The sequence below is a fragment of the Microcebus murinus genome, chromosome 3, assembly GCF_040939455.1.
Source record: "Microcebus murinus isolate Inina chromosome 3, M.murinus_Inina_mat1.0, whole genome shotgun sequence".
NCBI lineage: Eukaryota > Metazoa > Chordata > Mammalia > Primates > Cheirogaleidae > Microcebus > Microcebus murinus.
This window is the reverse complement of record NC_134106.1, coordinates 25,241,252-25,312,585: the sequence shown is the minus strand read 5'-3', so window position 1 is coordinate 25,312,585 and position 71,334 is coordinate 25,241,252. Positions and strand designations below refer to the sequence as shown.

The 71,334-nt window shown below is 47.9% G+C and overlaps 1 protein-coding gene across 2 annotated transcripts; it reads right to left on the bottom strand.

Moving 5' to 3' along the window:
• Positions 1 to 18,311: 18,311 nt before the first annotated feature.
• EHD3 (EH domain containing 3) lies at positions 18,312 to 48,049 on the bottom strand. Of its 2 annotated transcripts, XM_012788367.2 has the most exons (6): positions 47,004 to 48,043; positions 39,273 to 39,449; positions 35,043 to 35,140; positions 25,861 to 26,273; positions 25,081 to 25,245; positions 18,312 to 20,463 (listed from the first exon to the last, which is right to left on the bottom strand). In XM_012788367.2, exons 1-6 carry the CDS (start codon positions 47,228 to 47,230, stop codon positions 19,936 to 19,938), a joined length of 1,608 nt encoding a protein of 535 aa, XP_012643821.2. In that variant the 5' UTR covers positions 47,231 to 48,043; the 3' UTR covers positions 18,312 to 19,935. The 2 variants fall into 2 exon arrangements, with proteins under 2 accessions (XP_012643821.2, XP_075856765.1); XM_076000650.1 differs by lacking the exon at positions 39,273 to 39,449 and having other exon boundaries at positions 47,004 to 48,049.
• Positions 48,050 to 71,334: the final 23,285 nt, after the last annotated feature.

Genomic DNA, 71,334 nt, shown 5'->3' with positions numbered 1-71,334 from the left:
CCAGGAGCTCTCCTTCCAAGCTGTCACTCCCAGGTTTCCTCCCTCCGAGACTGGCCCCAGATGGCAGATGAGACAAAGAGCTTTGACACTCCAACTGGGTTTTCTTTCTAACCCAGGTAGCAGTGTTGCCACCCAGGTCAGTTGGGGCACTGTAGGAGGGCGCTGCTCCATGCAAGTCATGGTTGGGCCCAGAAGGTTCTTCAGAGCATTCACTGAGAAGCTGAGACAGCTCGAGTTCGCAGCACTTTAGCAGTCACTGAAGGCCCTGGCCAAAAGTGATCCTCAAACTAGATGAGCCTTCTCCGAAAGCAAGCGGGAGCAGTGAAGCCAGAGTTCATGGAGGCCTGCCTGTGTGCCAGGGACTTCCTAGCACGGGCCAGGCCACTGGATCTTTCCAGCAGCTGTGGACAAAACTTCATCAGCATCTCCCCCGGTTTACAGAGGAGCGAGCGGAGGCCATGAGAGGTCGGGAGGATTAGAACCTGAGTCAGTTTGATTACAGGGCTCATGCTCATTTCTCTTTACCGCCAGTGTTTGTTCAACATCTCACTGTAGGTCAGAGCAAAGCTAATGGCACTAGTGGCCGCTAGTGTAGGCGCTTCAGCTGGATGACTGGCAGCCTGCAGGAACCCTTTCTCCTGGAAGGAGCAAGCTGTCTGTTTAGGAGGGCAACTGCCTGTGCTGGGTTGTAACCACACGCGAATAACTGCCTCACTCAGCGCTAAGAAACTTCCTCAACGCCCAGCTTGCTTGAACCTGCAAGTTGCATGACTCCTTCTTGGAATCCTGCCTTTTCTCTGAGAGTTGTGTAAATGTATACCTTATTTACTTACTGAATGTTTTGTTTTGCTTTTCTTTTTTCTTTTTTCTTTTTACTTTTTTGTTTTTGTTTTTGTTTTTTTTTTTTTGAGACAGAGTCTCGCTTTGTTGTCCAGGCTAGAGTGAGTGCCGTGGCGTCAGCCTAGCTCACAGCAACCTCAAACTCCTGGGCTTGAGCGATCCTTCTGCCTCAGCCTCCCGAGTAGCTGGGACTACAGGCATGTGCCACCATGCCCGGCTAATTTTTTTATATATATATCAGTTGGCCAATTAATTTCTTTCTATTTATAGTAGAGATGGGGTCTCACTCTTGCTCAGGCTGGTTTTGAACTCCTGACCTTGAGCAATCCGCCCGCCTCGGCCTCCCAGAGAGCTAGGATTACAGGCGTGAGCCACCGCGCCCGGCCTTCTTTTTACTTTTTTAGTGGTGCAAATAAAAGAGTGTTGCAGGACAACTGTGGTTTTAACCCTGGCTCTGAAGCTGGGATCTTATGAAATTCACTTCTCATCTCAGGGCCTCGGTTTCCTCATCTGCACTAATAAGAGAGTGTGTCATGACATGGCAAAAAGAAGGGCTAGAGAGCTCACTGGAGCCTCTTTCATAAGGGCACTAATCCCATTCATAAGAGCTCCACCCTCATCACCTAATTACCTCCCAAAGGCTCCACCTTCTAATGCCATCACACTGGGGGTTATGATTTCAATATATGAATTTTGTAGGGACACATTCAGTCCATAACTGCTCCCATCTCTGAGTGTCATAGACCTCTGTCCTCTTTGCCACCAGTAAAAGGAAGAGGGGACCTACCCTCTGAGATCCTTCCTGCCATGGTGTTGACCACCCCCTTAAAAAGCCAGGCATTTGGCTAATGGCTGAGGAGCAGCCTAGACTTTTGGTATTATGTCCAGGAGTGAGGGATGGCTTGGTACATTTTAAAACTTTGGTAAGTTTCTTAATTTCCAAAGGATTGGTTCTATTCATGCAGAAGCAGTCTAAGGAAAAGAGATCAAAAGACAAAGAAAATAGGAATTAGAGCATGTCGTGAACAGAAACTCAGCAACTCGGGTGAAAAGCCTGGCTTGTGGTGTCAGGCAAGGCCTTTGAATATTAATTGAATGAGTAACAGGTAAAGCCAGGGCCTGGATAGATGGGAGTCAAGTGTAAACACAGACACTCCTGGGCAGCAGAAGGAGGAACTTGGGGGTGTGAAAGTTTGTTCAAGAGTGGGCCAGTCCACCTACTCTGGCTTTTCTAGAAGACGTGACGAGTGAGTCTCTTTGGTCCTGGGAGAACCGGTTCCTGGAGTGGGCAGTTGGGCTTAAGCTGTTCTGGACGTGAAATTTCAAGCTGGTGTCCCCAAAACTGCTAGGGAGCCTAGGAGAGGATCCTTGAGTTGTCCAGCCTGTGTTCTCTGAGCACACTCAGACACATGCAATGGCCTGGGGACCCCAAATGGGCAAGGGCGATTTGTTTGGGAGTCACCTGGAGCTGTCCCAACAGGTGCATATTTCCAAGGGCCTTGGTGGGAAGGGAAGGGGTTGTCACGTCTCTGTTATGCCTGAGGGCCTGTGGAGCTCTACGCTGAACTCGAAAGTGAGAATGAGGCCAAGACAACAGGAGGAGACTCTGGCCTGGGGTCATGCTCAAAGGCATGGGCTAAGTACAGAGCCAAGCAGAGGAAGACCTGAGGCACCCGCTGTTCTTCTCTTTAAGGGGTTGTTTGTGGGCCTCCTGCTCTCCAGCCGGAGAGGCTGATGGCTCTGCAGAGACAGGGAGAAGAGGCGAGAGGAGTCAGTGACCTTATCAACTCCAAGTCCCTATCTGCGGTGAGGGAAGGAGGCCCTGCCTCCACTGGGCAGAGATGGAAATGCCCCGACCTCAGGCTCAGGGTTTGTAGAACAGCACGCTGGCATCTGACTGTCCCTTCTGGAAAGGACTCGGTTCCCACTGGTCATTTTGTACATTTTGACCAGATCTCGATATGCCATTTCTAAAGCTGCTATTGTCACCCTGAATTAATCTAGAAGAGATGTTGACAAGCCCTCTCAGCCCCTGCTGCTGACATCCTCCTTCGGGACTCTCAGTATGATTATTTAAAGTAATAATGAAAAGCAAAACAGGAAATTCTTATCCGTTTGGGCAGGAAATTCTTGAGCTGTGTGGAAGGTGCTGCCCTGGGGTCTGTGCCCTCCAGGGCCTGCTGGGAAACGATTTATGGTCAGAGGTGGCCCAGTCCTTCCTCCAGCCTTGGGGTGGGAGAGGGAGGGAAGAGCTGGACCCTGGGAAGCAGGGGCTGCATTATCTTGAATTCTTGAAATGTATGTTTCTATTGATAACACAGGCTTTGTGTCCACTAATAAGTTATGGTCCTATTTTTGTCTTGCCCTGGAATGGGAATACCAAATTGAGGTGAAAAAAAGATATCCCATTGCAAGTTTGAAAAGTTTCATTCTTTAGTGTGTATAATTTATGTGACATCCTAGGTAATAAGACTTAGAGGAGAAGATTTCTATTTATCGAGGACCCATGAGACCCATGTATCGTGATAGGTCTTTTACGTACGTACGTCATGGTGCGTTCTCTCATGATGGGTATTATTTTCTCCATCTCACAGATGTGGAAACTGAGGCTCACTGAGGTTAAGGAACCTGTGGACATGCTAAAGGGTGGAACCAGGAGAAACTCGTCTTCAGCAGACTCTGAGTGACCCGAGGCCCAGGCCAGGCTGGCAGTGCCATCCACTGTGTCCACCGTGCCTGGAATAGGGTAGGCACTTGGTAAATGTGTTTTGCGTCAGAGGCTTCAGGTGTGTTGGTGGGTGTGGGGAGGCTGCTGACCGGAGGTTTGCTGCAGGGTCCCATGACGAGGCCTCCTTGTCCTTGTTCCCACAAGGCCTTTCGACCGTCTGCAGTGCGCACTGTGCCAAATCGCGCAGAAAGGCTGCGGGAGCGTCGGGCGCAGCCAAGAGCCAGTCTCTCTCTTTCTCTCCCTCCCTCGCTCTCCCTTTCTCTTATTACCTCCTGGGGGTTATGTCCTCACCTTGGTTCCTCGTCTTTCATCTTGCGTCCCTTATTTCAGATTCCTGGTCTCGGGATCTGCGTGCGCACAGAGGCGGCGCTGATGGTGGTGAGAGGCCTGTCTCAGGCTGAGGATCCCGGTCTGTGTCACGGCGGCCTTGCCCACAGACGCCCTCTCTGCCCCATGGACTTGACCATGAAGTGCTCAGGAGGCAGAATATCCAGATTCCACTAACAGGGCTGTCACTAGCCGCAGACACTCCACTCTCTGGGCCGGTGTCTTCATCTGCATTTGTCTGGCTGGCAAAAGAGTTTGTTCCGAACTGACGCTTCAATGTCTTTCTCTACAGGGGCATACGGTCTCCTGCTCACCCTGTAGGGATCGGGGAAACGTCTCCTTCGCCCTCTGAAGTTTCGCGGAAAAATCAACTCACCAAAGGCAGATTAATAAGAGAAAAGGCATACAAATTTATTAGCAAGCACAAGGGACAATCACAGAGTGATTACTCAACCGCGCAGTGGGTACAGATGGTCCTAGACCCTTCTCAGGGGAAAGAGAGATGGGGAGGTGTGGACGATGTTAGGGGTTTAGTAAATGATTTCTAGAGGAACTCAAAGGACTTGAAGAACATTCGCCTGGGACGAAGTCTGTTGGGCTCACAGGGCAGAAAGTGGCTTGTGATAAGTCTGTCCAGGTGTGTCTGATGAACTTGTCTTTCCTCCTGTGATATGAGTCCATTAATGAAAACTCAGCGAGTGACCAGAAGTAATGGATTTCTTCTCTGGCAGGTCTGGACTGTAGGCAGATAAAGGAATTTTACTTCATTCTGTGCTTCAGGAGAGACAAGATTGAGAGACAGGAGTGGGGAAGTCAGAGAGACCTCGAGGCCTCTTCTTCAGTGCAGCGTGTCAAAGCACCGCATTTGGGGTATTGGTTTCTGAGCCCCAACAAGCCCAGCACAGCACAGCTTATTGGTTTGTACCTCTGCTTTTCTGGTTTACATTTGAGTTTGAATCTTCACACTAGATGGCTCACGTGGCCCCTTCCAGGGCCAACAGCCCCCGTGTATGTGATTCTAGAACAACTTTCCACACTCCCTCACCTGGGACTGGGCTCCTATTCAAGAGGTTTCTCACCAGCTTTAGCTAATTTCATTACTAAGTTTCTTCCAGATGGCTCCTGAACCTTCTCCTATCAAACTTCACCAGCCCTCACTCTTGATAACTATTTCATCACATTAGCACCACCAGGGTCTGGGATCATATTTTCTCCTCCCAGCTCTGAAGTTGCCACTTCTCTGTGTCAGATCTGGAGAGTGAACACCCCCTCTGTCCATTTGGGACACCCCTCAAGGGTCAGGTCTTGTTTCTGTGGCCTCAGTGATTTGCACAGAAGCCCACGAGAGTCACACGGGCAACGTAACATGTTAGGGTCTCCCCGCAGAGACGGAGTAAACCAGAGAGTCTGTGCTCCATCTAAAGAGATTTTCACTGCAGCAGGTTTTCAAAAGAGTTAGCCACCCTTAGTTTGAGTGAACAACTTTTAGGGTTCAGCTGCCACATGGAGCAAAATTTGCGGGGGCCACATGATTCAACCTGGCAGTGGAGTATTTCCACCAAAAGCAATGGTGGTGCATCTGGCTATATATATACCATAAGCAAGAATTCACTTCTCATATCTTTTGGAAATCCTATCCTATTTTTGACATGGGAGAAATGTTCTTGGCCTTATATTGGGTGGAGAATATTCTTCTCCTCATATAACTTTGTAACCCCCCACTCCTTCCCCAGTAGGTGATCAACAAGTTTCTGATCACACAGGTTGTCACAGGGGAGTCTGACCTTAATGGGAACAGGTGAGGGCCAGCTAGTGAAGTCCTGGGCTCACTGTTAATATGGAAAAAATTCCTAGCTGATAAAAGTCTTTTCACTCATCACAGATTCATTCATCTTTCCATTGCAATTAAGGAGCAGAGTGTGGCAAGATAGTGAGCCCATGGTCATAAACAACTAATGAACAGGTCGATCATGAGTCATTTCAGACATGAACAAAGTCAGCAGCTTGGATATTTAAGCTATTTTTAGTGTTCAATGGCACAAGTCTAGAACTTTGAAGAATAATTTGTTTATTCTTCTGGTCTTCTGTGGGGCTGTATGTATTAATAAACAATCTCATATTTTCTGTATTCTAGTTTTTATTATTTCCCTATACAGTTTGTGCCCTTGACTCCCTTGTTTTAAAAAAAAAATTCTTTCATTCCTTTGTTTAGCATTTTTTGGTGTATGTTTTAAAGGCTATATAGTTGGATATAAAGTCAGTAAATGATATATCTTTATCCTTAAAAAAGTCTTCATTGGAGATGAGAAGGCAAGTCACACACACGTGAATAGCAGGTCTTGAAAAGTCTCCTGTTGCTACTCCTGGTCTGCCCCTTCATGGGCGGCGACCTTGGACCAGTCACCTTCTCTCTCACATCCCATCCCAGCCTTACCCTTTAAGTTCCTCGTCTGTAAACTAGGGGTCATGTAACGGTGCTCACCTTCCAGGGTTGTTCTGGGGTCCAAATGAAATGCACGTAAGGAACTGAGCCTGGTATACATTAAGCACTTAACAAATGTTAGCGATCATTAATAACTTTAATATTCACAAAAGTTCTGGTGATATTATGTTTATTTTACAGGTGAAGAAAACTGAGATTGTGTCAGCCCAAGCTTCTGCCCCTTCTGTCCTCTGAAGTCGAGTCAGGCAAATGGTGATGCGGATAAACCGTGGTGGCGAGAGTGCTTCATGTCTTTGGGCCTCCAGCTGAGCAAGTAGAAGATTCGGGACAAAGTTTGCATATTATTATGCTTAGCTGACAGCCTGGCTGAGGGGCAAAAGGGCAACAGTCAAAACCCTTCATAAGCAGCTCAGTCACATGTTAATAGCTGCTGAATTGGTGGATACTATCAAGTTCAGGAAAGGGAGAGGTCACTGTGGACGTGTGACCAGGGCTGGAAAGAGGAGGCCATGGTAACAACCAGATGGGCTCGTCCCCTACCTGCCTTCTGCAGGAGGTTGTTGGCAGGTGACGTTGGGAGGAAAGAGGAAAGAGGATAGGGCCATACCTTTGCCCAAGCTCCACAAAGGGGTGAGAAGGGAATGGCAACTGTAATGCCCTGAGCACTTCCTGGGTGCTAGGTTCATTATAGACATTGTCTATTTCATCTTCATGAAAACCCTGTGACAGTGAGTTTAATCAGCTGTGTTTTACTGATGTGGTTCAAAGAAGGGTTCAATAACCTGCCCAGGTGATATGCTGCAGAGGTACTGGTAATGGGCTTGGTGGCCTTGAGAGCGAACTGTTTGATAATATGCAAACTTTGTCCTGAATCTTCAAATTGCTCAACTGGAGGCACTTTACAATGTCCTCTTTCCAAAGCTGGAGTTGCTTAGTAGAAACAGCTGAGGAAGATTCCGGTAAAGTGCTTTTCAAAGTTGTTTTCAGGTGCTCTTCAAACCTGTTGCACCACTAAAGAAACAGGTTAAAAACAGTTTTCAACACATACACTGGGACATACACACATGAAGCACACACATAAATACACACAGTCTCTCTCTCTCTCTCTCTCTCTCACACACACACACACACACACACACACACACACACACACACACACACACTTATGGATTCTGAAGCCCTGTAGACACTGTGGTGCTCCAGGTACTTTGGCCAAAAACAATTGGGGTAGGGCCAGAAACTATAATAGCTGAAATAACTTTGCATGAAACCACTGCAGGCATCGGAAAGAGTCAGAGGAAGGGCATTGGAAGGATTATTTCACTTTTTATCCTTGTTTAATTAATGCTTACAGAGATGGGGGCATGAACTGAAACTGATCATTTTTCCCCCATCACAAACTTGCCTATTTTTATCTAAAAAAATAAATTAATTTAAAAAGACTGTGGCTTGGGACACATGAATGATACATTTAGTTTTCAAGGGAAATATTATTTTTACATTAGAAGAACACTGAAGAGTTCTTTTTCTTTCTTTCTTTTTTTTTTTTTTAACTTATCTAGAGTTACATTTCCTGAGCTGCAAAGAAAAAAAAATCTTTCCTTGTTGTGACTTATCTCCTTTTCTTTCAACAATAAGTCATCCTGGGTTATTTTTTTCCATGCACGGATCAAATGAGACCAACAACAAAAGGAAATGCTAGGACATGATAATCTCAAAGTTGGCCATGCTGGAGGGCAGGCGCCCACCCAGAGAACTGAAATGGGTGCAATGGGTGCAGGGAAGGAGATTACAGGGACAGGAAAGCCAGGTGCACCCAGATAAGCTATGATTGTGAAGATGAGCAAATTGCAGATAATTAATGAAATGATCAGGCTCCAAACCCCAAGTCAAGATACAAACAACTCCTCATATTATCCAGCAAGCATTGATTTTATTATTTTTTTATTTTATTTTGATAGGGAAGAAGGAGCCGGAGGACCCAACTCCATCGACCCCAGAGCACATCCTTTACTGCTACATACAGATGTGGAGGTCCACCTGTACAGGGAGGCCCCAATTTCTTTCTTTTCTTTTTTGGGGGGTACAGAGTCTTACTTTGTTGCACTGGCTAGAGTACTGTGGCATCAGTCTAGCTCACAGCAACCTCAAACTCCTGGGCTCAAGCAATCTTTCTGCCTCAGTCTCCTGAGTAGCTGGGACTACGGGCATGCACCGCCATGCCCGACTAATTTTTTCTATATATGTTTAGTTGTCCAGCTAATTCCTTTCTATTTTTTTTTTAGTAGAGATGGGTTCTCACTCTTGTTCAAGCTGGTCTCAAACTCCTGAACTCAAATGAGCCTCCCACCTCAGCCTCCCAGAGTGCTACGCCTAATTTCTTTCTTTTTTAAAAAAATTAATACACATTATTTTTTACAACAGTTTGAGGTTCACAGCAGAGTTGAACAGTGAGTACAGAGAGTTCTCACATAGCCCTGTTCCTATATACATACCACTTCCCCCATTGTCAACATCCTGTCCAGTGGGTAATTTGTTATAATTGATGAACCTATGTTGACACATAATTTTCACCCATAGTCTAGAGTTTACACTAGGGATGACTCTTCTTGCTGTACATTCTATGTGTCTGGACAAATGTATAATGACACTAATTCCTTTTCAGATGCGGTTCTATGTCTTGTTCCAAAGGAAAAGTATTGAAATGACCAGATAGCCATTGCTAAAAGATATCACATCCAAAAGTGCTGGGTCTTGTGAGTGGCCAGGGATGAGCCATGTGGAGACAGAACTCCATGGGTGGGTGTCTGAGACTCTGTGGACACGAGTGTTTCCAAGGTTCAGTCCAGCCCTGAGATTCTGAGGTTCTGCAGCCTAGGCCATATGCAATCAGAAACAAACCTTCCAGAGGCATATTCTAAAAGGACTGTTGCTTCCTACTCTGATCACTCAGATCCTCACCACAAAGAGCACTTGGAATCCATGATGGCCATGTTGCTATTTGCTTAAAAAGTGAGAATATGGAATAAGAGCTGCATGGGTTATAAACTATTAACTATGTATAGCATATAATTATTTGTGTTATATAATAAACTATATGAAGAGACTTCAAAAGGTTTATGGAAAATGAAATTGAAAGATAAAAATATATATATATAAATTAACTTTCTCAACATACGCTCCATCAAGGGCAAGACACTTCTGTAAGCGATGTTGTCAGCCGCACAGTCAGTCCATCCCTAAGGAGCTGAGGGGCCTGGGAATTTAACCATGTCAATGCAGCCTTTTGTGAATTATTAACTGTGGAGAAATGGGTGCCCTTTATAGATTTTTTAAAATTAGGAAACAAAAAGAAGTCAGAAGAAGCCAAATCAGGACTGTGAGGTGGATGCCTAATGATTTCCCAGCAAAACTCTCACAAAATTATCCTTGTCTGATGAGAGGGATGAGGAGGAACTTTGTCGCGGTGGGGAAGGGCTCTCTGGTGAAGATGTCCTAGGTGTTTTCCTGCTGAAGCTTTGACTAATTTTCTTAAAACAGTCTCATAGTAAGCAGATGTTATTATTATTTGGCCCTCCAGAAAGTGAACAAACAAAATGCCGTAAGCATCCAAAAAACCCTATTGTCTCGACCTTCTCTCTCGACTGGTCCGCTTTTGCTCTGACTGGGCCACTTCCACCCCTTAGTGGCCATTGCTTCGATTGTTCTCTGTCTTCGGGGTCATGCTGGTAAAGCCCTGTTTCGTCTCCTGCTACGATTCTTCAAGGAAATGCTTCAGGATCATGATCCCACTTGTTTTAAATTTTCCATTGAAAGCTCTGCCTCGTCTGCAGCTGATCTGGGCACCATGGTTTTGGCACCCATCAAGTGAAAAGTTTGCTGAACTTCAATTTTTCAGTCAGAATTATGTAAGCTGACCAGACGTGGTGGCTCACTCCTGTAATCCTAGCACTTTGGGAGGCCGAGGAAAGAGGATTGCTTGAGGTCAGGCTTTCGAGACCACCCTGAGCAACATAGAGAGATCCCATGTCTAAAAGAAAAAAAAAAATGCTGAGTGAAAAAAGAAATGCTGTGAAAAAACACTGGCTGGCAGGAAAGGAGACTTTTACCTTATGAAATAGTGTGATCCTGACACTTAGTGAATGAAGATAAACATTTGCCATTTGGGTCATGCATTCAACACACTGGAGGATCCGCTCTCACCTCTGAAGTTGTGAGGTGGCCTGTGTAAAGTGAACCAGTCGAGATGTCTGTGGTGTTGGCTACGGTTTCTGATGTTAGTTGTTGGACCTCTCCAATTAGGACACACACAAGATGAAGTTTTTTCTCAGAAATTGACGTGGATGGTCTGCTGCTGCAGGCTTCATATTTGTTTCAGGCATTGCCCCCTATGAACTTCCTGTAAAGCACCAGTGATTTCACCATTCTTCCACTCAAGCTTCATCGCAACTTTGATGTTCTTGCTTCAATTTTAGCAGAATTTGTGCTGTTCGGATAGGGGCCCTTTTCAAACTGATGTCTTTTCCCTCTTAGTGCCTCAAAGTAGATCCTGTTCAGACATATTGCAACAAGTTAATATGAGTTTCTTTTGGTGCAAAAAAAATTGAAATCCATGCATAGTTTTTTCATAATACACATTTTCACGAATTTTTTGAAGTCCCTTCATAATATACAATATGCCTCCGATATTAAATTTGAATCCTCTTCACTGAGGACTTGGTGCGACTTTAATCTAGGATCAATGAATCACAGTTCCCAGGTCTGCGCCAGAAAAAAAAGTCACTGACTAATCATGGAAGCCATTGAAGGAGTTCAGGAAATTTCACCCCAAAATATGACTCCTTGGTATAAAGAATATTTTGAATTAAAGGCCCTTAGAGAATTACTTATATTCCTCATCCCCGTTTCCCCTCTAAAATAAGGGTATATAAACTTCTGGACCCCATTGGGATATTGGGTAATTGCCCTGTGATTCTCCCCCTGCTCATGATAAATGAATCCCTTTCTCTTATTAATCTGCCTTATTGTGAGTTGATCACTCAGGGAGCCTCCCAGGGGAAAGGGGAAGTTTCCCCTCACCCCCACACCACACTGGGTCTCAAACTCCTGCCACCAGCAGTGTTCCAGGCCGTTGCTACCAACCCCTGGTAACTTGGATTGTGAAACCAGCTGTGGATATTTTGAAGCCCCTCAGAGCTTTTGTTGCCCTAGTTCTTTGTCATCCATTGATCTTTTACATCCTACAGATCTGCAATTTAAAGTATCTCATTCTTATCATGGGGGCTTTTATGTCAAATGTCAGAAAGTCTCAAAGTCTCGGTTTCTGTATGCGATTGTCCTAGGCGGCTGCTTAAGGGCAGTATCTTCATCAGTTCAATTCCTAAGGTAGCGTCCTTCCCTCTCTGCTTGCTTTCTGAAACGCTGGCGCTGGAGCTGCACCCCAGAAATGATGCCCTCTCCCTCATCTGCCAGCCTCTGTCTCCCTCTGAACTATGGCATGTCCCAGAACAGAAGGGATTTGCCCCAAAGAAATAAGCAGTGTACAAATGGCTAACTAATTTTAAGAAGGCATAAGATGATGTTGAAGATGAAGCCTGCAGCGCAGACCATCCATGTCAATTTGAGAGAAAAAAAATTCATCTTGTTCATGCCCTGATGGAAGAGGACCAACAATTAACAGCAGAAACCATAGCCGACGCTCTAGACATCTCATTTTGTTCAGCTTACAAAAGAAGAAACTCCAGATGGAGAGATCTGGAAAAAGGTCTCAGTCGGCAAAGAATGTGAGTCCCGTGGATCTTCTCATCATTTCCTAATAACAACCCTCTGGCTGGAGCTGCCCGAGGTGTAACTCTGGGGCCATGCTCGCCTTATCCTACAAAGTCTATGGCTCCATCTTCTCCCAATGATTCAAAGTGGCCTGCTCAGTAAGGAGAGTCTGGTGGCATGTGGCACTTATTTTAGCAATGTCACTGTACCTGCTTGCACGGTCAGCTGACTAGTCCCCATGAGGTCATCCTCTGATTGGATCTATCACTGAGCAATTGGCTGTTGGATTATGATGACAAGCATTTATCGTGCAGGTCTGATCAGCTAGACGCTGCTGCTAGTCGTGTTCCCTGGAAAGCAGACTCTGAGGCGGAATTTCACATGCGGTTAAGTTTATTAGAGAGTGTGCTTAGATTTTACAAATTAGACAGGGGAAGGGAGGGAAGCAGGATTGGTGGAGGAAGCCATGGGGCTGCAGCGCAGTCACAAGGACCTGCTTGACCCCATAGGGAGCTCTGGATCTGGGGTGGCTGTTCGGAACTACTCTGGGTTGTGGCAGGGGAGCAGGTCTTCCTACGCCCTCATTGACTAGCCATTGCACGAAGCTGCCCCAGGGAAGAGGGTGTGACATTGGGGGAGGCAGATTTTGCATCTGAGGGCGATGTCTGGAGACAGCTTGCAGTGGAGGGCTGGCAGCGGGCAGCATTGTCAGCAGCTGGGGAAATAAGCCCTTCAACTCTGAAGGGGGACCTGGTGGCACAGCGAGGTATCCACTGTTCTGTGCAAAGCATATTCTGTGCCCTTGCGAAGCTTATTCTCGGGATGGGCAATGCTACAGCAAATGACAATGCTGTAAGGTGGCATCTGGCAGGTGGCACTCTCAAAGCTCTCAGGGTTTGCAGATGGTGGGTATAGGGGAGCATGGGGGTGTCACATTTGCTTGAGGGGAATATTTGCACTAGGTCTTGGAAAATCCTAGCTTGAGGGTTTCTGTTATTGCCCAGTCAAGGTAGCTTGACTTCATGTACCCTTGCATTGGAGCATGAAGTGGGGCTTCTTTTTTTACACAGACCACTAGACTGGAATTGCAGATGGGACATTAAGTAAATCCCCGAGGCAGAGGAGTCATGTCTGGCCAAGTGCTACAGCTCAGAGTCAGTTTGCTTATTTTCTCTTCATCTCAAGAAGTTCCAGGAAACGTTGCTGGAGAGTTCAAGGCTACCATTATCTCAGGCCTCAGTTCCTGCGGCTCTCGGACGCACCAGGGTATCAAGAGGACAAGCTGCAGCTGCTCGGGGGCTGGAACAGTTACTTCTCTCAGGGCAAGAAGCACCAGCTGACTTCCCTGGCGTGAGTTCTGTCTTCTCTCCCCAGTGCCTGCCTCTGAAGACTAGGGTTTTCTGGAATGAGGGGAATTGCCTCATACAGCCAAGAAAGCTGTGGAGGCACTTAGGAAACAGATAGGATTGGGGAATTCTGCACATAAGCAGGTGCCCACAGGGTAGCACGGCCAACACCTGCCCGATCCTTCATCTCTCGCTGCCTTTCCTGCCAGGATGGCAGGGGCCTCTCTCACTGGGATCCAAAGGCTCCTGTTAGATCCATATCCAGGTCAGGGCAGCATCTGCCATGGCCACACAGGCAGCCTCCTGGTTCCTCAGATCAGCCCGTGGTGCCATAGCAAGACCCAGCTCTAAGGGATGGCGCAGATATGGATGACCGGAATGAAATTTGTGTGTGTCTCTGTGAGTGTGTATCTGTGTGTGTGTGTGGGCACATGCATGCACTGGTGGCCTAGGGAGGACAGAATGCCCAGTCAGGGGAGGGTGATCCTCTGGCACCCTGGGCTAGGGACAGGCAGGACAGCAGGAAGGGGGACAGGGAGTGGCCTGTGAGAAGGGAAACCTGGACTGAAGTCACTAGGGTCATCATGATGCCACTAGTTTGAGATTCTCTCAAAGGGGAGCCAAATTCCCCGTCCCAGCCTGTCACGGACTGGGGTGCAGCGAGGGTCCCTCCCTGCTACACTGAGCTGGCATTGCCGCTGCCTTAGCTCCTTGTCTTAAAGGAGGCTTAAGAAATGCTGTGAAAAAACACTGGCTGGCAGAAAAGAAGACTTTTACCTTATGAAATAGTGTTATCCTGACACTTAGTGAATGAAGATAAACATTTGCCATTTGGGTCATGCATTCAACACACTGGAGGATCCGCTCTCACCTCTGAAGTTGTGAGGTGGCCTGCTTTGCAACCAGGCTGTCACATGCCCTGTCCCCAGCACAAACCCACCCACTGAGTGCCCCTCGAGAGTTCACAGCCCCCGTCAGCACCAGATCATGGTGGCTGGCAGGCCAGCAGGGACTCTGGGATGTGCATTTATCTTGGTGGCAGTGGCCACGGTGGGCCACGGCCTGTAGGTAGTCCCTAGGTAGTCTCCAGGCTCCTGAGCACCTTTCAGGTATTCAACACTGCAAGCATTGCTTTGCCTGGGACCTCCACACCTCCTCTTCCATCCTCTTGTCCCCTAAGCCTTTGCAAGGCTTGACTGCTTTCCTATTCCCAGAGATGGGATTCTTACCTGTTCCCTGAACCGTGCCTCTTTTGGCACATGCCAACAAAACTCACTTGTGTATTTATGTTGGTAGTGAACGTTCCCATCTGTTTGCTGTCTGCTTGTATCCTCATAATATCTCCAAACGACTGAAATAACCCCCACTCGGAGGAAGAATAAACAGACGCCGAGAGAAGCCCCCTGACTTGTTCCGATGGTGGCACTCGGGTCACCTGCTCCCCTAGCCCTGCTCCTTCCAGCCTTTTGTCTCCATGCTTATGTGCTGACCTGTCCTCAGGCCGTGCTGCCACCACTGTGTGTCAGTGATGCTCCCTCAGGTGGGAGTTGGGGACCTGCCCTTCATGAAATTCTGGGGGGGGGGGAGTTAGAACTGCCACTTCCAACATGTCCTTACTTCACAGTCTCAAATGTCCCACATGAACTCATTCATTGCCATAAATTCTTAGGACGGGACTCTTGCTTTGAAAATGTCCCCACAGCATCCTCTCTGGGAAGCACTGCCACACCCTCTCCTCTTCACTTAGCGGGCAAGAACCAGCGCAGTGTAGCCTCCCAACCCGACCCAAACACACACGATGCGCACACGCACGCACACTCTCCTGCTGCAGCCCGGGTCCCTCTGTGCATGGCAGCACAGCACAGTACTCTGGCACCGTGGGTAGGTGGGCAAACACAAGGTGGCAGATGGTCATTTACGGTGCCATCTGTTAGTGTCGGCCACCTCCAGCTTCTTGAGCACACACAGGAAGCCACGAAGCCAGGAAGCTGTTATAGCTGTATGGCTGCTGTGTCCACCTCCAGCAAGATCTGCTTTAGCAAAATCTCCCAGGAGTATATCTGGTTGGCAAGACCTCAAATCACATCCTGAACCTGGATGCAAGGGAGTCTGGGAATTGTAGTTTTTCTCCTTCCAAACCGGCCACGCCCCTGGGTATCCCTAGGCAAATGCCCAGTCAGTCCCCAGTACCTACATTCCTGCAGAGAGAAGGCAAGTCCTAAAGAAGCACTTGAAGGGTGGGGCTTAGACATGGCAGACTATGGCTCAGACACTGAAGGACTTTATGCAAATCCCACCTATCTCTTCAGCTTCAGGTGACCTCAGCCCTTTTTTTTTTTTTTTTTTTTTTTTTCTAAAGAGACAGGGTCTAGCTCTGTTGGCCAGCTAGAGTGCAGTGGCACACTCACAGCTCACTGCAGCATTGAAATTTTGGGCTCAGCAATGCTCCTGCCTTGGCCTCCTGAGTAGCTAGGGCCACAGGAGTGTGCCACCACATCTGGCCAATTAAAAAGAATTTTTTTAGAGACAGGTCAGGGGGCGGTGCTCTTTATATTGCCCAGGCTGGTCTCAAACTCCTGGAGTTCAAGTGATCCTCCCACTTTAGCCTCCCAAATTGCTGAGATTACCAGCATGAGCCACCACACCTGGTCTAGTGACCTCGGTTATTAAGAAGTCAGAAACTTAGTCTCCTTTTCACTTGCTGAAAGGGCCGAACTACTGGAAGAGCTCACCAGTCTCCTGGGCACGATGGTACAGGCCATGCTGGGTGATAGCCCACAGCTCTCAAGGGCTTATCATCCAAATGACACAGCGTATGTCTCATTGATGCCAGCTGTCCAGTGTGGGTCTGGAAGGGTTTTAGCTGACCCAGGACTTAGGCTGACCAAGGCTCTTTCTTTATACTTGCTCCCACATGCATTCCTGGCCATGCAGGAAAAGTAGAATGCGGCAAACTGCGCATTTGTTTCTGCAAGGAAGGGACATGTTGCTTACGCTCTTATTTCACGTCCTAAAGCAAGTCACACGGCTCCCCGAACTTCAGAGGAGTGGAAAAGTCGACCTCCCTCCCATGAGCCAGAGGGAAGGAGAACCAAAATGTGGCGATCAGCACCAGGAGGAGTCCATATGTGCTAGTACTCCTTCCACTGGCATAACTGACATTCCTCCATTACCATTTTTCTATTCCTCCAGGCACTTAAAATTTCACCTTTAAAGACGCTGATAAAATTTTCACTTGAAAATGGCCTGTGAGAAACCAGCACAGCCCCCAAAGGAAAGATTCTAATCACGTTTTTTCTCAGATCCATCACTGGTTCTCAGCCTGTCGCATGTGGTGGGCGGGGAGTGCCGTCTGCTTAGTTTTGTATAAAAATCCAGCCGATCTGTCCTAGGTTAGGGAGGGAAGAAGACAGGCACAGGAGGCTGGTCCCTGCAGGTTTCTGGGGGTCAGCCCAAGTGCCCACCCTCAGCCAGGCTTTCTCTGGCCACCGTCTCCCCAGTTTGAAACTGTTTCTGGTCTCCGGAACCCCTGCTTTGCCTGTACCCCAGCTTCCACGTTCCCTCTTTGTATCATCAGCGTTACGTAAATGCCTCACTTCCCCTACAGGCTGTGAGCGCTTTGATCTTCTAGGACCTGGATTGATCCACACAGAACTGTTTCTGCACACAGGTGGATTTCATTGAGCATTTTTGAATGGCTCAAGGAATGAAGCTCCAGATTCTCCCTCAGAGTGATTTCTGTGAGAGCTGCTCAGTGTCTTTTGAGTGAAAAGGATGGACGGATGGATGGATGGGTGGATGGATGGACGGACAAATTAAAGAACAAAGGACTGAATATGCATAGAGGCCGGTCAGCATCTCACAGGGAGAATGAACAAACCTATTCTCCTCCCCAGATAGTTTTGCTAACTGATGAGCTAACTCGTAAATATAGATTTTTGGAACAGAGAGGACCCAATAAAAGTGGGGACAACTGAAGGCAACCTCTCACACTCTGAACTGAGGCCACGCGCGGCTATGGCCAGCAGAGTCACTGGACATGTGCACTATACTGTGGTCCTGATGTAGCTCTTTGGTACCAGGGGCAAGCTTAACTGGGTCATAGTGTAAGGTGTCACTGCTTTTATTGGGTGATTTCCATGGCTCAGGCTGAGTAATGGGGGAGAAAGGAGCAATAAGTATGACAGGTGCTTTAGAAATTCTTGTCTGTGGGACTGCCACGTGTCTCTGTTTTCCACAGTAGATGTTCCCCAGGTGGAGGTGTGAGCTCTCACACTTCAGAGCCTGGGAGGGGTCAGCGGGCCAAGGCAGCAAGGCTAGAGGGCACTGAGCCAGAGAGTGACCTGCACCTTTCCTCTCCTGAGAGGACCCTCAAATATCACTTCTTCTTTCCAGGAGATGGAAACAGTGGGCCCTCATGCTTCACAGATCCCTCCTGGGTGTAGCCCAGCAGAAGGGAAGGAAGAGAGGCAGGAAATGTAGAAGGGCAGGAGAAGAATCTGAGAAGTGGCCCCTTGCCTGGGCTTGGCACTCTGGGGTTGTCTCTAGAGAAAGTGAGAGCTCTTTGCCATGGGTTTCATTTCATGTGAAAGAGAAATGTGTTTGCAGAAGGAAGCCTAGAGGCTCATGGACCATCTCCACTCCAGACAGGCAGGGAGCAGGGGCTCCACCAGCTCTGCCTGGCGTGGGCACTGGGCCCAGAGAAGCACTAGGCCGCTGGCATGCGGTTTGTGGATGCTGGCCCGTGGGGTAGCCCCAGTGTGCCACTCTCTGCCAAAAATGCCACCAGGACTTCTCAGCAAGAACCCAGCCCCTCTTCCTCAGCCTCCCATTGAATGACACACTGTGGCCAAGCGTGTACCAAAGAATAAATGTACTGTATTAACAGGAACACTAATGACAAATGCACTGTAGTAGTAAGCACATCATAGATACATAGAATATCCTCTATATAATCTGAACATAGATATAAAATAAGTTATACTTGTTTGCCATCACCGCGTAGCATACAAAGTGACTGATTCAGTGGCCATGAAGCAAGCCGGGTGTGGGGGGGACCATGATGGAGGAAGTAGGGCATTGAGTATAGTGGGGGGTTGCCAAGGACACTGCAGAGAACAAGACCCCAGACCTCGCAGGCTAGCTGAGAGCTAGCATGAGGTCCCACTTGATAAAAGAGCTGGTGGCTGCATTTGAGCTGGGATGATTCAGGACGCCACGTGGGAGCTGAGCAGGGATGGCATGAACACACTCCAGCAGGCCGGCCCACTCTCCCCCTGGCGCTGCTGGGCCTCTGTGCTGTAGGGAATATGGGGCGCTTAGCCAGAAGGCACGGTTTGCTTCTGTGCTGTGACAGATGGCCAGACTGATGGCCCACCAAATGCTGGCCAGCCGTCCCCCTTTGCCAGCCAGCTCTGGGAGGCTGTGAGGGGGCCTGCGTGCTCGGCGTGTTCTCCACGGTTTGCCAGCAGGTAGCAATGCTGGCATCTGCACACGTCATAGCACAGGGAAGGGCGTGAGGGTCAGAGGCCCTGGCTTGGAATCCTCTCTCCAGCACGTGTGACCTCTGTGAGTTTGGAAAGGTCACCTAAACTCTTCTGAGGATTCTCAGGCTCCTCATCTGCACAATGGGGAGAATAACGCATACTTCCCAGGGCAACAGTGAGGGCCACGTGGAATAATGTGTACAAAGTGCCAAATGCAGCTCCTGGCACACAGGAGGGGCTGGGAAAAGGTGAGTCAAGTATGAACATCCAAACATCATAGGCCGGTGAAAAGAACATGAATCTCACAAAATCTATAAACTAAAACCACCTTGACTGGTTTTAAGCTGACTACAGGGCAGTTTTCTTGCTCTTTCCCACAGTGTTTTCTCTTCTCTGTCCCCTGCTGGGATTCTTTGAAACAAAGTGCAGGTGGAGTTCAAAGTCAGGTTTGCCGAGGAAGACAGAACCTTAGATTAGGAAGGAACAGGGCTCGTGGCCACTGTCTGGAGGATGCTTCCTTCCCACGCTACCTGCAGCACCCTCCTCCCCCACCTCATCTCTCCTAGACCCTGAGTACATTACTTGTTAGGAAGCCAAGGGGGGGGGGGAGGAGTGCAGAAAAAAAGTGAAATGCCTCATAAATGCAAAGCCTCTTCCATCTGCTCGGAGCCAGTGTGCGGGGAAGAGGGGAGTGTGGGGGTGGGCTGCCGTCTGTGCTGGAGTGAATTGCCTCAGGTCTCTGGGGAGTGGAAGACGGGAAGGAACAAGGGATGGAAACGTAGGCTCGAACCCTCAGACTTGGGAGTGCTCCTTCCTTCTACTAACCCCGATAACTGGGAGATGTGTCCAAACAAGGATCAGCCTGGAAACGTGGGGATCACTGACCCCTCTCATCTACAGTGCAGTTCTCAAGATCTGTGTGTGCATGTGTGTGTGTGCGGTCACCGCTCCCATCTCCTCCCCTAACACCCGCCTGCCTGACCCTCCCTCGCCCTGTCACTCTGCCAGTTTCCTCTTGGACGGGGGCAGGAGGTGGGCGGGCAGCTCGTTGGGCAGCTCGTGCCCTTCCAGCTTGACCTTGATGAGGTGGTTGGCCAGCGCGAACTCCTCGTCATCCAGCATGCCGTCCTTGTCGATGTCGGCCAGCTTCCAGATCTTGCCCAGCACGCTGTTGGGCAGCTTGGAGCGCACCATCTCCTTCTTGGCATTGGCGCCTGTGATCTTGCCATCCACGGGGGACAGGGTGTAGAAGATCTCGTCGTACATGGGCTTGTCCTTGGCCACCACCCACTCAGCGTCATCAATGCCCTCCCCGGCCCCCTCCCCGTAGCCGTGCCCGAAGGGGCCTTGCAGGGTGCCCTCGAACGCCCCTCCCTTCACCATCTGGACGGGCCGCTGCGACTCCTCCTGGCGCACCAGCACCATGAGCTGGGCAATGTCGTTGGCCAGCATGTCGTCCACCGCCTCCAGCAGCTTGCTCTTCAGCGGCTGGAATTTGCTGAAGTCCTGGGCCTGCAGCTGGTCCTGGCAAGAGGGGGAGAAAAGAAGGTAGAACACAATGGAAGGAGAAGCATCCAATCTGTCCATTGGCCGCGAGGGGAGACGCCTCTATTCATACTGGAATGTTCACAGTCGGCGCCTTTCCCCAACAAAAGGAGTTTGGTTTAGAGGCTAAGCTGATCTGCGTGTCACAAAATCACCGGAGATGTGAGAGAGAGGAGGAGAAAAAAAGGCCCACTGGGCTGATGACAGAGTTTTTCAGGAGGGAGCAGAACAGTTGCAGGGGCTGGGGAAGAAAGGGAATTTTAACATGTATCAGTGGGATCTACTTATTTCAATCCCCTTTAGTGTTATTCCAGAGAGTAAGTCCTTAAATGTCTCTTCATGTTAGTTTTGGCTGTGGACTAGTGTTTCTCGAAGGCCGAGCCCTCTGAGACTGAGTCGCGTGGGTCTCTCCTTTCACGATGGTTTCGCTGCACCCGAAACACACTACAGGTGCCTCCACTACCCCAGGGCCCTTCTGAGGTGGGAAAATCACATCCTATCCCCATTTAGTGAAGGAAAACAGGCACAGGTTACCAAAACCAAATCATACTAGAGTGCAAAGGTCATCGCCAAACCTATAGTTCTCAGTTAGAATGCTCTTTGGGATTCACTTAAGAGAGTTTCAAAACACAGTCATGTGCCAATGATGGACCACATACACAACGGTGGTCTCATAAGATTATAATGGAGCTGAAAAATTCCTATTGCCTGGTGACATCAGAGCCTTTGCAAGGTCGTAGTGCAATGCACTTCTCATGCGTTTGTGGTGATGTGGTGTAAACAAACCCGCTGTGTCGCCAGCCGTGTAAAAGTATGGCACATACAATTATGTATAATGCATAATACTTAATTATAAGTATTAATAAACAAATATGCTACTGGTTTATGTATTTGCTTATACTATGCTTTTTATCATTACATTATTTTAGAATAATTAAAAAGAGTTAGCTGTAAAACAACCTCAGGCAGGGCCTTCAGGAGGTTTCCAGAAGGTTATCATAGGAGGTGACAGCTCCATGCCTGTCACTGCCCCTGAAGACCTCCCAGTGGGACAAGATGTGGAGGTGGAAGACAGTGATGTTGATGATCCTGACCCTGGTAGGCCTAGGCTAATGTGTGTGTGTTTGTGTCTTAGTTTTTAGTAAAAAGTTTTAAAAGTAAAAAAATAAGACATTTAAAAATGAAAGAAGCTTATAGAAGAAGTAAAAGGGGCAGCCTTGCAAAAATAACCAGAAAATACCTAATCCTACGGTTTCCCCAGTTAACCGCTAAAGGTCAATCTTTTTTTTTTTTTTTTTTTTTTTTTATTTTGGCATACTATGGGGGTACAGATGTCAAGGTTTCAATAAATGCCCATTTCCCCCCCTCCCCCCAAAAGTCTGAGTCTCCATCATGACCATCCCCCAGATGGTGCACATCTCATTATGCATGTATATCTTATCGGCTCTTGCACTAACAGGCACCCTGCAGTTCTGTTTTGCACGACTTCTGAAAAGATCTGAATGGATGGAAAAGAGATGTAAATCTCTCTTTCAAAATTGTTTTTTGAGAATCTGCTTTTACAGAGTTCCCGAGTAAACAGCAGGAGAAGGAACTACAGCCTCAACCATATCTCGAGGACAGAGTCACGTCTCCTGTGCTAATTGCTTCTCCGAGGAAAGGCAGGAAACTAATTCCTGGACTTTGACATCCTTGCAGTTTTTGTTACCTGCCTGCTGCTGCTTGTGTCACCAACTGAGAGCACCACTATTTCTTCTCTCTTCCTGCCCCTTAAAATCAGCAAGGCACTTGGCCTTGCTGCTGGCACCCCCTTCTCTTTCTTTGGGATGCCATGCTGTCTCCCTGCTCTCCCTCTCTTTCTTCTGTCTCTGTCTCTGTCTTTTTCTCTCTCATGCTCTCTGTCCTAAGGGATGAAATAAACTTTTTACTTACATATCTTAACCTCTGAGTGAGAAATCTTTCCCCACCCACGCCGTGAGCACCTACTAGGCTTTCCACCCTAACAACAAGGATATAAAGAAAGAAAATATTTTTGTACAGCTTTACAAGGTTTGTATTTTTAAGCTAAGTGTTATTATAAGAGTTAAAAAGTTTAAAAATTAAAAAGTTCATAAAGTAAAAAGATTAATTTATTATGGAAGGAAAAACTTTTTATAAATTTAGTGTCCAAGTGACAGTGTTTACGAAGCCGACAGCAGTGTACAGTAGTGTCCTGGGCCTGCGCCTTCACTCACCATCACTCGCTGACTCACCCAGAGCAACTTCCAGTCCTGCAAGCTCTGTTCACGGTAAGTGCTCTATACAGGTCTATAATTTTTTATCTTTTATATCATATTTTTACTGTGTCTTTCTATGTTTAGATATGTTTGGATACACGAATCCCTACCCTTGTGTCACAGCTGCCTACAGTATTCAGTAGAGTGACATGCTGGTAGTACAGGTTTGTAGTCTAGGAGCAGTGGGCTACTCCATTAGCCCACTGGGTAGTAGGCTATGCCATCGGGTTTCTGTAAGTGTACTCTCTGGTGTTCGATAACCACAAAATAGCCTAATGACGCATTCCTCAGAACATGTCCCTGTTGTTAAGTGACACACGACTGTCCTGGCTTCTCCTCCGAGGGTTTGACACAGGAGCCACACAGGCAGGCATACGGGTTTCTTAAAACCTCCCTTCCTTGCCTTCGCATGACTACGCACACCATATCATTAAAAAAAAATACGCTCTATTTTGCAGGTCTTTGCAATTTTGTAAGGTCCAGCGTCTAGAACACCCAACCTCTCCTTGGCCTCTAGAGGGTGACAAGGTGAGAGCTTTCCGCTCCTGCTCTGGCTCTGGCTGGGAAGAGGCCAGTGCACAGGGACAGAAAAATTCAGAAAACACCCACAGCTACATTTCAAGAGCAAGTGTTAGCCCGGATGCTTCTCATCTCACTCCCGGGGTGGGGTTAGCCAGGGAGGCGGCGGGACGGAAGGTGGTGTGGGGGCAGAGCAGACAATGCCCATCTCCTGCCCTCAGGGTATAACCAAGGTGCCTCCCGCCTCCGTTCTGCCTGTCTCTGCCAGCAGTTCACCTCTGGTGTGTCTGGCAGGATGGATCCGAGCATCTCCCGGGGGCACAGTGGGTGCTTCCATCGTCCCCTACACACAGGCTCCCACGGGACAGCCGTTCACATTATTGATTCAGCGTATCCAGCTACACAGCTGAATACTGAACTGGCAAACAAATGAGAAGGTGAAAAGATTTATGTTGTGAAAGGATTCCTCACACTATAAAAGGGGGTCGTAGAGTCCCTTTCGAATGTCATCTTCCCAAATGTTTGTTTACAGATCATTAAATTCTTAACAAGGAGAAACGGAGAGGTGATGTGTTCCAAGCCAAGACTGATGGAAAAACTCAAGTTATGCTTAAGCAATCCTGAAATTAGGGACTAGCTCATGGTAGGGGGTTATATGAATGAACTGATAAATAGACAAATGCATACTTGGAAGGTGATTTGTTTTTTCTTTTATTTTGCCTCATAGGAAACTAAAAATGCCTATACATGACTATAGTGATCTTCTGCAAACCCTAGTCTTAGTTTGAGAAACTCATTCCCAAGCTAGCTAAAGATCAAAACAACAACAAAAGCAACAACATCTATTAACTACTTCTGTGGCTGCTATTTTTTTTCTTATTCCCTAATTAAAATATCCTTTTTTTATCTTGAAATAATTATAGAATCACAAGCAGTTGCAAAAATTGTACAGAGGGTAAGTCCTTGTGCTCACCACCCAATTTCCCCACCGGTGACATCTCACCTGACAACTGCTACTGCACATGAAGGGCATAATCTGTGCAAAGGGCCTTGCAAACCTTATCTCAGTGGTGCTCACAACACCTGTACAAGGGGTGCTTTTGTAGCCTCAGTTTACAGATAAGGAGACAGAGGCTCAGAGAGGATCCGGTCAGTGTGGTGTGGAGGTTTCTTACTTGGACCTTGGGGATAGCTCCTGGCCTTCCCACTTGTAACTATGTGAATGTTACACCTGGAAACTGCTGAGACCTCAGTTTCTCCATCTGTAAAAGGCAGATGAAAATGCCTCTTTCCAAGGCTTTGGGGAAACCACGAGAAGCCACGTGAGATGGCCGTTGGCCCAAGACAGGGGCCTGCAGTGTGACCCAAAGGTGGCAAGCTCCCATGTGCACTTCTTTCTGCCTCTGTGTGGCTTGCATCCCAAATTGCTCCTAAGAGGGAGCTCAGAGGTAAACTTACGTACTTAAGGGCCTGGACAGTCAGTCAGGTGACCTGTCCCACTGCACAGGAGATGGTGGGGATGTCAAGCCTGGCTGTGACTGGGAAAGGTTGTCAGTGTCAGCCCCCAAACATCATCTAAGACACCTGTGCCCACTGGGTGTGCTGGGCTCCGTGTTTCTCCCCAGGCCCAGCCACGGCACCTGTTGGGCCTGCAACAGTCAGCAGGGAGAGCAGATCCGGGCCTGCCGATTTTGGGTTTAATCTCTCCCCGGGGGACCCACGGGTGGCCTCCTCCATACTCAGGCTGCTCAGCCAGCTTGAGGACATTGTCCCTGGTCCTAGGGCCCCTGACCCTCATTACCTGCATCCGCTTCAGGTTGGGGAAGTCTCCAGGTGAGATCTGGTGCTCCCGCTCGATCCGGCCATAGATCTCAGCCAGGTTGCTCACCAGCTCCTTCTTCTTGTTGTCCTTGCCGAACACCGAGGGCATCTCCTTCTTCAGGGAGCTGATGATGTAGGCATGGACCTGGCAAACGGCCAGAGAGAAGCCTTCATGTCAAGACCCTTGGTGACACCTTCCTTTAGGGGCTCTCACCAGCCCCTTCCCCTGCATCCCTCCCTCCTCCTTCTGCTCCTACTTCTTAAAAACTTCCTGCCTCCACCCTCTTGCTCCCACACTCCAGTGCTGGGCTGTGTCTCAACATCACCTGGGCAAGGTGAGGTGAAGCTAAGGTCGAGGCACAGGTGCTTGGGGATGTCACGCTGCTGACGTTAGCTGAGCACTTCCTAAAGTGCTGAGCACTGTAACAAGGGCTTTGACGGGCTTTGTTCCACTTTCCCCTCTGACAATCCTTTCATTTTGCAGAGGCGGAAAGAGGCACAGAGCGGCTGAGGGCCTTGCCGGGGCTGGGCATCACACAGACAGTAACAGGGGAGTCCGGCTCCGTCTGGCCATCTGACCCCAGAGCCTGTAACCATGGCCACCACACTCTCCTGGCCCCACTCATGATGCAGTGGCTCCAGGACACTCTCACACGGGCAGGCAACAGCCCAGTTGTGGAGGTGACAACCCTCTGCTCTTGCAACTGACCCCCAGCTCCTGGCCCCGCCCGGGCTGCCCACCTGCCAGGGGCCGCCTCACCTTGGCCAGCCTGGCTCTCTTGATGAGGTCGTTGAGCTTGCGCAGGGCAGTGTTTCTGGGTAGACTCTGGATGTCCCTGAATAGGTCCTGCTCCTCCGCCTCGAAGAGTTTCCGGTTGTCGGGTATGAGGAGGGGGTGGGACCAGAAGGAGCCGATGTAGACCCGGATCACCTCCGGGGTGTTCACAATCTTCCCCAGGGACCACATGAGGGCCCCGTACACCCGCATCAGCTGCTGCGTCTGGATCTGGTCGGCCTTGTTCAGCACCACCCGCATCTTGTCCTCATGGTTCTTGAGGGCCTTGATGACTTCCGAGAACTCATCAGAGATGTCCAGCTTGTGGGCATCGAAGAGCAGAATGATGCGGTCCACCCGCTCGGCAAACCACTCGAGGACGGCCGCAAAGTCATACCCTGCCGGCAGAGGGACAGTCAGGGCAGGGGCCTTTGGGGCGTAGGGCAGTGGTTTGGGGAGAGGCAGTCAGGGGCAGTAGAGATGACACAATCTCAGGAGCCAGATCTGAGTTCAAATTATGGCTCCTCCACGTTACAAGTGTTTGGCCTTGGGTGACTCAATGTCTCTTAGTCAGTGTCTTTTCATTTTAAAAATGGGCATAATACATAATAGTACCTAGTTGTTTGAATTATGAGGATTATGTACACTCAGAGCCCAGCACTTAGTAGATGCTCAGTAAATGCTAGTTATTGTTATCAACATTATTCCCACAAAGCACAGCCCCTACCCTTGCTTGTTGTATCTGGCAGCCAGGAGCCCTGCCAGGGAAGAAAATCTGGACACCTAATCTGATAGAAAGACTCGAATTCTTTCCAAGGTCCGAACACAATGGAATGGTAAAACATAAGATGTTGATGATGGTTCAAACTATACCCATCATGGATCTGGAAGAAATCTGCAGGCTTTTTGTTTTGTTTTGTTTTGTTTTTTTGAGACAAAGTCTCACTCTGTTACCCGGGATAGAGTGCCTTGGTGTCAGCCTAGCTCACGGCAACCTTAAACTCCTGGCCTCTAGCAATCCTCCTGCCTCAGCCTCCGGCATGCGCCAGCATCCCCAAAGTTTCTGATTCAGCAAGTCAAGGGTGGGGCATCTCTAACAAGCTCCCAGGAGATGTTGATGCTGCTGGCCCGAGGAACACACTTTGAGACCCACTGGTCCACCATAACGGTAATAACAGCTGGCATTTATGTAGCATTCACAAGGTGCCCGGCACTAGTCTAAGTACGTTGTAATCATTAACTCCTTTAATCCTCACATGACCCTATGTGGTAGAGACTAATATTACTCCCATTTTTCCAGGGAGTAACCAGAGATACAAAGAGGTAAAAGAACTTGTCCAGGGTCCCCCAGCTGGTAGGTGGTGAGGCTGGGAACTGAATCCAGGAAGGTGGCTCCAGAGTCCATGCTATTAACTGCTGCTCTGAGCTGGCTTGGAGTGTTGTCATCTCAGAGCAAGCTACAGCCTTAGATGGGGTGGCAGATGAGGATGGATGGAGGCAAGGGACCTAGGTTTTAAAAGTATTTCCCCTCCGCCCCTGTGGCATCTTTTGAACACCCGGTGGGGTGTTCACGTATTCAGGGAATGTGAAGCATCATCACAGGGGCTCAGCATGAACCGGGAAACCTGCTGCCCTGAAGCTCCCCCGAGGACCCCCGTCTTTAACGCCTGCCCAGTGACTGCGAGAGAACTCAGCCAACCACAGACGGCATCACCCTCCCTTGGATGCTGGCAAGTGAAGTGCTTCCAGGTATTGTCATTCCCATGTGATTTCTCCAAGATCTGTCAGCTGCTCAGTCAATACCTACCTCAATTAGAGCTTAGGGATCAGTTGCCCAACTTCTTGATTTTCAAATAGGGAAACTGAGGCTCAGGAAGGGGCAGAGCTGGGTTAGTGTCATCCAAGTACCACCTGAGAAAGGTCCCTGCATGGCATGTACTTGAGGGCCTGCCATCAACTAGATCCAGTGGCTCGTTCAAGACAAAGTGCCCGCTCAGCTCAGGGGCAAGGCCCGGGAAAGTGCCTCAGAGGCGGGCTCTGCCCAGCCAGGGGGCAGGGCCTCATCAGTCCTTTCTTAGAGACACTCGCACAGGCTCTGTGAGGTTTAGTGACCCAGCCAGGACCAGCCTGCTTGTACCGAGCAGCCTGCAGACACGACCCCTAGCTCTCCAACTCCCAGTTCAGCGCTTGCTGTGGCTGGCGAGACGGTCACATCACTACCTCCGTTCACCCTCATGGTGCCTGGTGAGGTGGACAGCGCGAGGAGTGCCAGTCTCACTTCCAGAGGAGGAGGCTGATGTTCAGGAAGTAGAGTAGGAAAGCCCGCAAGCGGTGGGGCCAGGACTGGACGTGGCCACAGGGCCCTGGGTTCACTGCAAGGAGCATTGTGCCAGCAGCCGCACTCCTCCCTCCCCAGGGATGGCTCCAGCCTATTTTTATCTTCCCTTTAGCACAGCCTGTGGCAGGGCTGCTGTCACCTCCCAAAGGCAGCCCCTCCCGCCCCCCCCCCAACCAGCTGTGGGTGGGAAGAGAGCCAGAGGGCTCAGAAAATCAGGGCAGCCTGAGCCCCCTCTGCAGCCCCCACCTCTGGAAACAGGCCATGGCTCTGCTGCTCTGGTGCCTGCAGCCACACGCTTTGCCCCCCATAGTGGGTGGGAGGCGGCAGGGCCCGCTGCCTACTACTCCCCAGCTGGGATCTTGGCTGTGGCTGGGCAGCCCCTGGGAGGGTTGCTGGGAAGGGCAGCTGTGCCCCTCCCACCTGGCCAGCAAATCTCAGCCCGCGCTGTGGCTCAGCTGCTCAGAACAGGCGCAGGCAGCCAGAAATGGAGGTGTATAGAGGGCGAGAGAAAGGCCCAAGGCCAGGTGGGTAGGCGCTCTGGCACTGTAGCCCCCCTCCATGGGCTGCGGACAGCAGAGGCACCAGAGACTTGGCAGAGAAGAGAAAAGGCTCTGATCCTCCAACCTCACTCCAGTCCCTGGTGACACAAGTGACGTACGACGAGGCTGAGTCTGCAAGGAGGGACAAGGGGCTGAGGACACAAACTTGTCTGTGCTGCTGGAATAGGACAGCCGCCTGCCTGTCCCCATCCTGCCCTCAGGGGTCTCGCAGCACCCATATGTCTGCTGCTCGTCCCACTGAAATCCCCCTTTCCCCGCATGGGGAGCTGGGCAGGGCAGGGCAGCACCTCACCCTCTTCGGCCTCTCCTGCACCCCGCACGGCGCCTGGCACACAGCAGGTGCTCTGTCAGTGTTTGCTGAACAGCGCTGGGCTGGGAGCCCTGGTCCACGTTTTACAGCTGGGAGACAGGGAACAAGTCATCCCTGGGCCTGTTTTCTCGTCTCTAAATTGGAACCCACCAGTGGCTCCGCCATAGGGCTATGGTGAGGCTCAAATCAAATCAGAGGGTGTAGGCGGAACTGTTGGTCTCTGGCCCTGGCTGTTCTTATCGCCTCAGACCCTTTATAAAGTGTTCCGTCTAAGTGTCAGTTTCCATGAGATGGGATGTGCTCTAACGGGGTCACCAGAGGAGCACTGGCCTACACGAGCCCACTGACCGTTTCTGCTCAGGCACTAGCTTGCTGTGTGTCCTCAGGCAAGCAGCCTCCCCTTTCTGGTCCTTGGTCTCTTTGCTTGTCAAACCAGGGAGTTGGGCTGGATGATCTCTGAGCTTCCTTTCTCAGTTCACAATTCCCTGCTCTGAGACTGGGGGTGTGGGGGTGGGGAGGACGGTAGGATGGATGGAGATTAGACACAAGGAAAGCCTGCGAAGGCACAGCAAGGAAAGAAGGCTGGAGTCCTGTCTCACCGGCCCCAGGGCTGCCGGCGTGAAGGCTGATGGCTTCCAGGAACCCTTTCTATGCCTCTAGAAGCAAAGAGGCCGCCTGCTCACCCTCCCACTTCTGCAAAGTCTGCATGCCCAGGCAAGCCGCTATCACCTTACAAACTGAGTAATGCCGGGGCTTGCTCGCCGGGTGTGGCTGTGCAGGTGACTGCCCAGTGAAGACTCTGTGGGGCTCCTGGGCAGCTCAGCCTCCCTGCCCCTGGCTAAGGCAGAGCCTATGTGACTTGTAGGGTGGGTATTTAGTTGTTTCTTTGGCTGGGACTTACGAGCATATCTAGAATGGATAGAGATAGCACAGACGGGACCCTGCCAGGAAAAGGGCAGAGGGTCAGCTCTCCCATTTATTTTCTATGTGGCCTGGGGCAGGTCTGAACCTCAACTTTCTAAGCTTTAAAATGGGCATAATAATGATGGACTGAATGAGGACCCTGTGGTAGAGCCATGGCAACAAGATCCACAGTGGAGGGAGGGGCTGGCCTCAGTCTCGAGACTTTGCCCCAGTGTCTGGGGTGAACAGCAGGCCCAGGGACAGGCCCCCTTCCTCTCCCTGGTCCCAGGAGGGGCTCTGAGACCCACAGCAGCCCAACAGTTCATGAACTATCGACTAGAGGATGGGGAGACTTGAGCCCCAGGAGACAAAGCAGAGGAGCCCTGGACTTCTCAGAGCAAGCCCGGTGGCTCCAGGAGATCTGGTCGGCAGGCTCCAGGCCGGGAAACTGGGCAGCCTGCAGGGATCTGTGCTCCCCCCAACCGTAGGTGCCAGAGGACTGGAGAGAAAGCAATTCTAAGTGATGCCAGGCAGAAGGAAATCAATCAGACAAACGCAACAAGCAAGGCCACTCCTGCATCACCTACCACTTCCTCCAGGGTCTGAAAGGCCGTGCATTTCTTTGCGTTTGTGCAGGACCTCATCTGATGCTCATAACCCCGCATTATAGGCGGGTAAATAGGGCACGTCTACCTTACAGAGGAGGGAGTGGGAGCACAGAGAGGGTAAGGGGCTTGTCCAGGCTCACACAGCCAGGCAGCAGTAAACTCAGGCCTGGAACCCGGATCCCTGCCTTGCAGTCCACCTCTCTTCTCAGCTCACAGCACCGTGAGCCGGCAGCTCGGAGTCTGAGCCCTCAACCAGGCACTTGCTTGCAGTGGGCACATAAAAAGTCTTATCCATCCCCAAAAAAATCTCTGTCAAGATTTAAAGACATTTTAGCAAAGGAGAAATAAAAAGCCATCAATTTCCAAAATGTGGGAGGAGTCTGGCTGACAATGGGGGACAAATGCCACACTAGATGCCTCCCTGAAGTAACTGTAGAGTGGCCTAAGCAGGTCGTCACAGGCTGCCCGACGGCCGCAAAGCTGTTGGTGAGGACTTCTGAAGGGTGTCAGGACCGGCTGCTTTGCCCTGGCGTGCAAGTGCCTGCACAAGCGTGTGTATCAGCCTGGGGAGGCTCGGACTCCAGGGAAGGTGCCCGGGATGGGCTGGGGAAGCGAGGCTGCGAGGACCAGCCTGGCCCACCAGTGTCTGAGCCCCAAGACCTCCAGAGGAAACTGGGAGATGTGAGGTTTGCCCTCATTCCTACCCCCTGCGTCTTCCTGGGCAGGTAGTGACATGTGCTAAGAAGTCACTGGACTGGGAGTCAGGAGACCAGAGTTCCCACTGCAGATACGTGACCTGGCCAAGCCCTCCCCTGCGCTGGCCTGCTGAGCTCACCTGTGCAGGAAAAGGTCTGCTGGGCGGAGCCTCCAGCCATGCAGTCTGTGATGTGAGCATCCAGCCCCAGAGATTGCTTTTCTAGGGTGGGGTTGCGGGGACCTCTAGCTGGGAAGCAGCCAGGAAATGCGGGTCCCAAGCTGAGGACACTCAGCCTTCCGGAGCCTCCCACTTCTGCTGCATCCTCGCTGCTTCCCAGTAATGAGCCCCGGCCAGGAACATCCTGCCAGGATGTTCCAGGAACTGCCTCCCTGCCCGCCCAGCACATCCTCATCCAGAGGCAAGCGCTGGCCTGGGACCTCCTGGACTCAGCTTCCCCCCACAACCCCCCCTGCCCAGCCTGGGCAAAGGGTGGGATCAGCTCACTCCCCAGAATGGGCAGCCTAGTGTGGCCCATCCGTGCCTCTACACTGTCTTGCTAATGAGGCCCTTTTTTTCTGGAGAGACGCAACCCTGTACCAGGCATGTGGCTTGGTGAGTGGAATGTGGGCTGGATTTCAGGCTCTGTATGCCCTTGTGCAGGGCGCAGTGTGCAGGACTTTCGCCAGGTAGGGGGACCCTGTCCCACCCCGGGCTGGCCCAAGGAAGGTAAGTAGCGACCAATCTGCTCTGCAGCCAAACTCAGAGCTCTGAAAGCCCCGGGCAAGAAGCCACGACAAAGCGAGTTTAGTTCTACACACACGCTGTGTAAGGGGGGCAGGGGGCTGGGGGAGGAGCGGAGGTGTGTGTGTGTATGTGATGGTGGGTGTGTGTATATGTGCGTGTTGTGGGTAAGTGTGTGTGTGTGTGCACGGAGGCAGGTCTATGTGTGCAGGTTTAAACCAGAACGGCGGGTTCCGTGACTGATGGTGAGGAAGGATGGGGAGGGCCTCTGCACGCTGCAAACGTTCTTTGGACTCCCGCTGACAACTGGGGGTTTCCGATGCCCACCCCACAGCCTTCCTGATCTCCTGAGGTCAGCACTGCCCCAGACTGGCGATACAGTGCTGGTGGCCAAGCTCCCAGTTCTTGTTTTTATCACAGGCTGCTCCTGCCAGCAGCTGCATTTATAGTCTGGACTCAGCAGGGCAAAGAACAAACCCGCCTGCATAGCCACTCATGGGACTATCACTTCTCCCAGAGGTGGGTAGAACCCGGTGCTTAGTGTGGGGTGGGAGAGGAGAGGAAGTACAGGTAAGAACGCCAAGCACCTCATTTGGGTAAGGCAGTAGTACAGAGGTAGAGGAATAGGAAAAGAATGGAATGGGATAGGAGTTGAGGAAGGCAGGAGGCCCTGGGAGCTAGCTGCAATGTACAGCGGCACAGGTTGTGCACTGCACAACTACAAGGGGACCATTCACATAGATTACCCAGGGGTTGTATAATGGGCAGCCCTGACTGACAGATAAGGGAGCTTACCAGACCCAGGCCCAGACCCAGAGCTGCAGTTCTGTTTCCATTGTGGTCTATGGATCTCATAAGAATGCTACGCAATGCATATTGTTATCCCTTGTTACACATGGGGACACTGAAAGTATGACCCGTTGAGACACGCAGAGGTTCTAAAACCCAGAACTCTAAACTCGTAGTCCAGTGCCCTTGGAAACCCCAGAGGCCGGAGTCCTCAGCACCCGCCTGTCAGGCTGTACCAGCCCTGCAGGTGCACGTGCCAACCCTGCCCCAAACGGCCCAAAGTCGTCCAGCTTGAGAACTGCTGGCTTTCCCCAGCCTTCCTTGAGGAGACCTGGGCTGCCCGAGTGGCACAGTAAGTCCCCTTTAGGCTAACTCAGGAGGAGCCCCAGATGAACCCGCTGGGTGTGTGTCGTGGGGGTTAGGAGGGAGGGGGTATTCAGGGGAACAAACAGAAGACAGAGAAGCACGCACGCTGTCCCTCCACAGGGCCCCGGGCAGGGAGACAGGTGCCTGCAACGGGCACGCAGGCCAGGAGGAGGGTGAGATGCCCTCTCTTCCCGCGGGTCCCAGCTCCCCCTCACCTCCAACAACACAGCTCAGAGGCAGGGAGCCAGGCGACACAGGCCCCTTCCCAGGGGACACTATGACATCCCAGGGCTCACAGGCCGCCAACTACAGGGGCTGCTACAGTTTCTCACGTCCCTCCCCCTCCTCCCCACAGGTTCCTGCTCAGGATGCCCAGCCTCGGTGCCCTCCTGCCCAGCGCCCTTCCGCCCACTCCAGGACCAGGGGCCCAGGACGCGTCTTCCCTTAGCGCTGACTGGGGTTAAGCCGGCCCTCGAGTCTCCCTCTGCACCCAGGTCGCTCACACACAGCCACGGTGGCCCCAGAGCCGAGCCCGGCCCTGCACCCTCACCCGCCCCCGCCGGGAGAGAGCTGCTGTCTTCAGAGAGGACTCAGCCGGCTCACAGGAGCGCTGGACAGACACCCAGTTCTGGCACTAGTGGCCTCACCCCTCGGACCTCGTTGGTACACAGCCATGGGGACACTGGCCTGTCACCCGGTGAGGCTGTGGCCTCTCCTCTAGGAGGCCTGAGTGTGGGCAGGTGCCAGCCTGGGCAGGCCATGCCCTTGTGGGAAGGGGTCCCTGGGCCCCCACTATGGTGGCACAGACATGGGCAGGACAGACCTGCACGTGCCCCAGCTGCAGCCACAGTTCACAGAGGGCTGAGGCGCACGCTGCCGGGAGGCGCATGGTCACCTAGAGTCGAGTCAGGCGACAGTCCCAGCTGCTTCCCAGGAACCCTGTGCATCCCAAGCCATTCCTTCGAGGAGGCTCCTTCTGAGTGCCAGCAGCTAGCTCCCATATTGGGGCGGGTGTGGCATCATCTGATGTTCTTGCCAGAGACACAGCACATGGCACAGAAAGGTGGGGGCCACAGCAAACTCTCCCCCAGGAGAGGCTGGGGGTGGCAAGCTCCGAGCAGTGTTTTTAGCTTTTTACAGCATTAGCCTGGTAATTCAGAGCTAGGAAAAACCAAGGATGGGGTAATGATGATGATCGTGTTTACTTCTATGGAGGCTTTTTACCTATATTATTTCTTTTAATCCTCAAACAACTCTGTAAGACAGGTAGTATTATTCCCCACCCACCCCACCCCATTTTGCAGAGAAAGCAGGTGAAGCAAAGAAACTACCCAGGGCACTATGCTGGGAAGTGGCAGAGGCAGACGCAGCCCCTGCCAGTCGGGCTGCAGAGTTGTCTCCCAGCCCTCGTGCTGGGCCCCCTCCTTCAGTGAGCACCTACCCCCATTTGTCGGGAGTGAACAGTTTTCAGTGTGTTCACAGGCCCGAGTCCCTCTTCTTCTGACCCAGAGCACTCATTCTATTGAGCTGAGATTCTCCGCATGCCCTCGGCAGCCAGGGTCAGACCACGGAAGGTGCCTCTTGGATGAATGAACCCGCAGAGGTAAGGCAGATACTGATGTCTCCATTTTACAGATGAGAAGACTGAGGCCAGCTGTCTCCCAAGCTACAGTGGACCTGAATTGTTCCACTGGCCCCTGCCCAGGACTGGGCCAGTACAATGGCCCCACACAGCACAGGAGGCGTGCTGGCTCGCCAAGGGACAGCAAGGCCCTGGGTGGGTTCCCTTCTGGTATGGAAGAAAGTGAACGTGCCGTGGAGCCCGGAGCCAGCACCCACTCGGCGTCTCGCTTACCTCGGCTGATCCTCTGCTTCTCCCCAGACAGGATCCCCGGCGTGTCGATGACGCTGATGCTCTCCAGCACGGGGTTGGGTAGCTGGGCACACACGAACCTGCACGGTTAGAGGAAAGCCAGGTGAGTGCTGGCCCGCCTTCCGTGACCCCGCCCCTGACTTCGACCACCTGTCTCTGTCCCAGGTGAGCCACAGCTGTACGCTGCAGGTTGAGCTCACATGGGCCTGCTGAGTCCTGGGTGTAGCTGACGCCGGACTTGGGGCTGAACCCCAGTCTGCTTATCTCTCCCCAAGACCCATCTTAGAGTGCCAGGCACCAGGTACGTTTGGTAAAACGCTGCCTCACCAGGGTTACTCCATAGCAACAGCCTGTCCCCATATGTGACCAAAGCCTTGGTCTGATTCCTGTGTCCTCAAGTCCTTTGTTGGTCGTGGTCAGCTACCTCCCTGCTTTGAGTGGCCACACTTAGCTTGCCCCTCTCAGACCCTCAGCTTCATTAAATAGTCAATGAAAGGACCCCTCACCTCCTCTTTGCAATGAACCCTTAGGGGTTAGGGACAGGAGGACTTTGAGGGTCTGTCCCAAACCATCACTGCACACAAAGTCAGGATGTGGGGTTCCTCCTCCTGACTCCATCCTCACTGGCAAAGTCATTGTGCTTCTCTGTATGTGTCCTCATTTGTAACTGGGGTGTCACTGAATAGTTGCCCATACCCTACTCTTGCAAGATAGTAATATGCTGGAAATTTGCACTTTAAGCCAGCCTGGCAGGCTTACAATGCAGACTCCCAGGCAGCAGACCAGCTGCAGAGCCCCAGCAGTGGGCCTCAGGATCTGTACTTTGAGGAAGCTCCTTGGGTGATCCTGAGGCAGCCATGGTTCATGCTCACAAACCTCTGCTGCTGGGGAAACCAAGATGTCTCAATCCCTGTCCCCAAGGAGCACAGCCTGGTGGAGGAGAGGAGGCCTATCCCTAGGCAACCATAATACAAAGTGCAATGGGACCAGCATCCCAAGGGAAGTCAGAGGAAGGGTTCCGAAGATCCAAGGCAGGGAGACAGCTTCCAGGGAGGGCTTCCTGGAGGAGAAGGTACAGGAGCTGGCCAGGAAGGATGGGTCACACCACCCAGGAATGTTTATTCCAGCATCTAAAGGCCAACATCACTATAGGAGAGCAGTCAAGCCGCATTCCAGAGCAGCAGGGGAGGGAGAGCTGATGAGCGCTGATGAGGATCACTCTGCAGCACAGAAACGGGAACCCAGAAATCTACAATGCAGCAGCCCTGTGCGGGCTGCAGCGAAGCTGGCGGCATGAGGAAGAAGGTCTTCCCGTTCCCTATTGTCATACCAATGGACATGCCTGGCAGGCCCCAGTCCACCTAAACATCCACCATCTCAGCTGTTGAGCACTCCTGCGGAAAATCACGGAACCTCAAGATGCCATCTCCTGGTCATAGGTGCCTACGTTAAGCCGCATTCGCTCAACCTCCCTGCTTGTAGTATGTCTCTCCCTCTCTCTCTTCAGTTTTGTGTCTGGAATGTCCTTTTTTTACACTTTTAGTGTAAAAAAATGATTTTGCCCATCACTTAATGCCCATGTCAAATGCCAGCTTTTCCATAACCGCCTCATCAGCCCTGTCATTGCTCTTGCCTGGGTATCACTGACTGTGATCTCCACGCTGGATTCGGCCTCATATTCCCACACAGAGCAGAGCCCAAGGCTGCTAGGGGCCGAGTGTCTGTTGAAGTACAACATGCATTCTGCCCCTTAGCAGGGCACCCAGGAGGGAGAAGAGAAACAGCCCCTCCTACGGCCATAGTTCTCCCCTTACTGAAGTCCACGCCCCAGGCCAGACGCCAGAAAGGTCACTCCTGAAATGCGGGGTCTTGCTGCATCAGCTTCATCAGGCTGAACGTGTCATTGATTGAAACCACAGATTTAAACACAGATTCCTGACCCCGGAATGGTATCACGGGCATGGTATTCTTTTTGTAACACCTTCATATATATTTTCTTTATAAATTATTTTTTGTAAACGAAATGCAGATGGTAATAAAGATAAACAGTTCAGCAAGATATACAATGAAATCGAAAGGTCTCTCTCCCCTCCACCCCTCCTCCCTCTGCGATTCCTCTTCCTAAATGTAACTACTATAAACAATTGCAGATAACTACAGTATATACTTTTTTCCTCCTCAGATTATTTTTATACAACATTTCTAGGAAGAGATTAGGGAAATTTGCATTTTATCATTGTCTAGATGAACATGATAACATTCAAAGAGGTTAAATGCCTTTACCCAGGGCAAACCAGCTCCACCCCACCTCACAGGCCTCCTGGTTTCAACAGGTTTAACAAGAGTCAGAAAGATTTGCTGGGTTTGATTTATGACATGAGGGCTCTCAGCTCTCAGGAATGCACCAGCCTATGGCGGCAATTACACACATTCCGTTATCATGATAGACTTTGCGCTATTACATATAGTACAATGTACTATTATCGTTACAAGCACAATTATCCCCAAATGGGGTTAACCACTAAGCCTGTGTCTCTCTCTTCCAATGGGCCCAGGTATCTCTTATCTGCCCCAGGCTCTTCTCTCCTCTCACCTGGGATCCCGCTCCTCCTCTCCCTCCTCTCCCGGCTCAGACAGGATGATGCTCCTCAGCGCACTCACAGTCACTGCAAACTTGATGTGTCCGAAATCAAATGCACGGCCCCTTCCCTAAGCTGTCCCTGCCACTGTCCGGCCCTGCCGACTCATTCTTCTGGATCATGCTTGTCCCAGCCCCAGCCATTTCTGCATTTCAGCACTTTGGGTGCCCGGGACCTCTTCACTCGGCCCCAGGTATTAGAGATACTCCTGGTCTCCAGGACACCTGTCCCATTGCACCTTGCCACCACTACCACCTCCATCTTCCACATATACTGAGTTCGAAGTTTCATTCTCTACATAAACAAGCCAAATTCCTGGGCTCCCTCCCCGCCAGGCCAATTTCCTAAGGTATCTCAGCATGACCCCTCCTCTGCTCACTGCAGTCCCTCCCTGTCCTGTCTCAGAGTGTTGCTGACTCCATGTCACTACAAGAAAGGTCACAGGCAAGTTCACAGCTTTATAAAAAATATCACTTAGGATCAGAGATGTTGAGAATCCTTTGGGCAAAGAGCCTCAACTTCTACAACTGAAAAATGGCCACGAATTCCTATTTCCTTCCCTGAATAATCAGGGAATAACCAGGGAGAAAATAGAATGAACACTGCATGATAACAGTATCACAACTTATTGGTTACTGTGTGCCAGGCACAAAGTGTTTTCTGTCCATTTTCTCACCTATTTCTCCTTCAACTCCTTGAAAGAAGATATTACTATCATCCTGTTTTACAGATGGGAAAAGTTAGATACAAAGAAGTTTGGTAACTTGTTCAAGATCCACAGTACTAAGCAGCATTTGAACCCAGGTCTACCTGAAGCCTAAGCCTATGTTCTTTGCTTTTACTCCAAATACTTCCAATTAGAAAAAGTAGTTTTAAAATTATGAAGTGCAGTTTAACATATGTAAAACTGGATTTGTAAGCATAGCGAGTGTGAACAGAGGACAGGCCTTAACTAGAATGTTAAGCAGAATATAATGTGAAGGCCCCAGCTAGCTTGCCAGGCACTCCCAAGAACTTTCTCTGCTCAAATTGTCACCACCATCTTGGTATCTGCACCTCTGAACTTACGCCAGGGGAGGGGAAGTGACCTGTCCAAGGTCACGTGGTTCAGTAGGAGAGTCAGTGCTCAAACCCAAGGCTTCCCTCTTAAGTCCGGGGATCTTTCCACCAAGTAAAAACAATATCCAGGGACAAAATGGAACCTTCTGCCTCCTTCCAGTCGGATGCAAATCCTAGCCATGGTATGTTTAGCAAATGCTGGGAACTATATAGAGTATCCTTCTCCCATGTTACTGGGCAGGGGGAGATGCAAGGTAGGGGAATGTGATCTAAGTCGTCATTGTACCCTTCACTGCTCCTTAATCAGGAGGAATCAGCCTAGCATTGGCAGATCCCGCATCTCACAATGGCCACTGATCCAGTTACATTCCCAGGGAACAAGGGACAATGAGGGAACTCTGGGTATGGAAAGGCACCAGGCTTCCCAAGACCCTGCTCTTGTCCTTTCACTTCCAATACTCCAAGAAGAAGAAAAGAGAGCACCCCACGGCCTTCTGTTCCCCTCCACACTCACCTGTTCAGGAAGGCGTTGCCGAAGACATTGAGTTTCCTGAAGGGTTTCCTAGGATCCACCACCAGGGCGTTCCCGGGGATGATCCCCTCCGTGTCTCCCTGCATCACCGCAATGAAGGAGTCTGTGGTGGGCTCGGGCCCAATCCTCATGCCTGGGAAATCCTGCTCCAGCAGGTACCTGGTGGAAAGAGCACGGTCACAACACAGGCATTCTGCCCAACGACCAACACTCCACGGCTGCTAGAAGGCAGACGATACTCGAGTCAGGGGAGAGGGCAGATCCAGGGCCGTGAGATCTCGTGGCCGGGAGAGACAACCGCTGGACCACGAGTCCACAGAACTCTGTAGAGGAAGCGGAATGCCAGCTGAACTCAAAGTATCCTTTCTATTCTTGGTCCTTATTTCTTTCTCTCTTTCAATCCGTACGGGGATAAAAGCAAGATTTGGTCTCAGAAATAAAGCATGATTGAGACCGATTTCTATACGAGGACTTTGTAATGGAAGGGAACCTGCTGAAGGACCTGCACTAAGGCACAGTTAGAATTAGACCGTCCACAGACCCTGCTGCCTTTTCACAGGTCATTATTCATTTATCCGGTTCATTATTTAACACAAACTTAGCTCACACATGATGCAAAACACGAACAGTATAGAAGGCACACTATAGAAAGCCAATCTCCAACACTTTCCTAGACTTTTTGATCCTACTCTCTAGGTATCTGTACTTTGTATCTTCCTCTTTCTAGAAATGTTCCATGCACACAAGTGCTATGCTATTATGTGCTCACACATATCTGCACATATATGATCTTATTTTTTAATCACAGGAGCTGACTGTGTACCTTTCAATCTCTCTCTGGTGTCATTATCCATTTAATTCAACCTTTCAGAGAAGAGACTACATTCAAAATGCCTTGTATAGTACCTAACCGGAATAAATTATCCCATCTCTTGTGCCTTTGGGTATCAGGCAAATGTAAGGGTGTATGGCGGGACTCGGGTGGGGAGTCACGGCAGGGGACGCAGCCCCGGGGGAGGCTGTGGATGTGCCGAGAGCATGCGGCACTGATGCCCGGCGGGCCACGCCGCCACATAGGTGGGTGTCAGGGTGCCCTGGGAAGCCCCCCATCCCTCCAGAACACAGCCCAACAAATAGGGCATGAGGACAGGACTTCCTATGGCCAAAGGATCGTTTCGAAAGCTGCTCTGGGTTTGTGATGAAGTGAATCACAACGGCTGCATGCTGGGACTTCCTGCTTTCACAGAGCACCTGCTCCTTCAGGGCCTCCTGGGAGCGTCTGGGACACGCTGACCTGGTTTCTCTAACCATGAGGACTACGCCCTTCAGAGAGTACTTAGCTCAGCGAACTTCAGTACCTCCCTCCATAACATGTGGGGTAATAGTTCAGAATGGTTGAGCACCTGTGGTATGCTGGGCATTGTTCTAAACTTTCCACGGATTATCCCATTTCATCTTCACCTGCACTCTGATGTGAGCACTGTGATTCTCATCATCAAAAGGGCCTAATAAGAAACCTAACTTACAGGGTAGTCTGAGGATTAAATTAGTAACAGATGTGAAGCATTTAACCAGTACCTGACACCTAGATTACCACTCCATTTTCAGGATGAGACAAGGGTGAAAACAATATGCCCCATGTTATGCAATCCATAACTAGCAGGGCTGGGATTGGAACCTGGCACTTGGATTTGAGAATTCATGCTCCTAAGCACCACATGTCCTGCCTTAGGTGCCCCCTTGACCAGGTGATGCAGCCATCTCTATAGACAGGCCAAAAGGGCTGAGCCTCACATGGAACTAGAAGGAATCACAAAGGAATTCGGTTTGGGCAGGAGGTTGGCCAGGACCAGGCCTGGGGTATGGGGTGAGGCTTTAGGGCCCACAGTCCCAGGAATGTACTCATGTCCATGACATCAGCCCTTGGGCTCCCAGTTTGGCCTCAATGACTGGGGTGTGGCATGCAAAAGCTATTGCTATTTAATATCAGGTGACCAGAGAAGGCCCCAGGCCCATGGGCTCTAAAAGGACATTTTGGGGATTTAAAAACAGTAGGATCAGATTCCCCTGGCAAGCAAGGTTTCCAAGACGGGAAACCCCATCCTTTCTTGCTTGCTGGAGCCCCTGGCCTGGTGAGAGCTTGGATGAGATGCTATAAGTAGGGCCCTGCGAGGGGGGTTGCAAATGTGGATGGGCAGTGGCGGGGAGCGAAGGGACACCATCAAAGGCTCCAGGGAAGGCGGAAACAGACAGCAGCACAAAGAACCATTCTGAGGCAGCCTCAAAGACGCCCAGAATGAACAGGGCCAAACAGCAGGGATGAGTATCTTCCTCACGCAGGCGTCTCAAATTCCATCTCTCAGAGAGACACGCTGTACTCAGCAGATGAACAAAGGCTTCCCAGCCTAACAGGGCAGCTTCCTGGGATTAAGGTGCCGCAGCCTGAGGCAGCTGAGCCAGGGCCTCAGGCTGGGCCTGCTGTCCTGCTAAAACCACATGACCCAAAACTTGCTGACCACACATGGGTCTGGGGAAACAGTGAGTCTAACGAGGCCACCAGCAAGGCCAGGGAGCACAGTCGGGCCAAGCAGAGAACCTGGGGCTGGGTAGATTCTCAGAGACATGTGGGTATGGCTTGCAGCACTGGTGCCCCTGTAACAAAGCCACCACTGTGTTCCCAAAGGAAAATCTATTGAGGAATCTCATGCACTGATTATGGGAAGTGAGACAGATCGCCTCCGTTGCCAGGCGAAAATATTCCCACAGCAGTGTAAAAAAAGAAAAGTTAATTCAAGCCTAGGTGGGAACAGCTGAGATGGGGACACACAAGCCTAAAGAGGGACAGGACTGGCCGAGCCCAAGATAACACTAGCCCTGCCGGCCTCAGAGGATCCTACGGAGACTGTAACGTATGTGGCAGACACAGTGACAAAGTGGCTGGGAGGCCCTGGTGGCCAAGTTGAGGTATGAGTCAGCTCTGTTGTCCCTGGAGCACAGTACCCTCCACCATGGGATGAAGAGATTCCAGCAGGAGGAGAATCTGGTGGCCAGACTGTCCAGCCCCCTGCTAGCCTCCCTTGCCTGACCCTCCCCTGCGACAAGCCAGCCTACCTGCCCAGGGCACTACCTGGAACTGTCGGCAGAGCCAGCAGCTGCTCGGGGAGGCAGGATCCCCTCCACCTTGTGCTGGAGAAGGGCTCCCCACGCCCCACCCAAGGGTCAGCCTCTAAGTCTCCTGTTAGAGAAGGGAGCTAGAAAGAGGGAAGGGAATGATAAAGCCCCACACACGGTGCCTGGAACATAACTGGTGCCGTGGGGAAGTTATCATTCTTCACACCTTAGAGACAACGTTAAGTGAGGGTGGGAAAGGGTAGGGGCCTGACCTCAGCTGGGCCTTCCTAACCAGGACCCTTGGCTAGTAAGTGGAGGAGCCTGGGTTCTGCTGACTCAGACTGTGGTCCATGGCCTTGGTCCCCCTGCCCATGGGAATAGGATGGAGACCTTTCCCCAGAGGTCTTCCTTCTCCCAGTAAGTGCTTTTCCTGATGACCTCCAGACACCTGACTCTCAAGGCAGATCTGGAACTGGACCCGAGGCAGGCAGACCATCTGGCCTTGGGCCTTCTCTTCCCTCGGGTGACGCTCAGGGACCCAGCAGATCAGAGCCCTGACAAAGGACAACCACTGACCTCACAGGGCGGACAAGGACCGAGGTACTGCAGGGATTGTGGCTGGAAGGATGGACTTCGCAGAGGTCAGTGGGTCTACCCTGGATGGTGACGCTGCAGAGCCCGGGTGGGGAGGCCAGGTGCCGACGAGAGCTGGTGCAGCCACAGGCAAAGGCCTGTTACCTTTGCAGGGGGTGCAGAGTCTCCCGATGGAGTAGGAGAGGCTGAAAGTGCCAGCTGAGTAGCCCTCGTGGGGCAGCGCTCCCCGCCCCAGAAGCCCCACCTCGTGCTCAAGTCTCAGGGTCCACATTGCACTACAGAAGGCCCATGCAACCCTCCAGGCCAGCTCAGCGGCCCCTGCGCAGACGCTGCAGCTTAGCTCTGCAGCCCCAGGCCACAGTGCCAAGCCCCTGTGGCCTCTCCTGCAGCCCTGCCACCGTCCAGTGTGGCCTCCACTACCCACAGGATAGAGGCGCCATGACAAGTGGGCAGCAAGGAGGAGTGACCAGAGGCCAAATGGTCCAAGGGAGGAGGGATTTGCGGCAGCAGGCCAGTAAGAGAAATTGCAAGGGGTGAAAAATAGCAGAGGCAGGAGGAAAGGCTGCCAGGGCCAGAGGGACACAGAGCTACTGTATTCCAAAGAGGCAGTCTGTGTTGGAGAGAGCCGCCAAGCCAATTTATTGTTTATTTTATTACTCTGGGTTGCCGGGCCTTAGGCCAAGGAAGTTATTTCAGGCAGAGATCATAGCACATTAATTAGTTATTAGAAGAATGTCCTTTTCTGTGTGTTCTTCCTGAGACAAGAAATAGCCCCCGTGGCAAGCACATATAACTGAAAGTGGATGGACACCCAGGAGGCAAAAGGCCAAAAACTGGGGGAAGGAAGAGACAAGTCTTTGTTTCCTTGGGAAAGGCCCCTTATAGGTTCAGGCCTGGGACAGAGACAAGAATTGAGAATCGAGGCAAGAGGCAGGGATGGGGGAAGGCAGAGAGGACAGGACATGCTGAGACCCAGGCACTCCTACTCAGGGAGCCTTACTCGATTTGGGGAAGGGAGGTAGTACCAACTTACCCTCTTGGAAAGCAACTGTGAAATATGACTCAATACAAAAATTAAAAATTAAAAAGAAAAAAAAATTTTAAGCATAAAACTCTGCCCAACCTTTGGCCTAGTAATTCCACTTCTGGGAATCTCTGAGAAAACAGTCCAATATGTGGAAAAATACGTGCGCAAATATTCAGAGTGATTCTACAATAGCAAAAAATTAGGAACTACCTAAAACATCCAAAAGAAGTAGATTAGTTAAATGAATAATTATATATACATACAGTGAGATGTTTATGCAGCTGTTTAAAATAATGCTTACAAAGACTTTTTTAATTATATAGGAAATGGTCATGTTATTAGTGAAAAAAAAAGCCAGCATACAAAATTATATCTAGCATGATTTCTACTGTGTTATAAAATAACCAGAAATATTGGGCAAAAATAAATAAATAAAATGTACACACACATATATATATATATATATATATATTTAAAATGGTTTCCCCTAAGTCATGGGATTATGACCAATATGGGTGATTTTTTTCTTCAGATGTACTTTTTTGAATTTTATAATAGAAAATAACTGTTCATTGAATTTGATGAGCAGAAAGAAAAATACATAATTTGTTCTGGAGGGTTCCCTGTGTTACAACCCCTCCTACCCTGCTGGTTAACTCTCCTTCAAGGGTAGACAGCTTTCAGCGCTTTTTTCTAAATTCAGTTACTAACATGAGTGGGGAGGGGGACCTCTTGTACTTGGAAGATAAGAGAGAAGAGAGACCTGCCTCTCCCAGCCTTCCTGTCTCCCTCAGATAAGGAATCATCTGTGGCAACTGGACTCTGGCGCTTTCTTAGACCCAGTTAACAGCCAGTGATGACTCAGGCAAAGCCAGGAGAGTGTCTCAGACAAAAGGCACTTAAACCTGGCTGCTGCTTGGGGACCCTGCCCCCAGGGACACTTATCTCTCCCTATCTTCCCTCCTGTTCTGCGAAATGTCTGTTGGGAGCCTCCCATAGCTGAGACCCTGGGCAAGGCCCCAGAGATGCTCAGGCATGGATGCTGCCTCATAAGTGCTCGTGCTCCAAGAAGGAGAAGCTCCAAATAACGTACTAAGAATTGCAACCAAGGTCTCTCCAGAGAGCCAGGGAAGGATGCTCAAGGGCAGGAGCAGTCTGCAAACAGCCTGTGCTTCCCATGAAACGTAAACTGGTGGAGGACAGAGATCACAAAGGAAACCTTGTACAGAACACAGGTAGCTCTGAAGTGCCTTTGGCAGCAATTGGTGTTTAAGACAACAAGGGACATGGATTAGATCAGGGGTTCTCACCTTAAGGTCTAAGGATGGCTCTTGGACCCTCAACATTATATGCAAACTTGGGATGTACGTGCATTTTTCTAATGATAGGTCTATAGTTTTCATCAGATTTCCAAATGTGCTCACTTTTTAAGAAGAAGCCATGGATTAGCTTAATCTCTAAGGGCTCTTGCCATTCAACCAACATAAGATAGACAAGAGCCAACAGGCCCATTGCCTGCAGGTCCTGAACTTCTTCTGAAACCAAAGTTGCTGTGTCCACTTCACAAGGACAAACTCAATTTGGTGTTCTGTTCAGACATGACATGTTAGCATGGTATACCTCCTGCTCCCAGAAGGCTTGTATTACAAGCTTAGTGCTGGAGAAAATTAGTACCTAGAAAATCAGTAAACAGGCTGTTAACTTTTCTGCTCTCCTCAACAAACAAAGCACAGGACTTTGCATGTTGCAGATGTTCAAACAGCCAAGGATTGGGAACCAGAGGACCCCTGCTTTCAAACCCTCTATAGGCAATGAGCACCCTTGACTTTGGGGGGACACCAAACCCCATTCTAGTGCTGTAGGAGCCTGACTCTTAACTCAGAGGGCCACATCACCCTCAACAGTCTGGAATGGCTGTAAATGACTCGAGGAAAAATGGCCTGGCCTTGACATTCAGGTGGACTGATGACTGGATAGGAGCTTGCTCCCTAAAGACAGGAAGGATTCGCATCACTGTGGTGACAGTATGAGGCACTCTCTGTAGGCAGGGGGACAAGTGGACTTCTTGAGGATCCCTCCAGCCCAAGGATTCTGTAATTCAAGGAAATGGATGACTTGCCTTCCAAGTTACAGGCATTTTGCCAACCATCTCCTTGCATGCATCTAGGACTTGCAGCCCAATCTGCTGCCCACCCATTACAGGGCTTTGGATGATTTATTTCACTTCTCTGTGCCTCTGTTATCTCACCTGCAAAGTCAAAGGGCTGGATGAGATGATGCCAACACCCCTTCTCCCTTTAAAAGTCTTTAATATTATTATTGAGCCATTAAGATCAAGTAAGACAAAAGAAAAGAAAAGAAAGGAATCATTCTGCTTCTGGACTCTGCTTCTGTCGAGTCTCCAAGATGCACACATAGGAGCTCTGCCTCAGAGAAGGAAAATGATAAAAGAAGGACGGACAGGTGGCACCACCAGGCAGGGCGCCACAGGGCCCCCCAGCCCACCTCCATTCCCAGGCCTGCTCCCATCAGAGCCCCTCAGCTGCAACTGGAAGGCCCCCATTCGAGTGCCAAGCCCTGTAAAAGGCAAAGGGAAGTGGTCCTGACCATGAAGGATGTGACCCTAAAAAGTGAGGATATAAGACACCTCTGGTGCTCTGGAGACCAGAAGCTCCCCCACAAGTGCCTGCTGGGCCTCGGTTTCAGCATCCATAAAATGGGGAGACCAGGGATGACTCTGAACTTGAACACTTCACATCCACCACCGGAGCCAAGCGCTAAGTGGAGAAGCACCGGGTGGGATGGGGAGTGGGGCAGCAAAAATTGTGGGATAAGCTTTTAATGCCCGCACACTCGGATTTCTTCAGAGGCCTCAACTGAAGGCTTCCCATTTGTCCTCCGGCAGGAGTGTAGCCCCGGGAGTGGCCGAGGGACCGAGCGCTGGGCGGCGGGTGGGCTGCCGGCACCCGGGGCCCGCTCACCTGATGAAGGTGGTCTTCCCAGTGGAGTACTGGCCCACCAGCAGGACCATGGGCTTGTTGTCGAAATCGGCATCCTCCAGCGCGGGCGAGTGAAACTCGTGGAAGCGGTAATGCTCCTCCAGGGGCAGCAGCTTGGTCTTGTAGAGTTTCTTGAGCCCCTCGCTCACCGTCTGGAAGACCTCGGGGTCCTTCCTCCGGCGGTCGTCGCTACTCAGCCAGCTGAACATCGCGCCGCCGCCGGCCGCCTGCGCGCAGCCCGGGGGAAGGCGCCTGCGGAGGGCCGCGCCGCCGCCTCACCGGAGCGCGGGGCTCAGCCGCACCATGGCCCGGGCGCGCGGCTCGGGGGGCCGGGAGCGCGCTCTCCTGCTCCGGGGACCGAGCCCAGCCCCTGCCGCATCAGCAGCCCAGGCCGGAGGGAGGAAAAAGCGATCTGGGCTGGAGGAGGAGGGCTGCGAGCTTGGAAGGTAACGGCGAGCCTGCAGGGATGCCGGGGTCCCGGATCTGCCCGGCCGTCGCCCGCTCTGCCCAGCGTGCAGCCGAGGGATGCTTCGGCTGGCTGCTGCCCGGCCGACGCGGCTCAGGGGAGGCGGCGGCGCTGCGCAGCCCGCGGACAGCTCCGCATCCGCAGCAGCATCCTGCAGCCTCGGGCGCCGATTTAAATGCCGGCTGGGCAGAAAGCCGGCGCGCAGAGGAAGTCCGCGAGTACTGGCAAGGCCGGGCGGGCCCCACGGCCCCGGCGACGAGAAGCCGCGCAGGGCGCCGCCATGTTTGTGGGCAGGCGCTCCGCGGGGGACCTGCGGCGGCCGGCGCAAGGGATGCGGCCGCGTCTGGCGGGAAAGCTGTCCCCGCCTCTGGGGGCTCGATTTGGGAATAGCGCCCTCTCAGGGACGGCTGCGACGACAGAGTTGACCTACTCTTCGCCCTCCCGGCTTTGAAACCGCCTTTCCTTCAGTTATTGAAATCAATTCCCTAGGAAAACAGGTATTCTAGTATTGGGGAATATTTTTCTTGGAGCAAATGAATGAGGGATCCAATATCAGGTTACATGAAATAACCAAAACTGTCACTACCCAAATTTTTTGCTAGACTTAGGGTGAAGTCCCATTTATTCATCCATTTGTCCATTCATTCCAATAAAACAAGCCAACAAGCAAAATCCTGCAAGTATTGAGTTATTATGGGGCAGACACAATTTTGGTGACTCTGAATACAAAGATGGGCATTATACGGGCTCTCCTTTCCGGGCCTTCCGGCCAAGGCGGGCTTTAAAGAGAAGATATGAACAGAGGGCTGTAAGAGCACAGGGGAGGAGTCATTCCTTTTGTGTGGGTAATTTCAGGAAGGCTTCACAGAAAGCATGACTGTGAGCCGGATCTTAAATGATGAATTGACAAAGAAGAAGGAAAACCATTCTAGGTGGGGTAAAGGGCATTTGCATGGGGAACACATGGAAGAACTTGGTGCGTCTAAGGCAGAGCACACAGTCTGGCATAGCTGGAGAATGGGGTTCAAGGAAGATGGAAGGGAGTGACCCAGGCCAGGCCTGAAAGGCTTTGCAGGACTGGGGGAACCTATAACAGTGTTATCATTAATAATTGTTACATAGACACAGTGCTCACCATGTGCAGGGACCTGGGTGGAGTTCTCAGCAAGCATTGTTTCATTTAACCTTCACAGAAGGTCTTTGAGGCAGATCATATTATATCCAGCATCATACCAAGGAGAATGAGTGGGAACACTGGCTGGGTGTAGGCAAGAGGGGTGCATTGTAGAGAATTTAAACCTAATAATAAGCCAGCTCAAAGTCAATGTGCTTTGTGTTAGCACCATTCTGCAGTGTGGTGATAAAACACTGCTTCCTGCCAAGGCTCCCACTGCCCTCCGGTCCAGTAGGCTACTATACCGGGTGGGGACTGGAATGCTGGGAGTGGTGTGGAGGGGGGCTGGAGGAACTAAGGAGGCTGGAGGCCCGGTTAGGAAACTGTTCCAAAATTCAGGAGACAGCAGCAGTGGGAGTGGAGAAGAGGTCGGATTCAAGAGTGTTTTTATGGCATAGAATTGACAGATCTTGGTAAGCAATAAAAAAGAAGAAATAAGGGTTAGACAGAGTCTAGGGTGATTCTAGACAGAGTCTAGAATTTCTATTGTAGGGGACAAGGTGGTTTAAGATGCTTTTCCACTAATTAGGGAAGTCATAAAGAGAGTAGATTTAGCAGATAGAGATGATGTGTTCAGTCTGAAATGTGTTGCATTTGACGTGCCTGCTGGAACTTCCAGTGGAGGAGTGTGGTGAGGTTGTGGAGATTTTGGTGGGGATTATCAGATGCAGGTGCTGAACAGTATCTTCATTTTTTTAAATTAAATTAAATTTTTTTAAATTTCAGCATATTACAGGGGTACAAATGTTTAGGTCTGAACATAATCTTCTTAGTTACAGCTCAGATCTCCTGACTCCCTCCTTGAACCCCAAAGCTGATCACCTCTTTCTGAGCTCTCTGCACCCCTGGTTGAAAAACCACTCAGATTAATATTTCATCCTTGGTGTTTATGTTAGCACCAACATATGAGCCTCAGAGGTAATGTTAAAAATATTTAACAACTTGCAAGGTATGGAAATCAAAACATCAGCACAGACACTGGCATTTCCAGTGGAGCAAGTCCCCAAGACCCCGTGCTGTGCTGGGTGTTAAAGTCAGTGGGGTCTGGAGCTTGGGGAGGTCTTGACCTGTCCAGAGGGAGAGGTCAGGATGGCCAGAGTGGCAGGGGAGACATCAGGGGGCCTAACTAGGGCAGTATTTCAATATTTTTGTAACCAGTACAACAAACAACACCAGCCATGCTATTGTGTACCACTGAGCATCAGCTCTGAATATCTAATTTACCTGGTACCTGTTGACACATACATGCCAGTGTCAACCCTGAGTAACTGAAAATCTATCTTCCTTAAAACAGAACTCATGCAGCATTTCTATACACTAGCCATAGAGAGTTATAAAGGAGAATTTAAAAAAAATACTATTTTCAAAAGAACAGAAACCTAGGGATAAATCTAACAAAAGATGTGCAAGACCTTTATGTGAAAAATGATAAAACTTTATAGAAAGACGTTAAATAAGTTCTAAGTAAATGGGAGAGACATACCACATTCAATCATGGAAAGATTCCATGTCACAAAGATGTGAAATCTTTACAGCATAATTGATAATATAATTTAAATCAAAATCTGAACAGGGTTTACCCTGGAAATTAACAAGGTGTTTCTAAAATGTGTAGATAACTTTAGTGCAAAAATAACTAAGATATTCCAAAAGAAGAAAGAATACAAGGAGGAGATGGAAGAGACACAGTAACAACAGCAATAGTGACAAGGAAGTGTAGGGAACTTGCTCTAGGGAACGTTATTATAAAGTTGGAGTGGTTAAGATGGTTTTGGCACAGAGACAGACCAATAGAGCAATGACGAAGTAAAATAGCCAGCAAATACAGAAACCTGATATATAAAGAAGTTGCAATAGACATTGCATATACATTGCCACAAGGGTAAGGAAGAATTCCTTAAACAAGACATCAAAAGTACAAACTGACAATAAAGAAACTGATAAGTTAAAAACTAATAAGTTTTCAGTAGTAAAATTAAAAACTTTTGTTCAGCTAAAAATACAAAAGAGAGTGAAAAGGTATTTACAAAACCAACAAAAGCACATCCAAAATATACAATTAATGCTTGTACATTGATAAGAAAGACAAACATTTCAATAGGAAAAAAAATTGGCAGAATATACAAAAATTCTTTTTACAAGAGGCTACATGAATGTCCTATAAACACAAGAAAAGATGTTGAGCCACATTACTAATTAGAGAAATGCCAAACCTCAGCAACACTCCATACCAACCCAAATGGCAGAAAAGGAAAAAGTTGGACGATACCAAGCATTGGTGGGGACACAGAGCAATGGGAGTGCTCATACAGTTCTATTGGGTGTGCAGGTTGGCACAACCACTTTGGAAAACAATTTGGCATTGCCTGGTGAAGCTGAAGAGGTGCACGTTCTGTTACCTGTGTACTACAATTCCATCCCAAGGCATTATCTAGAGAAACTCTTGTACGTGTGCATAGGGAAATAAGGCTAAGAATGTTGACGGAAGCATTATTTATAGCAGCAAAAAATTATAAACAACTAAATGTCCCACACCAAGCAGATGGATAAATTATGCCATGTTCATATAATAAAGAACATACGATACAGATGAGAAAATGAGGGAAGTGGAGCTACCAATGCCAAAACATAGTGCTGAGTGGATAAAGCCAGAAGTAGGCTATTATGCATAGGATAATTTATTTAGTGTTTTAAATCATGCAAAAACTGCTGTCTGTTGTTTATGGATGCATATATATGTACAGAAGTTTTTTTGGAAGAGAAGGAAGGGAACATAAAACACCAGTCATGAAAGGGGTGTCATCTGGGGGAAAAGAAGGTAATGGAATTGGGGATGGGTATACAGGGGCTTCACCTGTATTTACACTGTTTTATTTCTTAAGTTTCATAATGGGTACTTGGCTGTTCAGTTCTTACTCCCCCATCCTTTATTTTTAAGAAATCTTGTCCTTGTATGCACAAATTTGAATTCTTTTTATAATTGTGGTTCAAGACAAACTCTTTATACCTGGCTCTTTTATTGTATTTTTTAAAACAATTTAACACGTATTTAAATTATATAATGAACCCTTGGTGAATGTATCATCCAATCCAAGGACTAGGAAAATTGGCAATAATTTATATCCACCTATTTGTACCTCCCCTATACTGTCCCCTGCCCCTTCTCCACCCCTAGAGGAAACCACTATCCTAAAGTTAGTGTGTATTATTCTCTTGATTTTTAAATTAATGTTATCACATGATATGCAAGCCCAGAACACATATTGTTGAGGTTTAGGGATTTTGGATTCTACACAAAACACATCTGGCCACAGTGGTGCCCCTGGAACTCAACTTCTCTCTCACTGAACATTTGTTTTCAGGCCCCTCTGGCTCCTTGGGGCTCTCTCCTGCCTCTCCTGCCAGGAGCCACTTCCATACTCAGCACGTGGCTCCTACTGCTGCCTGCCAGGTGCACAGGAGTTCCCAGTCAGACACCTGCAGTAGATAGAGTCCTGGTCCCCCCATGTTTTTGTTGTGCGACCTTGGAGGAAGGGCTTCACTGTCAGGCCTCAGCTGTCTGGTCTCTGAAACGGAGATGGCAGCTGCATCTTTCCAGGATTAAGAGGACAACGCATGCAGAGTGCTTAGCACAGCCTAGTCCATTGAGTGTGCTCAACATATATTGTTAGCTCCTAATGTTATAATCACTATTGCTTTTATCCACTACATGTCACTGCCCTGTATCCTATTTAACAAGCTATTGAATAAGCTTAATATCTAATAGCTTTAATATTTAATAAGCTATTTAATAAGCTAACACCTAAGGAGTTAGTCACTTCCTTCAGTTCGTTTGTATCTAAACTGAAGATGGCTCATTGACTCAGAGGAATCTAATTGCTAACAGTGGACTCAGTGGCATTCACCATAGGCCCTTGGGGATGACCCTGCGAAACAGAGAACTTTCTCATCTCTTCCCTTCTCACCAAGACCTCCACAGTCTGGCCAGAAACAAAGGGAGAAGAAGATGAAGACTACAATGGCAACCTGGAGCAAAAGGTTGAGCCCTGGCTAAGGAGATTAGAAGAATTAGGAAGTGAGACCAAGTGTCTGTAATCCCAGGAATCCATGGTCCCTCTTAACCTGGCCCCATCCTGCAGCCTATGAACCTCGTGTAGCCACGCATGCACGAACACCCCCCCCCAGAACCCCTCCTGCAGGACTCTTTGCACACCCCATTCCCAGTGTCTGAGCCTTCCTTCCCTGACCTTGGCCTGGTGATGCCCACTCGTCCCTCAAGGCTCAGGCCAGTGGTTTCCACTCTGGAGCGCTGAGTTAGCAGCTCTTGCATAAGAGGGCTGCTCCCTGCTCTGCACTTCCATGCTACCTCACACAAACCTGTCACTGCGTTTGCCACACTTTTTACTATAATTATATGTTTGAATTATCTGCCTGCCAAGTAGATAATGCATGTCTACTTGGCACCATGTCTACATGTCCAGCCTGGCACCCTATTTTATCCACTTTGTTGACCTCAGTTGGAGAGGAATGTGCATCAGCTCAGCTGATTCCTACTCGTGAGATCAGGCTAAGTTATTTAACCTCTTTTTATGACCATGTCCTCATCTGTGAAACCAGGCCTAACAGTGACACCTCACAGTGTCATTGGGGGATGAAATGAAGCAATGTGGGTCAAGGACCGAATAGGCTCTTATATATCTGTAGTAAGCACTCAACGAATGAATACTGCATGTACACAAGGGAAGGGAAGTCTGGAATAAAAATAAGGGGTAGGGGAACTTGTGCCCAGGAAGTTCATCAACCAAAAAGAAGGTGAAGAAAGTGGGTCAGGCGAAGTGCAGTTGTCTGGTTGTGTTGTAGTAACATTCCTCATTCATACCTTTGCTACCACCTCTACTGAATTGCTCTCTCATACATAGCAGCTCTTCTGGGCAGAAAGGCAGTTTCATCCCTAGGTGTGGTAAGAGCAGCGCTAACCTGAGAAACCCAACATCACAAGCAGGAAAGCCCACACCACCGAGGCAGTGGTGCCCGTCTGGTTTTACTGAAATGCCGGTTCCGTGAGCCTCCATGGCTCGGTTTTCTCAACTTCCAAAGACGCGACATTTGTTACCTAGAAGATGTGAGTTATATTTAGAAAACCTCCTCCTCATCACCTTCATCATCGGCCTCTGCCTCGGTAGCATAGGTGTTTGCAGAGGTGGGCATTGCCACTGTAGCTCCTGGTCCCTGCAGCGGTCCTGAAGGGGAAGATGGGGATGCTTCCCACGAGGAAAGGCAAGCGCAGAGAGGTCGAACGCTTTGCCCACACAGCCATCCTTTATTGAGCCTTTTATCATTCTACCACCTTCCCCCTCAATCCACAAAAAGTGTGAGGCAGCCTACCCAAATCCCTTGTTTTCTAAAAAACAGAATTAAGTCTTGAGGCAGCAGATGCGAGGAGAATGGGCAGGTGGGTGGTACAGCAATAATATCAGGGGGATGAGCACGTGAGTCCTCCCTGCAGGTGAGCAAGCATCAAGTTTGCCTCTGAGCTGCTTCTTGATCAAAGCAAAAACAGAAACAAGTCCCTAATTCCAAACCCAGACGTACCAATCTGCCCGTGCAGGCAGGATCGGGTTGCACCGACCCGCTGAACCGCCTCGCTTAGGAAAGAGAAACGCCAAAAGCACAAACATCTGGAGCTGAAGGAGCCTGGAACCAGCACCAGTTCATGAGCATCTTTCCTGGGTTGTAAATGTTGTTCACATATCTGTCCCCTCTCTGGGGGAGATTGAGGAAGCGCCTCCAGGGGCAGAGCTCTCTTATAAAGCCTGCACCGGGCTTCTGTGGGCGCCCAAACTTGCCTCATCGCTGACGTGCTCTCAATGAGCAAACAGAAAGACTAGAAATGTGAATTGCCGGTAGTTGGCCAATGCTTATAAAAATAATAAGGCTGTGACCATTGCAAAAGTGTCTAAGAACACAGAGAATCCGATAAAGGCAGAAGGTACGAATGTGGATTATTTAAAAACACACCAGCAGACAAGGGGAGAAACCACAGCCTGCTCCTCTGGCTGTCCATGTCTTTAAAAGTGTGCTACATCTTGCTCCTTCTCTCTTTTAAAAGTCTATTATTTTAACTGTGTTGACTTTGTATTTTGCTTTTTAGTTTTGAGTATAGGATTTGTCTTTTACTGACTGAAGTTTAACATTGTTTTATAGCAAAAGCCATTGGTGTGATTCTTTACTTCTTCTATTATTACACTAAATGTAGAGGAGTTCCCTTACTCAGAAATTTTGAGAATTCGTTTTCTCCTAGATTTTTGTAATTTTTCTGTGATTTTAAATTTCTTTATGTGACTTTCTAATTCACTGTCTTTTGTGTCTCTGTAAAATTGTGGGGTGATAAAGTATTTTAAATGATTTCTGGATTCTTTGCCAGTTCTCTAAATTGAATAATCTTCCATTCTTTTTTGATTTTTCCAAGTCTTCTTAAAGATCAGCTATTATAAATTATTGGATAATATAAGCCTTTTTTCAGAGTTATCTGTTTCGTTTCCATGAGCTAATTGCATATTTTTAGTAACATGCCATTTATTGCTATAGCTTTAGGATAAATTTTAGTATCTGGTATAATAGTCACTCCTCCATACTGTTTTCAAAATTAGATATTCTCACTTTCTTCTTGTTTTCATCATCGTCTTTTTTTCTCCTCCTTCTCTCTCTCTTCTCGGTCTTTCCTTCATTTTACTTGAAAAATAATTATGAGAATTTGGGGGTAACTTAGCTTCAGTCTTTTCTCTGTGAACATGTATTTATTTACCATCTGCTCTTTCCCCAGTCCATATCCTACCACCAGTATTTTCACAAAACCATGAAAAATATTCAAACAATTAAATTGGAATAAATGCTAATATCCAACTATATGGAAATTCTATAATTTAAGCATACTCAAGGATGGACTATAAGTCATTTGCAAAATTATTGCTGACAATAATAAAAGCTCTATTTCATAGTTATCTATTCTGTTACTGTGCTTATCATTGAAAGATGAACATTGTTGTACATAAATCTCATCCATGGTTTTGTTTGCTTAGCACATATCTTATAAATGAAATTACTGGGAACATTATTAATGCTTTTGATACTTATCACTAAATTGCATTCCAGAAGAGGCACATCAGTTTATATCCTTATCGCAATGATATCAGAGTTCCTAGGGTTTTTTTGTTTTGTTTTATTTTACCTTCCTCAAGACCAGTATGTTAGTATTTAAAAATTATTTCAAAATATTTTATTCTATAAAAAAGTATTTAATAATCTAAAACTTATTATTCAAAATATTCAACAATTCAGGAAGTGGGAAATGATAGATTGTTTGATATGTATCGGTAGATATGTATGTGTAGGTGGGTATGTGAGAGTTCTTTCCTGGGAGCCTAGGTAGATGGTGATGCCATCAATGAAAACTGAGACCAAGCAGAGTCTCAGAAGGTGGTGGGTTTGAGGAGTTCCCTGTTGATAGCCACAAGAATACCAACGCGCTGTTGGAGCATCTTCCCACAGGGTTTTTCCTTCATAGAAAGGAAGAGGATCCACATGTTAAAGAGATATGAGATTTAATTGACAGCAAAGTCAATGTGGATCAACACTGACATGTTGCCAAAAATGATTGTAAGGTTTGAGCTGCGCGAACACAAACGTAGGAAAAAATGACTACCAACGTTAGTGAAGAGCCTGTTATATGTCAGGTATTATGCTAGGTGTTCTCACATAGATTACTTTATTCCATTTTCAGAATGACAGCGCAAAGTGTCATTGTTCTCACAGATAATGAAACGGAAGCTTAGTACCTGGATTGAGGCAGAGCAGGGGAAGTGGCGCAGTGTTTCTGATGTGGAGGGTCTTGAACTGATGGGTGTGCTCTAGGTGTGGTCTGATGGCGCATGTTTGACAGTGAGGGAACAAGTCTCTAGACTATGTTGTGAATAATTTAAGGAGTTAAATTTTAAAAGTTATATTTGAGGGGCTGTCACATGGGAGGGCAAAACTGTGGATAGAGGGTGAGCCACAAACAATCGATCTACTACTGTGATATTGCCCACCTGCAAGATATCAATTGCCACCTGCATGCTGGTGATCTTAAATGTTCTTACCTCCAGCCTGAGCTTCCCCTTGGTGTTAGGCAGTGTGGGCTGCTACAACAAAGCACCACAGACTGGGTGCCTTACAAACAGCGGACATTTATTTCTCACAGTTCTGGAGGTTGGAAGTCCAAGATCAGGGAGCCAACGGGGACCCGAACGTGAGGATCCGCTTCCATGTTTCAGACTGCCAACTTTTTGTTGTATCCCCACATAGTGGAAAGTCAGCAGGAGAGCTCTCTGGGGTGCCTTTTATCATATAAGAGCACTAATCCCATTTATAATGGCTCTGCCTTCATGACCTCATTACCTCCCAAAGGCCCTAGATCCTAATACCGTCACATTGGGGAATAGGATTTCCACCTATGAATTTTGGGGGGATACTAAGGTTAAATCCTTGGTCCCTTTGAACTCCAGATCTATTTCTGATGCTTTCACCTAGATCTGCTGTAGACCAATCACACTCAGTCTCAGGGGTTAAGAGATTCCCCAAATCCTCTCAGTAAGCACCAAATCCAACCATTAATAAACAATCACAGTTATGACTTTCACAAAATTTACTGACAGCTTATTATGTACCAGCTCCTGGACTAACGTTTTATGTTCATTACAGAACAAATAATTGCCTCATTCCACTAATCGTACAAAGTGTCCCTTCTTCCCATTTTGTAGATGGTAAAACCAAGGCTCTCAGAGGTGAGTTAGTGTCTTGAGGCTATCCAACTAGTAAGGGGTAGCGTTGGGGTCAAATCCCAGGTTTCTCTGGTTCCAAATGTAAGCTTTTTCTAGGGCACAAATTTCACAAATCCAGAAAGTGAAGCACATGGTGTGTTGGAGAGGCCTGGATATGAAGTCCACCTAGGTGACTAATGTTTTCAGAGCTGCTTCCGCATTCCTGAAAGCCCAGACTAGAAGGTTTACCAGATATTAAACTTTCAGTCACAGGGATGTTTGGTCTTTATGCTTTGAAAGGCCTGTACAGACACACCTTTCCATGGAACTGTAGGAAGAAAAGGAATTTCAACATAAATCTCTGGCATGTTCCTGTTGAAAACTTGACCCCATACGCAGGTCCATAAAAGTGTGTTATTTTCTGGATATAGAAAAGTGCTTTATTTTAAGATACCACAAGCTTTAGGATGGCTAGTTGACATAGTTGTTGAGATATGGAATTCCTTTGACTGGCAAACCAAGAAGCTTCCATGCTAAGTACATCACTTTAGGTAGTTGTGTGTGACAAAACTCCCAGGAATTGGGACTGCTATGTAGGCAACTCTGCAGGAGCCATCAGTCTAGCTGGGGTGTTGCTGACATGTTACACCTCCTTTCTTACATCTTCATTGCATCAGGAACAATATATTATTCGCTTTTGTACCCTTGCAATTAGTCATGGTTTATTTAGGGCTTCTTTCCTAACTATACCTCCAATGACGTGTGAAACAGAAACCTTGCCACCATTTCTTGGAAACCAAGAAACTATTCTCCCTGACAATTCATTTTCCCTGTCATGAGCATCATAATGACAAATATATTTTCTGCCAAGAAAGATAGGCCAGGTCACAAGTCAAAAGGAAAACGACCCCCCCAAAAAAGAGACAGATATGGAGAAGAAAACTGTAAGACACTTGGGAAAATAACATCAGGAAAGAAAAAAAGAAAGGGTAAGGAAGAAGCATGGTTAGAAATACATTCTTTTGGAGGTAGGGCATGGTGGCTCACACCTGTAATCCCGGCCCATTGGAAGACCGAGGTGGGAGGATAGCCTGAGGCCAGGAGTTCGAGATCAGCCTGTGCAACATAGTGAGACCTTGTCTGTACAAAAAAATGAAAAAAAAATTATCTGAGTGTGGTGGCATGCACTGGTAGTCCCAGCTACTCAGGAGGTTGAGGCAGGAGGATTGCTTCAGGTCAGGAATTCAAGGTTACAATGAGCTATGATAAAGTCACAGCACTCCAGCATATGTAATAGATTGATATCCCATCTATCTAAAAATAATATATGTGTATGTATATATATTCTTTAGTAACATATTAATTTGGACACACTTAACAATGCCAAGTACATAATTAAGAATAGAGGCAGAAAATAAGAAATATGTAGTATTAGACTTTGAAAGAAAAAAGCCTAGAAAACATTTTAATCTGTCAGGGAACCAGAATAGGAGATAAAAAAAGAAATGAAAAAGTAAATCACACTGTAAAGAATTTTTTGTTTTCTCTCTTTGGATGACCTTTTTGTGGACAAGTCTATCACCTCGTAACTGTGTGATTTCTGGATATACTAGTAAAGCCTGTCATGCCAAAAGGATCTCTCCCAGTGCTTTATTGTTAAACAATAAAGTCAAGGTTTATTGTTAAGAAATGTTTCAAGGCCCATTTTTTAAATGGAATTATTGGCATTTAACAACTAAACTGCTTATCAATCATGAACATCTTTTCATTAATTAGATTATCAAATTCTTTCTAATGATCATGGGAGAAAATATGTTAAAAAAATAAAAAGGCTAGAGTGCTGGATGAATGTATGTCTGGTGACCTTGCTAGAGAATGCCAGAGTGCACTAGCCATCTAAGTGAAATATTATGCACCTGTCATATGTAAGTGTGTCACAAATATTGCCCCAACATGACTCCAAGTGCTGTACAAACCTGCTCACCTGGACCAATATATACCAGAGAAGGTAGGGTAGAGAAGGCAGTGACCAAAATAGAGGGCAACAGGCCCCTGCCTCTTATTTCATTTAACCTCTGTTCACCCAAGATATGGTAACCAATTCTGGCCCAATTTAGATACTCTGTGGGCCCTTGAAGCCTTGTTTTGATAACTCTGCTGTTTACTTGTTTGATTTTCTAAGATCAAGCAGTTGCCTTGCATGCTAAGATCACTCAGGGCTCCCTGAATAGAGAGCCTTTTTTTCTAGAAGATTGAGGCCAGCCTTACCTCTGCCACCTGTCTAGGAATCCACCTGTGCTCTATGGCCCATCACCACGGCTGGTCTGGACCCTTTCTGGGGCTGCGTGCCCGCCTCAAGCCTGACCTCGGTGTACTTCTGCATTTTCTCACCCTCACCTTCCGCAGACCCTCCTGACACTGCCTGGTGGCTGGCTCGTGCCCTGTGCCCACCTTGTCTCCCTGATCTGGATGACTCACGGTGCTGTCCCCCTGTCCTTCCCAGGTAAGCATTCCCTGTCAATTTGAGTTCCCTCAGGTTATGCCCTATGTGTAAATGTTCTTGAAATTTTAATTAACCATCTGATAACTTAAGAAAAACACCTTTCTGTTGAGAGAAAATAGCTTATCTGTTCTTTTCAAACTTCACAGTGAATGTCTCAAAGAATAATTTTCTATGACATTCTAAAAATACTGTGAGTGTGAAGGATTTAGTAACTTAGGTCTTGGAATTTACTTTGAAACCTTGGAGATGACTTTTAATTTATGAGCTAGCCCATAAAGCTTCTTTTTATTATCTTGGTTTTTGGATAAATTTCTAATGCTTGAGAGTTATATATGGAGCCACCAATTTTTCCTTTCATTCTTCTGAACGTGTGATTGTCCTTTCTCCCACCCACAAATCAAAGCCCTCTCTTTTTCTTTTTGGATCCTGGTTTTGAAAACTTATAACCAAATGAACAGAAGTCAAGTGGAAAAAAATCAGGGAATAGTACAACCTGCAGTTGATTTCATGAAGTTTTGGTGCTGCTGTAACCACTGAGCCATACATTCCTGTCTCTAGGGCTGCCAGAAATAACTTTGGCCAGAGCAACAACAGCCCAATTTTCTTGTTTTATTCTTATATCTGCAAAAAAGAGAATCAATGGTTAGAGCTTAGCCATAAGTCTTTCAGTAATTTTCCTCATTTATAGTTGTGTTGGACATAAATCAGTTTTATGTGCTTTTTAATATGAGTCCAGTAAAATATCATAAATGCCTTGTATGAGTAGGAATGAGATCTTTTGAGCAGTTATTCTTTACTATGTCAGGTACCTTAACTTATTCCTCAGCTGGGCTTTTTGACTTCTTATTTCACTGACCCGAATTCCAACAATCAAGGATTCATTTGGGTAAGGAATTTTCTATTTTAAAAATACAAGTACTATGGTAAGGCTAAGGACTTGTGAGTTGTTTACATAGTAGTGAGAACTAGTTCAATCAAATTGCTCTCCAGTGCCCAGAAGGAATGAGAATTTTGATTGGAGGAAAAGGAAGGAGGTACTTAAGAGAGCACAGTTAGGTTTTTAGAAAAGGCAATGTCTTAGTCCATTTGTGTTTCTATAAAAGAATACCCGAGGCTGGTTAATTTATAAAGAAAAGAGGTTTTATTTGGTTCATCATTCTGCAGGCTGTATAAGAGGAATGTGCTGATATCTGCTTGGCCCCCAGTGAGGGCCTCAGGAAGCTTCCACTCATGGCAGAAGGCAAGGGAGCCAGTGTGCACAGATCACATGTGAGAGAAGAGGCAAAAGAGAGAGAGGAGGGAGGTTCCAGGCTCTTTTCAACAACCAGTTCTCATGGGAACTCACAGAGCAAGAACTCAGTCATTACTGTGAGGATGGCACCAAGCCATTCATGAGGGATCTACTCTCATGACCCAAACACTTCCCAGCAGACCCCACCTCCAACGTTGACGATCATGAGACTTGGTGGGGCCAAACCAACCATATTCAAACCAGAGCAGGTTGGGTAGTGCACTTGGACTCTTCTAGAGGAAAGTACCAGGAAGTGGGAAATGGGAAGGTAGAAGGTGCCACAAACACATGACCTCCTTTGAGTGTTTGCTCAAGTCTGGTCCCAAATAGAACTATGGAATGTCATGCAGAAAGCTGAGAGATGATGGCCCACAACCTCCATGTTTTTTGTACATGATTGAGTCCCAGACAGAAGAAGTGGCTTCCCCAACTTCATGTGGTCCTTGGACCTGAGTCCCTATTATCTGGCCCTTGAACTAATGCTCCTCATCCAATACTCTGCTGTACCAACCTAGGAGATACTTCCTTTCTCCCTCTGCTTTGCCTCCAGGACCTAGAACTCCAGTGAGTCTTCATGAAGCTCTTCTGGGAATTACACTTCTCCTAAAATTTTGTTTCCACAGGAAAATGAATTCCTGGTTTTAAATCACAAACTTGCCAATCTACTTCTGGCTCACAGCCCGCTACTGGGTCAGGCATGTCGTGCCATGCAGAGACAGAAGGCCCATCACCAGATGGACTTGACTTTCTACGATCTTTTTCTCAGGAATACCGGTCTATCCTGGGTGAGCAACAGAAGCCTGGGGAGGGGACATATAAAATTTTTTGCTAAATTTTGCTAAACCTTTTGCTAAAAGTCCAAAAGTTCACAGGACTAATGTGCGAGACCGGCAAGCCTCCCAGGCCATCTGTCTCCTGCCATCCAGGACAATAATATTCAAGGGTCGTCATGGGAGGAAATGGCCCCTGGGCCTCACTCTCTGCATCTGAGTGGCTCTGTTAATCCTCAGCACAATTTACAATGAGCCCAATGATGACCATGAGAAAAATGACTCAGACATAGAGAGAGCCCTGCCCCTGTGCTAGTTGTGGGCTCGCTAAAGCCCCCAGCCTGGAGTTCCTGAAATGATGAAGCATATAAGAGGAAAAGTAATTAAGTGCCAGAATGAAGAGGCAAAAATGAAGAAAATTATATCTGGGAGATGGAGATCGATAATAATAAGTCTTCTACATGTATGGAGACAGAGCTTTGCACTGTTTCATAAAGCTTTTTCACATTCATGATTTGATGTGAGCCTGAAGTTGGAGATAAATTATTATTCTGATTTTTCATAAGAGAACATTGAAGTTTGCTTAACCAAACAGGATTTTACCCCCTGACTTTTGATTCCCAAATCCACCGCTTCTGCTATCCCCATGATACCTTCAGACCAGACAGCATGAGGAAGGGGCCATTTGGCACATGGGGTGAGGGCAAGGATCCAGAGAGCTTTGAACTCAGGAGGAAAGCTTTGGATTTGAATTAATAGTGGCAGGGAGACGTAGTTTCTTGCCCAAGATGATGACAAGTTAGTGAAACATGACATGCCTGAGACTTGGCCCCATCTCTGCCATTTACCAGTTGTGGTTATCTTGAGCAAGTTAACATGCTGAGCCACCATTTTCTTTCTTGGTGATAGTACTGCCTCACCAAGCTGTGAAGGTGCAATGGGATTCTGCATGCAATGCGCTTAGCACTGTACCTGGCATGCCATAAGTGCTCAATAAATGTTGGCTATGACTATCAATATTATTTTCTTTATCAGTACTAATAAAATGTGTAGAGTCATAGTCTCACAAAAAGATGGAGATATGAGAGATTGGAGTCAAGAAAAAGGTAGAATAGGCCAGAGGGAAGGGACTCTTTGAGTCCACTGACACATATTGAGCACTTACTAGGTACCGGGCATGGCTCCAGGTTCTGGGAATCCAAGGTGTGCAAGCTTGGAGGCAGGCAAGCTAGAACTGACTTAATTGCTATAATGAAAATCTGTGCAAGCGATGTTGGGAGTCTAGCAGAAGGATCCGGCAAAAGTCAAGAAGTCTTCACACTAGAGCAACCACAGGAGTGTCAGGAAATGTTCTGAAGGAAGAATAGTCAGGCTTGGTGCAACTTAACCCAGGATGAGATGGAAGGAAACAACCAATAGTGATTAATCTCTCTAGTCCTGGATGGCCAAAATGGGGAATTTGGAAAGTAGGTTTGGTAACCTAGTAGGAAGAGGGAAATAGTAACACGAAAGGGTCACAAAATTCCTCCTTAGCAAGAGACATCCCTGAGGGCTGCATCAGACTCTTGACTACCACAAAAGAAAACCCGTAGCTACCCTTGCTAATACTTCCCTGGCTTCAGCCAACATCTAGTTTAAAGATAGGAATGTCCAGGAATCTCAGTATTTGCCTTTTGGCAGCCTGTGAGTGAAGCAGACGTGAGCAAGTGGGCTCATGTGCTCCTGCAGAGAAATAGTGCTCCAAGTTACATCTACTAATACCTCACTTCCTAGGATTGGAAATGAGATGACTAACTCTCTCTCGTCGAGGCATTACGGGAACAAGTTCTGTTTGCATGTTGTTCTAAGAATTTAATAGGATTTTTGCAATACCATTACAAAGCCCTGAGTGTTCCCCTCCCTTCCAGAGAACTGCAGAGGGGAGGAGCCAAGGCCCAGGGGGAAGACTCTTGGACTCTCAGGTGAACACCATGTGTAGAAAGAACCCCTATATAAGAGGTGGTCTTGGGCTGCAGGCTTCTGACTGCATCAAGATTAGCACCCAACAAGCTGCTCAACACAGCGAGATCTCCTGTACAGGTAAATTTCTTTAGTTCTGAGAGTGGGTCCAGGTTAGCCCAAAGCCACCATGGCCTCTGCAGGGTCTGGGTTCAGAAGCTGAGAGGAGGGTATTTGCTTCCTTTTGTTTGCACTTTGCAGGATACAGTGTATATGCAAAAGCCCGGGAGTCTGGAGATGTAAATTTTGTGCTCAGTTTTGCCATCATTTATCAGTGTGACCTTGAGGAATAGACTTCAGCTCATTGCCCCCAGTCTCCTCATTAAAAACAAAAACGAAACCACAGTGCAGGTTGTGTTTGTGCTCTCTGAGGTCCCCCTAGGTCTGGTTTCTCTCGATGGTCTTTGGTAGAGTTATTGATGCTGCTAGGTGCTGTCATTTTCCAGGGCCATCCCAGGGGTCTTCTGAGCCTCCTGCCTGAAGGAATCTGGAAGCCGCTAGCTCCTGCCTGAGGCCTGGCGAGATCCTGGCACTCAAGGAGGCAGGCTGCTCTCGGGTTCTAGGAGTTCTAAATAGTAAGGCTGGTTCGACTTCCTGCGTGAAATCAGATGCAAAGAAGAGACTAGTGATGTCCACACTCTGCAAGAGTGAAATGTACCTCACATGAAAGTTGTCAAAAGGGTGCTGGGGGCAGCCCTTGCTTAGACCAGAAATCCAGAAACCGCCATTGTCTGAGCAGTTTGCTGGCCCCTGGGCCCTGGAAATCACTGGTCGGGGTTCTAGAGGACTCTGGGCCAATGCGGTTGGCTCTCAGTTCAGTGTAGAACCCTCGTTTATGGAGGCAGTGGGTAGCGATGTTTGATGGGTGGGATGTAGCCTGGATCTGGGTTAAACATTTTTGTTCCAAAAATGCCAGATATAGTCTACAGGAGCTCATCAAACTGTGAATCCCAGCTTGAGTCAGTGGAGTGGCCTTAGGGTTCTGAGTCTGGGGACGTCTTCCAGGTATGACAGGGTGACTCTTTGACTTTCTAGAGTGAGGATTCTTGGATGGGTTGTGTGCTGGCTGCACCGAGTGGTCACCTTCATAGTGAAGAGTGAGAGCTCCCTTTGCAAAGTGAGCCTGGCCATTGGACTGTGGCTTTCTGAGGACAGAAATCCTGTCTCGTTCTTCCTGCCCCCTCCCATCTCTGGCAGTGCTTGGCTTCCAGGCACACAGCAAAGCCTTGTTTGAATGAATTGAATAGCCCACCTCTCAGACCCGCTTGTAAGTCTCTCTCCTGACCATCAAAATAATCAAAAAGGAGTAGAGATGATTGGACTATGAGTGGTATAATTGATTTGGTGATAAATCACTCTAACTCTAATTATTAACCTGATTTCTAACACATAGATTAGGTTTGTCACTCTTGAAAGTTATGTAAATGGAATCACAGAGTTTTGTGTCTGGAGTTTTTCACTTAGTGTTATGTTTGTGAATTCCATCCACATTGCAGCATGTAGTTCTTGCTTGTTCATTCTCAGTGCTGTACAGTATTCTATTGGTGTGTAGTGTGAATATACCTTAATATTATTTATCCATGTTCATGGGCATTTGGATATTTCTCAGTTTGGGGCTATTCTGAATAGTTCTGTTGTGAATATTCTTGTACATATCTTTTGGTGCACAAATTTAAGCATTTCTTTTGGGTAATACCCAGGAACGGAATTATCGTATCATTTGGTATATATGTGTTTAGCTCGAGTATTTACTGCCAAACAGTTTTTCTAAAAGATGTTTCTAATTGATTTACTTTTTCCAAAAGTTTGCCTGGGTTTCTAACTGTGGACCTTGACATCTTGGAGTAGCATAAATCATAGCCTACAATGAAAGAGCACCAATTTCTCCAGCCCAGGAGTGGGCTTTGGAGAGGGGGTTCTGTCACCCAGCCTCCTCCTCCTCAGTGCATGGCTTGGTCATAGGGCCGGCCCCATAAAGAGAAGATAAAAAGTGACCAGAGGAGGCTCCAGGCAGGAGGGGAAATTTGCCCTGAGCTTTGAAAGATTGGGGAGCTCCAAGGCCGTGAGTGGTGAGGAAGAAGAGGCATCTCCTTTGTAAGTTTGGACAGAGCAGAGGTTGTGTGCTGGATGTTGTTTCCATGTAGGAAAGGGACCAACACACGGCAAGTCTGGCCATTTGGACTTGAGGCCATGAGCTGTGTGGTTCTGAGGAGAGTGACAGGAAATGGCCAGTGTGATGGCAAAGGCAGGATTGGAGGAGAAGAAAAGCTACCTCTGTCTAACCATGGATGTAGCTCAAATCTGTTACTCTCTTAAGAAGCAAATACTTCTGCAAAATAAAAAAAAAAAGTAAGAGGAACAAATTTACATCTGTTTTCAAACTCTTTTCCTGTCCAAATGTGTTTTCAGATGATAAGAAACATTTGATTTGTTTTGAAAAATCAAAATGGCTGGCCCTTTAAAAGTATGGGAGTTTATCGAAAAATAAGAGCAGAGGATGACTCTTAGACGGGAGTGACGCTGTCTTCTGTGGTGGGAGTGTCGGACCAGAGCAGGCTGGAGGGGACTGGAGTGAGCCCACCGAGGTCATGGTTTAGGAGGAGGCTGTACAAAGGGGATGTGCCTGAGGGATCCCAGTCAGGCTGGGCAGGATGTGAGCTCCCTGGCACTGCTCAGGGGTCTTACCTGTACCTGGGAGTGCTGAATAGAGTGACCACCCAGTTCTTTTTAGCCTGATATTTGGTTCACCTCCAATGAGTGACACTGGGGTCCGGTTTCTTGCACCTAGGGAAAGCTGTGTCCACACGTGGCATCTGAAGGTGCACATACATGCTCTGGGGGTATCTGCAGAGTGTCCCCACTTCTGCAGAGATTTGTGGCTGTGCAGTGGCTCGTGGAGTCAGACATAAGATGGGGCAGTTGGGGGTGAGTAGGCAGCTCCATCCACCAAGTTCTTAGACCTCCATCAAGGCAATACCAGTACCACCAGTTAAGGGGGCTTCTAGCCTCTTCTCCCCCATCTACTCCCAAAGTGCATGTTCCCTTTGGAGAGTCCTTTTTGCCTTTTAGACTGATCTTGATTTTACTTCCTCAGGTTGCTTTGTCCAGGGTCCCACATGTCTCCCTGGAAAGGAGCCCTAAGGCAAGCCTGGATAAGAACATGGGAGGGAGGTGGGTGTTAAGAAGGACCCCTAGAACTAAAGCAGTTCACAGCGATGTGATTAGACACCAGAAGGGCATCTGCATGGTCGACAGTTCACAGAAAGTTTCCCCAGCCTGTATCTCAATTCAGCTTCAGGACAGGAGGGGAGAGGGCAGGCTCTATTATTCTTTACGTCGTAAGATGAAGAAACATCCATCTATCCAGTCAGTCAGCCAACATTTATATCAAACATCTGTTTATTCATGATACAATGTGAATGTATCATGAATGATCACATCTGTGAATACAAAAAAAAAAAAAAAAATAGACTCTCTTGCCTTCAAGAGCCCATAGCTGGTCCACATTATTCATTGTTTCCTGAAAGGCAAAAGTCTGCTCTAATAAATGAAGAATTGTGCTTGGAGTCCTCTGTTAGAAACTCGATCTAAATGCAGATAGATGTCTGAATAGTAAAAATATTTGAACCTTTCAACCATTAATGTTACAAAATCATTTCCCCTTTTGTGAACAGGTCATGATGCATACATGGAGATGTGGGTTTTCCTGTTCGTAATCAGTAGGCACAGAACCACCTAAAAATTGCCCAGGAATGCATGATGTCATCATATCTCAAAAGGGATTGGAGATGAAACTTAAACAGAGAGCAATGAATCTTCAAGTGTTTTGAGATGCAAATGTAACCATAGGTGTTAGGAGTCTGTAAGAAGTCAATGCATCAATTAGAAATAAAATTCTGTTGCACTAAGATAAATTCTTAATGGTGAATTCAGTCAAATACATTTTACTCTGTGAGTTCCTGCTTGGTGCTTACCCTGTGCCTAACACACTACAGTAGCAATCTGCTGGGGGAGACAGTGCTTTAGAGTAGCGCTCTGCAAACTTTGTCTGTACAGGGCCGGCTAGTAAATATTTTAGGCTCGTGAGCCCTAAGATCTCTGTGCTAACTACTCAACTGCTGTTGTCACACAAAAGCAGCCATCGACAATACCAAACAGGTAAGCTTGGCTAGGTTTCAATAAAACTTTATTTACATAGGCTATAGTTTACCAACCACTACTTTAAAGTTTTTTTCCAAGCCCCTTTCCTGTGGTTACATTACGTGTCATCCCATGTTACAGGTGATGAGACCAGCTCAGAAAGGGGTAAGAGGGGCACACGGGTAAGAGGTGGCAAATCAGCCACCTCCTGGGTTTCTAATTTCAAATCTAGCACTCCATGGCCACTCTACCCTGCCTTTTATACAAAAGACGTGTAATCCCTGCCCAAGATAAATCACGCAGGGTCTATAGTTAGTCTTGTCCTTTTGTTCAACTGTCAAGAGCATAGACTTGATCATTTTTTCAATCTGGTGCTCTTTATCATGCAGACAGAGCCATTGTGCAAGGATCAAGGTTCCTCCTCCAATTTTGCCTCAGACAACTTCGTGGTTGTGGCATGAGGCCAGAGTTCTCTGGAAATTTATCATCCCCTGGGAGGAGTCTTCAGGTTCACAGCACCTGTGAGCCAGGGCATGGTACTCATGTCTTTTGTTCTGGGTAGTCAGCTCTGCGTGTGCGCCCAGACCTTGGCACAGTGTCTAGCATTTCACAGGTGATCCATGAACACCTGAATGAACCGAACATCGGGACAGGGACTCAAGACACGGAAAAGACTCCTGGGAACTAGTCCCCATTTTTGTGTTCTGGTGAGATTGGTGGGAATCTCATTTGTATAGCTTAGAGCAGGAGTCCTCAAACTACGGCCCGCGGGCCACATGCAGGCATTTTTGCCCGTTTGTCTTTTTTTTACTTCAAAATAAGATATGTGCAGTGTGCATAGGAATTTGTTAGTACTTTTTTTTAAACTATAGTCTGGCCCTCCAATGGTCTGAGGGACAGTGAACTGGCCCCCTGTTTAAAAAGTTTGAGGACCCCTGGCTTAGAGTCTCAGTTTTCTCAGCTTTAAAATGGAGCCCACAATTCTCAACTCCTTCAGCAGTGGGTAAAGAAGTAGCCACTACGAATGAAAGCCAGTAGTTTGGCAGATCTTATATTCCAAGTTAAGGCAATAGTTCAGCATGAGGACGCCACTGGGACAGGGCCCAGACTGGCCCCTGGGTTTTCCTGTATTAACTTTAAAAAATTTAATTTAGATCAACTTTATGGAGTTATTATTACATTAATATATAATAAAATGTACCGTGTGTTTTTTACTGTATTGTATATAGTTCACTGAGTTTTGACCAACATACATATTTAATACATATGCAGCCACCACCATAATCAATTTAGGACATTTCCATTACTTTGGAAGTTCTTTTGCAACCCAGCCCAGGTAATGACTAACTTAACTTTACTATATTATATTTTTATTAAACACATTTTTTTCTCACGATAAAAGTAATACATATTAAGTGTGGGGTCCAGAAAATATAGAAAAGTATAATAAAGAAAAATAAAAGTCTTGGGCAGTCACATTATTCAAAGATAGTTAAAATTATTATTTATATATATTTTATTCCCGTCTTCTGTGTGTGTGTGTGTGTGTGTGTGTGTGTGTGTGTGTGTGTATGTGTGTTTAATAACATTGGGGTCTACACACAGATTCCTGAGTGATTGCATATATGACTGTGATGATTGTATCTGAAATCATCATTTTGTTCTCAGAACTTCTGACTGACTCCTGTATCTTGATTAATGGCACCAAGTTACCCATACCAGTAACTTGGGTTGCTATTAAGAATAGATCTTTTTTTCCCATTATGTTTCCTAGTTATTTGTTGCTGTTATAAAAGAACACCAATGAATTTTTGTATAGTATATCTTACCTGTATTCATTGACCTTCTGTATTCATTGAATTCTATTGTTATTTCCTCTAATTTTTAAAATTTTCTTTGATATTCTACATGTAGGATAATATCTTCTGTGAATAATAGTCATTTGATTTTTGTTTTCTGATTTTTATGTTTCTTTGTTTTTTTGTTTTGTCTTACTGAGTTGGCTAGAAGTCACAATTAAAAATGAGTAAGAATGGTAGTAATCAGCATCCTTATTTTTTGTTTGCTTTAAGGAAATATTTTTTTCTTTCCTCAGAAAGTATGATGTGGTCCTAGATTTTATAGTAAATACCTTTTTTTAGGTTGAGGAGATTTTGTTCTATTCCAATTTATACTGGGAAAATAATTAAAGATGTGCTCAAAGACATAGTTCAAATCTAGTAAGTCTGTCACTGTTTAGTGTAGTGAAAAGGGGCAAACAACATGAAATTTCAGGAAAAAATAAATTTTGGTTGACCTGTGATATGGAATACATTGCAATAATTAAATATCCTCTTGTGTATTCAATTTATTGGCAAAGAAAAGTGCTTGTTAGATATTGCTGAGTGAAAAAAGGTATAAAACACAATGTATAATATCTCACATTCATAAGAAATAAATATAATGAAGCATAGGAAAATTTCCCTAAAAGTATATAACAAAATATTCACGATGGCTATCTTTGAATAGTAGAAATATGGGTAATTTTTATTTCCTTTTTTCCCCTTGATTTTTCTATAGAAATATGTTATTGGACTTTAAAATGATAATAAGTCAAATCATAGCTAAGTGAGAAATAATTCTCTTGTCTTTAAAGTTATCAGAACAAATACACAAAAACTTACAGTCAGATGAAACTTTTAACAGCAGGGATATATTAATAGTATTCATTTCTGTCCAGTTTGTCAGAGTCATTTTTTCGTTAATATCAACCCCTCTTTCCACGAGTTGAAACACTGCCACTGGTAAATGCTTTAGGGATTCTCACCCTCTATATTCCTGTAAACAGGGAGACTTCCAGCTGGCCGACCTCATAAGAGCAGGCAATATTCTGCCTCTAGGTCCACCAGTGGTGTGCTGCAAATGTTTAACAACCAGCTCTCAAAAAAAAAAGCTAAGTACCCCTGATTTGTAGCATTTGATAATTCCATGTTATAAACACTCCCACCATGCCAGTTACAAGCTACTAACATGACATCTCTGAACACAGACCTGGGAAGAGATGTACACAACTGGCTTTTGTGATCCTGTACACACTGGCAGCTATTGAAACACCACTGAGCCCAACCTGAAGGAGTAGTTTTTGACACAAGGTGTATCTAGAATCTGTCTCTTCTCCTCCATTTAACATTTTC

Excerpts from the sequence above, each read along its gene's own strand:
- EHD3 (XM_012788367.2), bottom strand. The coding sequence starts at position 47,230 with ATGTTCAGCTGGCTGAGTAGCGACGACCGCCGGAGGAAGGACCCCGAG. Across the intron at positions 39,450-47,003 it reads GGGAAGACCACCTTCATCAG|GTACCTGCTGGAGCAGGATT; the intron begins GTGAGCGGGCCC and ends TCTTTCCACCAG. Across the intron at positions 20,464-25,080 it reads CCAACCTGAAGCGGATGCAG|GACCAGCTGCAGGCCCAGGA; the intron begins GTAATGAGGGTC and ends CCCTCTTGCCAG.